Below are 60,948 nucleotides of genomic sequence, written 5' to 3'. Positions count from 1 at the left end.
CGTCAAAAACTCAATTTCTAATTTTAAACCCTAAGTTTCTGACTACTTTTTGGTTGTCAGGAATTTGATATAGATTTTCACCCATAACAATAAAAGTATAACTGACATCATATCGAAAGAGGTGGCCAAGTGGGTAGAACATGACTCTCGTACCTTTACACAAGAATGAAAATTATTCAATACATATCTTCACGTAATAATTGTGAATTGAATTTTTCTCATCACCTAAATAAAGTATATAACTATTATTCTATTCATAAAAATATTATAGCCAATAGTTTACAATTTTAAAGTTGACAAGCTAGCTAGGCAAGATGGCATGGAATTATAGATAGGTATGGACTACATATGCATGCACATATAGGAATCTGCTAGTTACTAATAATTTAATAGCGAATTGAATATAATATAATGTACGGTATTCAAATCAAAGTGGATAAAAGTTGTGCATGAATTTAGCAGCTATTAACTGGCTCGCTAGATACGTCAATTTATATCGTGGACCATGGTAGAGAGTACACTATAAATTCTGGTTCAATACACATAATTTGATTTTATAATATACAAAAGTCATGTTTATAATGTATAGAATTTATGTTCATAATACATATACACATAAACACTGCACGATATAATGAAGACGCATAAACACTTAACAAATACGCATAATTCATATGCATAATGTACAGAATTCATGTTCATTATATATATATATATATATATATATATATATATATATATATATATCATGTTTGTGTGTGTCTTATGAATATAAATTATGTACATTTTAAACATGAATTTTGTACATTACAAAATCAAATTATGTGTATTACGATATATAACGATTGGCTAGATACTACTCAATCTAACCAAACACCAACTTATGGGCGTGCACAATCTTTCATCAAAACCACTGCCCCATCCCGGCCTCCATCAACCATTCAACCCCACAACTTGATGAGTCGCTTTCCCATATCATATTTTCACCTTTTTCAATTCTTTCAAATAAAGTTATAAGTTTACTAATATTGATATGATGGGTCTATATTTTTTTGGACTTGAGTCATTTAAGTCGTCATTGGATAGCCGGAACAACACACGAGAAGTCCAAATGAGATCATGAAACTAGGCAAGGAACATGGTGTGGGTGTGAGTTTGCCTAGCTAGCTATTTTACATGAGAAACCATGAAAATTGTCCTATTTTACATGAGAGTATGTAGACCTGCAATTGAGGGTTTTTTTTTTTTTTTTTCTATGGATCGGAGTTAATATCCAATTTAATTTAGATCAGTCATTGATTATATTAGTGGTTTTTATCGATGACTGAATTGGGTAAAATCATTGAAGTCAAGGACCTCTATTACAAGGTAGTATTTCACTACTGGAAATTATGGAATTTTTGACCACCTGAAAGTGATCTTAAATCAAGTTGAAAGCCTTGTTCCGCGACCACTTTTGGTATCCCGAAAAACCTTTGTTGCTATTTTTGTTGCTATTTTTGACCACTTTTGCTTTCTACTTGATTTAAGATTACTTTCACGTGGTCTGAAATTTTATAATTTCCAGCAATAATGATATGTTCTATACTTTCTCAATCTTTGCAGTCCAAAGAGTCAATATCTCACTACTGGGATTCGATCTTGTGACCTTCTCTCAAAGGGAGCCACAGAGATGCCACAAGGTGGTTGGCCTTTTATGACAGAAATAATATAATATGATGGAGTTAAAATATGGTAAATGATAGAAGGCTCTAGTAAAATCTGTGCTCCGATCGGATCCACACTGGATCATCATATATGCATGCAGTAAAAACATGTTGGTCGGCGAGGCTCATGCATGCATGTCGGGCACGTGAGTGGTAGTTCTGAGCTTCAGCTCCTCTTAAATGCTTCTGCCGCTTCATCTCACACTATAAATGCCACTCTCACTTCCAAATTTCCACAGTACAGCTTAATTTCACACATTATCTCTCATCATCACCTTCAATTCTTCTCCATCCCATCCATTTTTGTTTGTTTTTTATTTTTTATTTTTTATGTCGAGTGATCAGATCAGTTCATCTTCACACTCAATTCTCGCCGGCAAACTGTTAAGGATGACGATGAGGTTGTTTTCAAGAATTGAGGGTTTGGTTCTCAGGAGTAGAGACTGCTTGTTTTCCTGGGTTTCTGCGGACATGGTTGCTTCTGCGTCTTCGATTTTGTTCCTGTTGTTCAAGAAAACTGTCTGGTCTCTCTCCATGTGCGTTCTTGCTCTAGGTATATATGCAGCGCTTCTTCTTCACACTACAAGAAAAATGCACATAGACAACGGTTAATAACCGTTGTCGTAGGGGTATAATTTCTGTTGTTGAAGCCGGTGTTGTTGTAAGTCCCGCGCATAGACAACGGTTTTTTAACTGTTGTCTTTTCTAGAAACAACAACGATTTTTTAACTGTTGTCTATTAAGTGTTGTTGAAGCCGATGTTGTTGTAAGTCACGCACATAGACAACGGTTAATAACCGTTGTCTTTTCTAGAAACGACAACGGTTTTTTAACCGTTGTCTATTAAGTGTTGTTGAAGCTGGTGTTGTTGTAAGTCACGCACATAGACAACGGTTAATAACCGTTGTCTTTTCTAGAAACGACAACGGTTTTTTAACCGTTGTCTATTAAGTGTTGTTGAAACCGGTGTTGTTAAAAGTCACGCACATAGACAACGGTTAATAACCGTTGTCTTTTCTAGAAACGACAACGGTTTTTTAACCGTTGTCTATTAAGTGTTGTTGAAACCGGTGTTGTTAAAAGTCACGCACATAGACAACGGTTTTTAACCGTTGTCTTTTCTATAAACGACAACGGTGTTTTAACCGTTGTCTATTAAGTGTTGTTGAAATCGGTGTTGTTAAAAGTCACGAACATAGACAACGGTTTTTAACCGTTGTCTTTTCTAGAAAAGACAACAGTTTTTGACCCGTTGTCTATTCAATGTTGTTGAAACCGGTGTTGTTAAAAGTGATGCACATAGACAACGATTTTTAACTGTTGTCTTTTCTTTAAAAGACAACAGTTATAAACTGTTGTCTATTGTGTGTTGTTGAAATCGCTGTTGTTAAAAATCACGCTCATAAACTGTTGTCTTTTGTAGAAAAGACAACAGTTTCAAACTGTTGTCTATTGTAAAATAGACAACGGTTTTTAACCGTTGTCTCAACCCATTTTTAACCTGCTTAAATTTTAATCATATAAAAAAAATCAATTTATCCATTCACCATGGCCAAGTATAGTTACATAATTTTGAAGAAGCTAAGCAAGGTTCAAAATAACAAGTCAAAATACTTTCATTACCAATTCTAATCGAATCATCATCCAAGTCATAATACTACAAAAAACAATTCTACGAACAAAGTCTAAATGATTACAACGTCAAATCATACCTACTCTATATAACTTGATAGAATATCGGCTCATTCTGAACGCACCAGATCAATAACCGCTTTATCATAATCAACTTGTTGGAACTACATGTAAAAAGTGAGTAAATAAATTAGTATAGATATAATAAATTTGCAATGAAATGCGAAATAAGTTAGGAGTAATTCAGAAAGCATAAAAGTAGAGTTATAGTTGGGTATCATATAAAACAATATAAAAACAATCCAGTGATCCAACTTATAGTTTTCAAGGAGAAACTCTACCTATTTGCTGCACTCAAAAGAAGCTAATAGAATAAATAGTTTTAAGTTAATGCATAAGCCTTCTACTGCAATTATAGGATTAACTTATCATTGTACCAAATACTCATTAAGACAAAGCAACTGGTAAACTAAACTTACAAATTAAGATACTTATGAGTTGAGACAAAATTTAACCACTGTATAGAGCTGTAATATGTGTCCATATGAAACTGTTCTAAACTAAATTAAAGAAATAATTATTGTCGGGTGGTCGCGATGCCAATATATTTATATTCACATATATTATCATAACTTTCAAAATAATGATTATGCAACAAAAAAAGCAACAAAGAAGCATTCAAATATTGACTACATTCTGTCCAAAATCCCTTAACTCACATATAATAACACCTCACACTTCCACCTAAATTCATTTTTACTCTTTATACTCTTATTAAGTCAGTCCATCATCCAATTAAATTACAAAGTTAATTAATTTAAACCCAAATTTGTCAAATAAAAAATCTGTAGCTTTGGATTTTTGGATGTATAATACTGGACTTTTTTTTTTTTATTCCAAATGCCACTCATACCAACTTATAATTTTTCTTACATTTTTGAATTCTATATTTAACCAAAAGGGTTGTGAGGTTTCCCTCATATCCAAAAAAAAAAAAGAATATTCTGATGAAAATTTGCATTTAATTAACTGGTTTGATGTTCCTTTATGTACCTAAGGAATTAAAAATCAATCCACCCATCACCACATAAAACTAACAACAATAAAACCAACAACAAGAAAGTATGATAGTACCAAGAAAGTATGATAGAACCAACAACAAGTAATATACTACAAACTCTGAATTTATATAGGCATAGATTCATAATTTCTATACTGTAGATTCATAAAATTTTTACTGTAGATTCATAATTTCTAAACTGTAGATTCATAATTTAAATACATTAAATTCATAGTGTCTATACAGTAGATTCATAATTTCTACACGTATGCAGATTCATAATATATGAACTGTAGATTCATAATTTCTGTATTGTTGATTCATCATTTCTAAATTGTATAGTTATCAAATTATGAACATATAGTTCTGTGATGTGTGAATACATAGGAATCGAACCACTAGACTAGGGTGCCTGTAGAGACTAGAGACCACTAGACTAGTGTGCCGGTAGGCCGGGTATATTCATGGTTTTATAGGGACCGGGTCCACCATAAACCGGGCGATATAGATATAGAACATGGTAAGAAAATATTAGCTTTATTACCCGGGTCACTAGACCCAAAATAGTACTGGGTATATAGGTACAAAATGCGAGATTCATAGATTTTTATACTGTAGATTCATAAATTCCATACTATAGATTTATAAAATCTTTGGTGAATAATTTTATATTTAAATATGAATGAAAATAGAACTATTAAATTAACTTTTGAATTGTATTATTTCTTTGTTAAAATTTTATGCACTATATTTGGACAAAAAAAATTATTTACATTTTATTTTTTGTTCTAGATCTTCTAAACATCTATTTTCATCTCGTAACAAAAACAATGAAGGTCCAAATTATAGATAAAAGATAAGGTGTAACACTTTAGTAAACAAGAGTTGGTGTGGCTTGGTGGGTTTAGCTTTATTTGTTATGTTAGAGGTCATGGGTTCTATCCTTAACCTATATTTTATACAATCATTGTCTTGGTTCTCATAGACAACACAGAACCAAACTCGTTATATCTTAGATGTTGCGCTTAAGTATATAAGTGTTGGTGTGGCTTGGTGGGTTTATCTTAGTTTGTGATGTTAGATTATGTTAGAAATCTTAAGTTCTATTCTTCTTACAGGCATTTTTAACCTATTTTATAAAATCGTTGTTTTGGTTTTCACAGACAACACAAAAACAACCCAGTTATATACAAGATGTTGCACTTTGATACATAAAAGTTTGTGTTGCTAAGTTGGTTAAACCTTAATTGCTATATTTGAGGTTAGAGGTTTGATTCTTGTTGTTAAAATCCTTGTTTATATTTTATACAACTGTTGTCTTTTATAGAATAATGATGATGCGCAAAGACAACGGTTGTTAAAAAAACGTTGTCTTTGTAGTGTTGTGTATTCAAATACGCTTAAAGACAACATACCAAAGACAACGGTTAAATAAAACCGTTGTCTTAAACAAATAAAGAACGCGCAATGACAACGGTTATATAAAACCGTTGTCGTTGTAGTGTTGTGTATTCAAGTGCTATTAAAGACAACACATAAATGACAACGGTTAAATAAAACCGTTGTCTTTTATAAAATAATAATGCACAAAGACAACGGTTTTAAAAAACCGTTGTCTTTGTAGTGTTGTGTATTCTAGTGCGCTTAAAGACAACACATCAACGACAACGGTTAAATAAAACCGTTGTCTTTTTATAAAAAAGAGCGCACAAAGACAACGGTTTTAAACAACCGTTGTCTTTCTAGTGTTGTGTATTCTAGTGCGCTTAAAGACAACACACCAACGACAACGGTTAAAAAAACCGTTGTCTTTTAAAAAAAAAAACGCACATAGACAACGGTTTTAAAAAACCGTTGTCGTTGTGGTGTTGTCTTATCACAAAATGCACAAAGACTACACACTTATAACAACGGTTAAGTAAAAACTGTTGTCTTTGACAAAAGTGTTGCATAAAAGACAACGGTTTTGGACCAAACTGTTGTCTTTGATACAAAAGACAACACTTTTCTTAAAAACTGTTGTCTTTCTAGTGTTGTCTATGTGCATTTTTCTTGTAGTGTCAGTGTTTAATTTTCCTTCAAGATTTGTGTTGTTTAATTGTTAATGATGTTAATTTTCCCATGTTCATAACTGAGCAACTCCAACTAAGTTAGTCGAGTTGTTGGTTTCGTAATCCCAAAGTTCTAAGTTTAATTTACGTGGCCTGGAGCTCCAATTTATCCATTTTCATGCCTGCGCCAATTCAAATAAGAGGTCATGGGTTCGATCTCCAGTAGGCCGGAGCGGTATTAACTCTTTATGCTTCAGTATGTTAATAAAGTAGTTATGATCAAATACTACATTATATTATAACAAAGTCAGTAGTACTCAAAAAAAAAAAAAACAACAACAAAAAAAAAAAACAAAAATCAACTTTAAGGAGCGTTCTATTGGCTATTAGCCTTCTTAATTAGCTTGAATTGATTAACTCTAATTTACTTCATTGTGGTCCTTTAGTGACTAAAAAAACTCGATTTACTCAATACATATACTCTCAAAATAGTAGATCGTTGCACGTGCAATATGTGTGTTCGTTGCCCCAGGTCATTTCAATTTATGACTGCATTCATTTCCATTTTTCATTTTATCCCAGTCAAGAAAATGTACAAGTAGTAAATGAATTTTTTGTTTCAATTTTAAAAATTTTCATTTATTCGTTTAATAACGCACTGATTGGACTTTAATTATCAGGAGGTGCGACGGTAGGAATAGTGACAGGGGCACTGAAGGGGCAAACCACAGAAACTGGGCTACTGAGAGGGGCTGCAGTTGGTTCTGTGGCAGGAGCCATCACAGCCGTCCAATTGTTGGAACTTATGATCAATGGGGAGTCCTTCTCCAAGGTATATGATAATGTTGTAGCTCTATAATCCTTACAGTTAATTAATAGAATCACCAATATAACATAACATGTGATAAAATTAAGATTCAAACATAAGAGTACAATGCAATATGAACACCTACAATTGTCCCAATGTCCCACATTATGAAATTAAGGTGGAAAGCTAAGGCTAGTTAGCTGGGGAAGGCTTTATGAGATACTATATATATTGAGGTATATATTTTCTTGAAAATTATAAATGGTAATGTTTTCCTATCTAGGTATATAGCTAACAAGGAATGGTGTAATTGTAATTTCACAGGTGGCTCTTGTATGTAGTCTTGTAGATGGAAAGGTATTCATGGAGTGGGTCAGCCCTGCCGTGCTCAAAGCTTACCAATGGCAGGTAAGATATTATAAGAATTGTTAAATTTTCTAACGGTACCAGTACCTTTTATATTAAATAAATAAATAAATATATGCTTGAGTGATTGTATAGAATATTCTAAAGATAAGTGTTGATAATATTTAATATAAAAAAAGACTAAAATATTGTTTTCACTTAGGCTCAAACCAATAACTTTCAATTTATTAGAGTCACTTTGTGCCACTAGATCACAAGATAATTTCTTATAATTTATTTATATAATCAATTTGAAATCCAGGTTGGTACTGTGGATACAAGTTTGAGGGAAATATCAGACATATTTGACACCAATCAAAGCTGCAAAGGATTGTCTAATGATACCATACAGAATCTGCCAAAGTACAGATTTCAACATTCTGCTAAAATGTTCAGAAACTTTGAAGACATTACCTGTGCAATTTGTTTGCAGGTAGGTTCTATCTTGATTAAAATGTTAAACTATTAGTATTTTACTTGATCAAAAGTTTTGATCGTTATTTATATATTTATTATTTATATTTATTTACCAAGTATACATTTCTTTGAGTTGTAGGATTTCGAAGGCAGAGAATATGTGAGGATGTTACCGAGTTGTAGGCATTCCTTCCACTTACAATGCATAGATGAATGGCTAGTCCGGCATGGAAATTGCCCGGTTTGCCGAACGGACGTTTCATGTACGGGCATGGCTATAACAACAATTTAATTAAGTGATATGTGAACCCTTAAGTTTGGGGTTAAAACTTATCACAATTTAACAAGATCAAAGATTAATGTTTGATCTAGTTATCTTTGTATACGTATATTTTCATAAACAAATCAAGTTTGTAATTCATGATCTTAATTCAATTTTCCATCATCTTTATAAAAATGAAGCATTTGATCGAATTTATATATAATATATATGAGATTTAAAATTAGATCCCTTAAGATCAACTATATGTTATAGTTTATTGTATCCATTGGTCTATTAACTCTTAACCGGTGAACTTGCAGATGATATTGTAAATATAGAATAAACAGGCAAATGTAAATATTTTCCCTCCCTAGAGTAGAGATAGGGAAATTCCAAAGGGGTCGGAGCCATTTTATTCAATCAATCCTTACAAATATATAATACAATAATTAAAGGAATGTAATTAAAAAGATGACCGTTACAAAAATATTGCCATAAATGGTCATAATAATCATATTAAAATCTTGATAACACTACATAATTAGATAAGTTTCATATTCCATAAATACATTACTCAATACTTAATATATCCCACATTTTTCACATTGACACAAAGTCGAGGATCATATTGCGGCCAAGGATCCTCCTCCTTCTAAAATGTTGAATTTCCAATTCCAAAGGCGCTTCACACTCCGTCCCGACAGAGCATTTAGCAAATCATAATAACTCAATAACTCAGCATACATAGTCAAATATCAGTGTGTACAAAAAAATTTGCTACTGTCGAGATTCGAACCTTGCTAGTTTCACTTTTCACTAAAACTCCAAAAGTTTAAAAAGAGAAAGAAAAATGCTGGTTCAAATTATTATGGTGTTAATACATTAAAAAGTGAAGGATGTTTAAATAAAATTGGAGTAGGAAAAACCTATAAATTGGTGGGTTCAAATTATTATGGTGTTAATACATTAAAAAGTGAAGGATGTTTAAATAAAATTGGAGTAGGAAAAACCTATAAATTGGTGGGAATACGAGGACCCTGAAATAAAATAAGGATAAATTTGCGGGAAGGGCCAAAACCGGAATAAAAAAGGGGAAGTACGGAGTCAAGAGGAAGGTCAGCTGGCCGGCTGTAAAACTCGCGTACCTCGTGAACCTAGCAGTCTCGTAGTAACCGTCGGAGAGCGGAGAAAACCAATGGCGGCGTGGTCCGGAGCAACGAGGAGCTTCTGTATGCCGGCTATCGACCTTGGCAGACTGCGCGGCCGGGCTCCGATAGCCTTCGGCGCAGGCTTTGCATCAATCGCCGGCGCGAGCTTTCGCCGATTGTCGCCTTCGCTATCAAAGCCATTCGCTTCCCTTGGCATTTCCACTGATGCTAGTGAGAATCTCCAATTTAGAAGAATTTCAATATAGATTTTGTTTTAGGGATAGAATTTCACCTTTATTTCCTTCTCCAAAACGCTGACAGTGTTACTCTGATAGACAATTGCTTTATAGTGGTTTGACCTTGTGTGCTATGGCGGTTGTATGCGATAATGTTGTGATTTTTGTGCATTCATTTCCTTGTATTCTTCACCTGAATCATTTTTGTTGGAATAACCAATTAGTCTGAGATTTTATCTTTCAAAACCGTTGGCATTATATCCAGTTCATGTATATGGACCTTGAATGAATTGTAATCATGGATTTAAATGGAAGAACTGTTAGAATATTGATTTAGTGTGAATGTTTGATATGCTCATATGCTGAGAAGATGGATGGTTTCTAGTTATCTGGGTTGATCTTGTATATGATGTGGATTTAGCTTCTCCAAACAGTGATTTTTTTCTGGTTTAATTAGCTTGTGCTTGTTTAATTCCAGTGTGATTGTTACTATACTGATATAGGTTTTATATGCATATGCAATGATACTAGGTGTGAAGGAGGTTGTTCAAACAGAAAAGGCTCCAGCAGCTCTGGGCCCATACTCTCAAGCCATCAAAGCAAATAATCTTCTTTTTGTATCTGGAGTTCTTGGGCTTGTTCCAGAGGCATGTCTTAGTATCATTGCCAATTATTGTGCTATTCATCAAACTTCTCGTACTTCTTCTCAAAATCTTTTATTCATGTGGCTGAACTTGTAATGATGTTTTTGTACTGAAATGCAGACTGGAAAGTTTGTGTCAGACAGTGTAGAGGATCAAACAGAGCAGGTAATATTGCCATGGTCTTTCAGTTGCTAATTACAGAAAGATCTCTCACAAAAAGTTTGAGCTTAAATGTATGCAGGTTCTGAAGAACATGGGGGAGATACTCAAAGCAGGTGGTGTTAACTACTCCAATGTTGTCAAGACTACCATCTTGTATGTGTGTTATGTCTTTCTTCTCACTCTATATCTCTCTGTTCTCATTTCTCAATGCATATGTTCTTGATTGTTGTTTTTAATATTTGAAATGAAAATGTTTCATCACTGCAGGTTGGCTGATCTGAAGGACTTCAAAGCAGTGAATGAGATCTATGCTAAATGTAAGTAGATGAATTAAACCAGTTTTACATAGTTTTGAACTTCCCATTATTCATGCAATCTTGATTGAAATAATTTGCAGATTTCCCATCACCATCACCTGCCAGGGCAACATACCAGGTTGCAGCATTGCCAATGGATGCCAAGATTGAGATTGAATGCATTGCTGCTTTATAATAAACCAATTTAGCTATCCTGGAGTTTCTGTTATGCCAGTAGTAGGAATTCATAGTTGGTAATAAGGCAACTTTTTACTCTTTTCCAGGACCTCTGCTTAATTGTTCTTATATACCCACATCCATTTTTATTACTATATTCATAATTCAGAGAGTTCAACCACCAAAAACCATCCATGTTTTTGCTAATCCTGGGAATAATGTACCCAAACATGCATGCATTGATCTCCGAATCACGTGCTTTTATTGATAATTATTAGTTTTTACATCAAAATTCACCCAGGAAAACTCTAGGTCATAGCTAGAGGGAGTGAACTTATCTTTATTGTTATCATTATCATTATTATTGTCCACTACGTGGTAGGTTAAAGCACGAGATTGATCCTTGCCACCCCTCCCGACATTTAGAAGTAGAAAGTTCTGACTTGGCATTTTTGGGGCTCAAGGTTGCAGACTTGAGGAAGATACTTAGCCTTCTCCAGAACCTGTCGTTCCAGCTGCTCCCATTGTTCCTGTTCCTGTTCTTGTCCCTGTCCTTGTTCCTGTTCTTGTCCCTGTTCCTGCTCCTGCTGTTCCTGTTGCACCCATCTCAATGCTTGCTTCACGGCTTCGCATCGGCACTCGCGGTCGAAGTTGTCTAATGCGTTGCAGCATTGCCTCAGGTGCTGTTGCTGTTGCTGCGGCATTCTCCAGCTGGAGGATTTCATCCTTATGAAGTGGTTGCTCATAAGGTCTTGGGACAGGTACCTGGCGCAGTGGCGGAGCTCTTGGCTCTGCTGCTGGACCTGCTGCTCGCATTGCCGCTGCTGGCTGCCATGTTGCTGCCGGCTCCGGGATTGCTCATCCGTGATGGTGGTGCGGAAGGCGTTGGCCGCCGTCATGGCCAAGAGGGCCACCAACACCGCCGCCATCGCTACAAGCTTTGCCATTTCTGGTAGGGGAAGAAGTGGGAGAATGGTATTATTGGAGTGAAGATAGTTGTTGGTGAGGAGGAATGAGGGAATGGGAGTGGGTTTTATAGTGGAGATGAGGAGACAGTGCAGTGCATGCATGGGTATAACGTGGAGAGCGGTGGCCAACTTGCGCCACCAGATGTCGGTGTTTCAGGGCGGAGCTTCCACGTACCAGTAGCCATGCAAAAAAACTTCCCCACCTTGATTTGTTTTCTCTTCTTATCTGTTTGATTATTCCCATTTCCCAATTTATTCAGTGTGTCGCAGATTTGCATTTCTAACGTTTATCGTTTTCGAGTTGCCACGTCCAGCCCTCCACATATAGTCGTGGCATTGTGTCGTTTGTTCGTGCTAATACAGATACAAATATTTGGAATTTATTGACTTTTCCAGTTTAAGTTGATCAATTATAAAGATCTTTTATCAGTGGAAATTATAAGACTCAGTAAATGTTATAAGATAAATTTATTTGAAGTGTACATTCATGTAACGGTTATGAATTGCAGACATTTTAATATATGGTTAAGGAGGCCGAGGCTATGGGAGCAAGGGAGACGCTTAGTTGGATAAAGACTAGGAGATGGGAGAGGGTAATCCTTGAAACTGATGCTCAATTAGTTACGAAGGCGGTGGCGAGGGGAGCCAATATCTCACCGTTTGGCTTAATTGTGGACAAGATTCGAGAGTTCTTATGTCAGTTGCCTATGGTAACCTTTCGCTATGTCCGTCGCCAACATGTTATGGTGTCTCATTATTTAGTCAAGAGAGCTCTAAATTGTGTAGGGGAGGATAGAATGGAGTATTTTGACTGTATTCCTCGTTTTGTATCGGTTACCTTATGTAACATTTCTGGTGTTTATTAATGCATGTGGTTTTCAAAAAAAAAAAAAAAAAGTGTTAAATGATTTTTGATACATTGAATCAGTGAAAAAAGTATTAGACATTTTTCGGTGCAGTCAAGCCAATTTCACTATTTCTTTTCCAAAAGTGATGGACTATGAAGAACTTGTAGGATAAACTATTGTCTTTTTCTCTTTGATTGACTGATCAAAGACTCCTAACCAACATAACTAATGAGAATACCAAGTGATATTATCCCTATTAGTATCATAAGGCATACCAAAATTTCCATCTTCTCATTGGTTTAAGGAAGAAATTTCATGAAGTTGAAGAAAGAAATGTGTTGATCAAAGTAAATTAAACCAAAGTTGTAGAAATCCAATACAATACAATACAGAAGCACAGACAGATTGTTGGTGTCTGCTTTGTTTGTGTGTATATGTCGTCCTACTTCACAACACTGATAGATATATCGCCAAATTTTTATTGGTTGTGCTTGTTGTACAACAACATGAAATATTCCCTCCATTGAAATGCAGCTTCACCAAAAGAATTGAAGATGATAAACTTGATCTCTCTCTCTGGTTTCATCTGTATTCCTGAAAGTTAACATGTCCTGTTGCTTGTGCATGCTCTGCAGCCTCCTGCATAATTTTAACATATGTTAGCCTAACCGTTGAATAGGTAACATTTTGACTCAATTGCACTTTTTCGATCTTATTTAAGGGGTTCAATAAAGTTTTTAAAAAAAATCGCACAACTTAAGGACTTATTTGACCAATTTTCCTTTGAACACATTGGTTTGGGTGACTAGAGAAACCATAGCCATTACCCAACACTGAGTAAACCCTACCTAGGGACCCTAGTCAACAAAAGACCACTAACAAGGCGTTTGGTTGGGAGGAGAGAATTAGGGGGAAAAGAATTGTAATTTGGTGGAAAAGAATAAGGTGAAAATAAAGTAGGAATTCCAATTACATTGTTTGGCAGGAAAGAAGTGAATTATTGGGAATGTGAAGGGAAGAAATGGCATAAAGACTAAAATGTCCTTGTGTAATAATAATAACTAAGGGCAAAAAGTCATTTTCATATCTTTTTCCTTTCCATGCTATGTTGAATTGGAATTCATAGGGGGAAGGCATGAATTCCAATTCATGGAGGGAATTGCAATTCCCCTCCAACCAAACACGGTAATTTGGGGGCTTAAAAAATTGTGTTGTAATTGCATTTCAATTACACCCAACCAAACAACCCGTAAAAGGTAAACCAGCTTAAGTTGCCCATAACTGATCGGCTCAAACCAAAGAGTTCAATAGGCCACTCCCGCTGGGAGTCAAACCCTTGTGTAACAAAGGACACAAAAACGATAGTTAATTAGCATGCCAACAAACCTTCTGGCCAACAACCCCTATTTGGCAAACCCCGCACCGCAGAGTGAAGTTGCCAGTATCTGTGTAGCTCCTCTTCCTGCATTGTGTCAATTTAAGCCACTTTGAGTTAGTCGGGAGTCAGATCAGATCAAATATGAAACTCAGAATATGAAGCATCATACTAAGACGTTAGAACAAAAGTTAGGTACCCATCTGTAAATTAACGGTGTATATATATATAAAGATGTTACCTTTGCTGCTCTTTAACCAGATTAAGAGCAAGCCCTTCAATCGGGCCAATGCCTCGGTTCTTCTGCACAGTGAAAATTGTCTGATCAAACTCCTCTGGAGCCCCTTCCGAAGGAGACATCTGTTGATAGCGTATCGCTATATTAGCAAGCACACCAAATGGATAGAGACATATGAAGTGTTTTAAGATAAATCTAGAAAAAGGTGGCATTCACACAGAGAGAGAGAGAGAGAGAGGTAAAACCATACAGCCAAAGCATCATAATGGAGCCCATCGTAAATCAGCATGACTCGTTCATGATAGTTATTTTCCTGTTCAACAGAATGTCAAAGTGGATTTAAAAGACTGCTAAGTTCGACTAAACTAGTTAGTAAGAACCACGGGATATAGTATATATACATCAAGCTGTAAGCGCTAACCTGCCCATACAGATCACAACGTGTAGTTTGTATATCATAAGCTGCAATTTCACGCCCATAAAACTCTGCGAGTATGGAAAGCTCTATGGCACCTATATATTATGTGAACAGTTTAGTCCAATTGATAGGAGAACACATTATAACATTTCTGCAGTTATAGATGACTTTTGATGGTTAGCCAATTAGCCCATAGATGTCTTAATGATCACAAAAAAGAAACGAAATTCCATATATAAGTGATCACATACCACCCCATTTTTCTGGGTTAAGAATCCATTCACAATATTCTTGATTGGGCTTCCCAAGAAAAGCTTCGGAATATTTTGTAGGGTCACTGGCAACAGCTGCTGCAATAACCTTCAAACAAAAAACTGTCATTGGAGAGTAGAAGAACGTGATAAACGACACTTTTCACACATGGATATTTGATAAATGCATTTTTTGAGCTCGCCTGTTTTTCTCACCTAATTCAACAAATTCAAACAGTGACGTGGCAAAAGTATTCACACCAGTTGAAAGGAAAGCAATTGAATCATTCAAAACAACATCAAAATACAATAAGGAAAAATCAAAGTACTACTGTCAATTCCACATTCCATCTCAAAATGGCATTGCAATACTAGTAATATTTATCATTTTGGAAAATACTAACAGTCTAAGAAGCATGACAGCAAACACAGTAGAATTTATGTATTTCAATTTTCAACAGCTCATTTGTTCATGAAATAAGGAGCAGAAATTTAACCTGTCTTAGTTCAGGAGCTTTGTTCTTGTCATGGTCCATCACATAACTGCATAGAAGAACAACAACAACAGGTTTAGTAGTGTTAACACATAAACTCTCCCTCAAAATAACATTGGCAAGAACCCTAAAGCTCAAATTTTTATTACCCAACCGCATTGAAGAGGCAACTGTTGTCTGAAGGAATGACTCTTCTAACTATAATGCCTTCCATTGGATTTGCACCTGAAAGAAAGCAACAACCTTTTCTTAGCTCTTATAAGAAGTAGATACATATAGAAAGGGGGGAAAAATCAAATCTTTATACAAAATCCTTTGAATTATCACAAAATTACAGCTAACAGATGTGATTCTCTATCCAAATAACCATGGTATGGAGAACCCAAATTGATAAATAAGAAGTAACAGAGGTTAAAACCCAATCAAATCACATAAAATATGGTTGAGCTTTTCTTGAAATACGAATCAATAGTACATGAAATGCTGACCTTGTTTATCCAAAAAGAAATCTTATTTCATAAAATTTGAAGAAAAATATTTGTGAGACAAAAGAAAACTGGCAGGCTCTTGAAGAAAACAGATAGAAAATGGTAGCTGAAGCAACAGAGAAGATGGGAGATCTAACCAGAGAAGCAAGAATTAATTGCTTTGGCTTGAAGACAGCATATATTCGGGTGACAGACAACCCAATGGCACTATATATCTGTCCCTTTAACAAGACAAGATTTACCAGAACAACAACACATCCCGCTTGCGGCTTATCTCTGAGTCTGATGTGTTAAATTTCATAGTTGGATTCCGGTTTCAGATTCACGAACAAGAAGTTTTGGGCCCAATGGGCCGCCAAACATGAAAACTTGAGCCTGAATTTTAGTATAAACTCGGGATAAAAATGAGAGAGGACTATATAGTTATGAATATATAATTTTGGAATCGTGTCCACGTGAACACGGTTTCATAGCATAAAGATTGACTTATGATGCACGGAAATTTTTAAAGTTGAATAGTTTTGTGTTTTAAAAATGCATTTCTCATTGCGTTTATGACTTGGTATTTTGTAATTTGTGTTTTTGCTCAATATGATTATGCCAATATTCTTGAGTGAGATTGTGATAGGCCTCGAACATGTGATCTTTCGTTTGGAATGATAACTATAATTTTTTTTGAAATATGGCGTACCAATATATTAATTCAAAAATTGAATGATAGAGTCAGGAGGGATTAAATCCCAGTACATAGAATGATCCTGATCATGGGCTAATCTAGCAAGAGTATGCGCATGTGAATTTAAAGTTCTTGGAATAAAACTAAGCGAACAATTAACGAAACTACTAATAGCTATCCTGCACTGCTCAACCAGAATTCCAGTATACGATAAGTTATCTATAGGTGAACCATTTTTCTCTTCCCTTTTCCGTGCAAGGGCATAATAAAATTGCGTTATATCCCGAGTATACCTAATCTTATCTCATACAAGACATTACTAACATAGATTATTGATAACTCAATTGATTCTTGGATGACATATTATAGGCAAAGATGTAAGATATAGCCTTAGCTCCCATTGTGTAAGAGTTTATCCTCTTGTGAGGGTAGCTCCTCATTGACACCGGACACTGATTCTCCTAGTAAATTATCCTTTCACAATCTTGTGGGGCGAGGGAGGATTTCGCCTTTCATGAACAAAATTATCATTTTCTGAGCCATAAATAGGGGAGCTTTATTGTGCAGAAAAATGATTAATCTATAGACTTCGTAAATCAGTAATCTAATGTTCATAGGATACATAAATTACTCGGAGAGTATTTTCAATAAGAAGAAGATGACCACCTTGCAAGAAAAAAAAGAAGAATTACATTATACATGGTTCTCTTTGGGTTTTACTAGTACTTGCTCGCTGACAGAGGGGTGGGGTTAGGCACTTTTAGGCATCAAGCTCTCTAAATCTTCTGTTTCAGTACATGGCGTAGCTGGATCTTTTGGCTCTCCATTCTTGCCTCCAAGAGCTTCGACTTCAAACTGTGTTTCTGTGAATTGCGTGGCCATTCGATGCATCCTCCTTTCATACCTCTACTCAGATGAGGATTTCCCAAGTCAGGTGAGTTCCATTGCCCCGCCAAATTCGAGGGGCTGAAGCCATCTTTACTCGAGCATCTGTCAGGAGAAGACGTGATAGCCCCCCCATTAGAAAGTCTTCCATTTGAGTACCTCCAGAGCCTAGATATGGAAGAGGACATCTTCTTTAATGGTTGATTTGGTGAGGAGCAAACTTCACTTATATCAGTAATCGGTGTCTCATCACAGCCATTGCCTTCCCAATCTGCTCCGCTTCTTGACATGGTGCTGAGCCGGCAATTCTTGTTGTTGACAGATGGGTCGCTCCCGTCAGGTGAATAACTTGATCCCTGCTCATCGAGATGGCTCACGGTTTCCCACTCACTTCCCTCGTCTTCCAAACCATCACTCTGATTGATATATGCTTTAGGATGTCTGTGAAAATTGTCTTTTGTAAACATATTAACGTCAGGGCTGACAGTATGAATTTTGGACGAATGGCTAACAGGACTGTACTGAAGAAGATGCGGTTCAATTTGCCTCTCGTTGGTTTCAGCCACACTAGCGTCTTCAAAAACAGCGAAAATGTCATCTGGATTTGGGGGCTCGTAAGTGAATTCCCGAATGTCGTGGATATTAACAGCTGCAACTAGTTGTCGAAGGTGTTCCACTTTCTTCATCTCCTCCATATCAGGGGTAGCACCTCTAGAACTTAAAAAAGACTCTAAATCTGCGATTAGTCTGTTCATATGAGAATACTTGTCTTCCAGTGTCAACTTAGCATCGATTAGCTTCATTTGAACCCGTTCCTCCCTCCAGACCTCAGCCATCTGTAACATCCTTCTCTCTTCATCAACTTCCTCGCGAAATCTTGCAGATTCCCTCTTCAATACTTCAACTTCAGCCTTGTCTTCTCCGATTTCTTTAGCTAATTCATCACACACTTCCTCTATCAACTCTCTCGCCTTCCGTTCCTTTTCATAGTCCTGCATGTAGCGCTTTGCAGATAACTTGGCATCAGCCAACTCATTAACTAACTTGGAATTAACGATTTCAAGCCTTTGTCGGTTTTTCCTTTCTCTAGTCACGTCAGCTTTCATATCGTCTAAGATTATCCGTATTTTCTCATGCTCTCTGCTTCGCCACGCAGCCCTTTCTTCACTGAGTTTCTTCAGAAATTGCTCGATTTTCTTTTTGTATGACTGCTGCTCTGTCTCAAGCTCACTAACCCGGGCCCGTGCTTTCTCTAGCTCTGCCTCAAGGACGGATACCACTCTAGGAGTATGCGTTTGTTGGGCGCGAACTTTTTGGTGACCATGAATCTGTTTTATTCCTTCAGTGGCTTTCCAGCTGATAGGATCCCACTTTGTCACTCCCTCCATTGCAGTGTTGGGAAATTGGAATGACGGTTCAAGCTACAAAAGTAAGACAGCTGGATAAATGAACGACGAATTGAACTTGAATAACATCATCTCATTGTCAATCAATAACTTGAATCAGGATATATATGTAATATAAATCAACCCATATCGTCTAACAACTATCAACAAGACAGATTCTTTGCAACCTCTACTATTTCGAATAAAATGACAGTCGACACTGAGATCTAAGATTAATATATCTACCAAATTTGTAGTACATAATACATTGTATCCCCCATCCTAATATACTCGGTGGATTTTACCATTACAACCACACTTAGACCTTTATTATGAAGTATATGAACTAGAAGACCGCAGATCAATCTCATACCTGACAAAACACTCCATTTCTTGGACCAGAGATGGAACGAGGACTCTCTACCGAATCCTTAACAGGAGAATCTTGAGCTTTACCGTGATGATGACCATAAAAAGGGATCCCAGCATGATGAACTCCACCCTGCATTGAAGAAAGAAACTGTATAAATAAACTCAAATTCCCCCCAAAAAATGATTTCGGAGGTCCCCAAGGCTCAAACTGGGTGAAACTGCTAAATGAGATCTACCTAATTCACTCTTTGCAGATATGAAAATTTTTAGTGATCATGGTCCCTAAATGGTTGAAAATACCAAATGTACACTACATAAATGGAAGTTTAATTTGCAGATAGTTACTACTTACTACAACCAACAGAAGTTTAATTATAAGCCATGCGAATGCTTATGTACACAACAAATGCACAGAGCTCAAAGGAACAATCAATACACAGAAGCTCAATTAATTGAATTTGTATATATTGATGATGATAGAAAAGCACAAAATTTAGTCAAATGTAAAGTTTATGGCGCAGAAAATGGAAAAAAGCCCTAAAAGCACCAAAACTTTTTAACTCAAATTTACCTGAAACCCTAGCTTTTCTCCGTTACTAGGCACTTCCGGCAACTGCAGCCGCCAGATTCCTGCAGCAATCTTTCTGGCCGAGACTGCAGCTCGAGTTTTCCGATTACACTTCCGACCAAGATTCGACGGGCATCCCTCTTCCGCAACACTCTCCTCTACATCCTCATTGAACTTCCACCGCAGCAGAGGGGTGTGCGGCCTGCTCCTCCTCCCAGCAGAACCTCCGCCGATATCCTTCCGCAACCGCACTCCTCCCGCACCGGAGGTCCTGATCCTCCGGCTTGGCGTCCTGCGAGGGCTGGGTTGCCTCTGCAGAAGATCTGATCCTGGCGATGCGTTCGCCGCCTTGGAAGACGTGAGTGTCGGAAGCTCAGTCCTACCGCCAGTGATCTTCATTGCTTTTGCCCAGATTCAGCCATCAACCGCCTCTACCTCCGCCTACCTGAGAAGCCAGTAACTAAACTAAACCTTCACTCTTCAGCGCGATCTCTCTCTCTCTCTCATTCACAGTACACCATTGTTACAGTGTAGATTCGTATAGTCAACGTCTATGCTTACAGCAAAACTCCGTATTTAATGGTCCGCGGAGGATGGCCATAGCCATAGCCCATAGGGCATGTAATACGGCGCCGTTTGATGACCCTAGGAAGGCATACGGCGTCGTTTGTGTTTGTGAGGGTTCAGTTAAAAGTTGGTTTAACAGTAATTATCGGACCGCCATGTTTCCGTTATAAGTGGCCCACGCGCCCTCTATAGGAGGAGCCTGTGAACTTCATTCCTCCATGTAATCACTAATTAATACCCCTAACCAGCCTACCACTATTATATCGGCAAATTATTATCCAAATAGTGCTGCGTTGATCATTAATATATATATATATATATATATATATATATATATATATATATATAGGCGAGTTCAGGTGCGGTGACCTCTTTCCGTGCGGTCGTGCGGTGATTTTTAAAATACACCAATAGTTAAGTAAGATATACATTATTAACGTAAGGAAATGCACCACAAAAAATACACACAAATTAGGTACGCATCACCAACAACAGACTATTAGGTATGACTAAAACCACCACACAGGTATACATCACCAACAACAGACTATTAGGTATGACTAAAAGCAGCACCACACAGTGTTCGGAAATACACTATAGGGAGGTATATGGTGTATTTTTTTAATGTGTTGTGTATTTTTTTAATATATTTTTATATTTTATTGTGGTTTGTTTTTTTTACACTGTTAGTATTTTATATTAACACTATTGGTATATTCTGAAAATCGGCAAATTATATTATGCACCGCGGTGCATAATCGATTATGCACCGCGCGTCTTTTTTTTTTAAATGAAAATTAACAGTGTTTGTTTCCGCCGTTTCGCACCCTTTTGCAAAATGTAACTCTGTTATTCAGTGTCATTTTGTACACACTGCAGTTTCAGTTGAACACAACTACAGTTTCATTTCGATATAACTATAGTTTCATTCGATATTTATAGACTCAAATATGTGAAAATGTTATTTAATTTTATTTTATATACACTATAATTTCATTAAAACACAACTACATAATCATTTTGATATAATTACAGCTTCATTGTACAATATACACTCAAATATGTGAAATGTTATTCAGTTTCAGTTTATATACACTGCAGTTTCATTTCACTATAACTACAGTATCATTTTGATATAACTGCAGTGTCGGTTTGGATATACTGTAGTGTCAGTTAGTGTTTAATACACCAAACAAGCGGACTCCGTTAACTCTAACGGCGGACCGTTTCTTTACTTAAAGAAACGACGTTGTTTTTGACCGCGGTGCACATGCACCGCGGTCTATAATATAACGACTGCTGAAAATCGCTGCAGGAAATGGCCACACGCATGTATATAAATGTTCAAACTGTATCTGATTACATGTGTAGAGTTGAGCCCATAATCAAATACAAAGCCCAGTATGTTTAAACCTTTTCACTGTTTAGTGCAAACTTGTCCAACACCCGATGCACCATTTAAATGCATCTAAGCCCAACATTTTTGTATTTGAAATTAAAGTCACAAATTGAATTATTGTTAACATTGTTATGGTCGAGCCTCTTGCATTCCTAGTGCGATCGTGATCTCTAAATTATTACATAATAACTGAATTTACACTGCATATCTTTAAATATGTTTTAAATTTTCTTGGCAAATTATTTTGTAGACTGTAACAAAAAGTAAAGTTTTACCTATATTAAAATTACACTATTCATGTACTGAATATATATTATACAAAATAATGTACTTTGAGTACTCAAATGATATACTTTTCCTGATAGTACGTGGTTTTCAGATATTTGTTACTTGTATCTTAGAATCTTAAAATGAAACGATGACTCATTGACTTTTTTTGGGACAAGTATTGTCTTCAAGAAAGAAGCAACAATAAGAAAATGAGAATACCCGATAGAAAGATCAACCAATAAATGTTTAATTTTACTTTTAAATTGTAACGATAGAGTAGAAATTTTAATTAATAAATAGTGACCTTTTAGGCACATAAGTATATAGATAGGAAAATATGAAATCATTTTGGAAACTCGGCTCGAAATTCAATTTAGAGAAAATTTCAATTTTGGTCCATTGACTATTGGAGTTGTGTTAATTGCAACACTTGACTTTCAAAAATGTTAATTAAGTACCTTGACTATGCAATTTCTTTCAATTTTGGTCACTCCGGCCAAATTACCGGTCAAATCTCACCGGAAATTTTTAATAGGTCAAATAATGAGGGCTTTTTTGGTCATTTTACTTTTTTCCTTTCATCCCCGGCGAGCAACTCCATTTCCGGCGAGCCAACTCCTTAACACTAACAGGGCTAGGCCTAATCAGTTTAATCCCAGGATCAATAATGAAATCATCAGGAGTACAAATCACTTCAATCGCATTAACAAACCCAAACCCAGAATCAAGAGTGGGTGTAAATTGCAAGAGCAGCGTCATCCTCTAAAATGGTGAAAGCGGGTGTGATCTCTAATAACTACTGCCCTGTTGTAGACCCCAGACAAAATCTTTGCAAAGTTGTGGCAGTCAACGGAAATCCGGAGGTCTTTAGCAACTCTAATTGTTGTGCCGGGTGGAGTTGAGAGAACACCAAAAGCTATTGCCAACTTCTCGCTGTGATAAGACAATGTAAACCTCTTTTCTTCCACCTCCGTGTTGTGCAGCTCTGATGTTATTTCAGCGACGTATCCTGCAATTTTCAGTTGCCTACCGGTAATTTACACCCACTCTTGATTCTGGGTTTGGGTTTGTTAATGCGATTGAAGTGATTTCTGCTCCTGATGATTTCGTTATTGATCCTGGGATTAAACTGATTAGCCCTAGCCCTGTTAGTGTTAAGGAGTTGGCTCGCCGGAAATGGAGTTGCTCGCCGGAGAAGAAAGAGAAAAAGTAAAATGACCAAAAAAGGCCTCATTATTTGACCTATTAAAAATTTTCGGTGAGATTTGACCGGAGTGACCAAAATTGAAAGAAATTGCATAGTCAAGGTACTTAATTAACATTTTTGAAAGTCAAGTGTTGCAATTAACACAACCCCAATAGTCAGTGGATCAAAATTAAAATTTTCTCTTCAATTTATCTATTTTATAGGCAGTATGCTTTAAAGTTTAAATTTTAAAGTGAGTTCATAGAGTTTAAGATATAGCGAGTAAAATGGTGTATTATGCGTGGCAAACAAACCCATATGTTACCAATTCATTGAGTTATCTACATCATATATAATCTGTGTGTATCTATTTGTGTATCTGCATGACGTATATAGTTTGATGCATTTGTTCTTCAAGTTTATCTTCTTATTACGTACGTAGTATGGTGAGAGATGACAACGTGTCATTAATTGCAGAGCAGATAAGGAATGCATACAGAAATTGTTGTCATTTTCAAACTCCATTTTCTAAGTTTTAATTTCCTTGAGTCAATAAAAGAACGAAAAAATTGTCACATATAAATCTTGTAGGAAAAGAACAACTAACGTTAAACACAAAGGATAACATCAGAAAAACGTGAAAAGCCAGGATCCGAAAGTGGTTGCTAAATTGGTGTGAAAAGGCTGGGAAAAATAGGATTTTATGTGTAAAGACAGTAAAGTGCAACTTTATGGATAAAAAGGGGGACATGATGCCATGGACGCCCAGTTTCCTTGTTGTCATCGAGAAGGCGGTGCCGACTTGGAATCCACATCATCCACGTACCATTTTTATTTTATTTTTTTATCACCAAGATTTTCTTTTTACTATATCATAAATTCTATGAATCCGTTTTTAGATTCATAAGAATGTAAATCAATCTTACGTAATATTGAGACTAATACTCAATTGTACACTTATGGGCACAAATGAGACAAAGAGTCCAATCTCAACATAAGGAGTCTAACTCTAGTATAGCTGTATAAGGAGCTGATGAACTTCAGCATCTTAGAAAGTCCAACTTCACCTGAGGAATTCAAATGTATCGTTATATTACGTATGACGATAATGCTCTTACTAGCTTCAACTGGCACCTTATCATCATCCTCCAAGAGTTCAAAATTAAGATTACATTTGATACAATCACACATGACACATCGATTCTTTTGAAAATAGAAATATATTTTGTAATGCTTAAGTTAATTGGAGTTAAAGTTTACTATTGATGAGCAAGTTTTTATAGTAAAGTTAAAGTTTCAACTTTGAGTATCTATTATGAGTATTTGTATTGCGATGTTTGTGCGTGGCGAAAAATAGCCAAAAAAAGTTTGGACTAAAAAGTATCTAAAAAAGAACAAATATACTTTGAATATTGATGCAAGAGAAATTTAATATTATAATTTAGAATATATGATATACACCAAGTAAAACTCAATCTAATTTTAATATTTTATATAAAATTTAATTGATCCAAACTAAGTCGAACAGTTATATATACTCGAATTGAATATAACATATTTACAAAATAAATAAAATTGAAGGGTAAAATACTCAAATTTAATTCAATTTATTATTCAAAGTTAATAGTTTACAAGTAACTTAACCCACTAACCTCTAATTTGGTATGCTAAGGTTTGATTCAATTCCACACGGATTAAAAGCTTCTTTAATTATTTGTTATTACAATTGTTTAATTATGATTTGTATCTGGATTTCCGACGTAATTAGGGACACGTCACACAGATTAGCAAGATTCTCGTGGATTAGTTGCATTCACACGTGTACTAATCGTGTAAAAGATTCGATATTTTACCGTTTTCACACGTAGGTTTCAGCTGGCTTGAGCTTTGGCTGCGTTTCTCACTACTATTTGCTTAATTACTCCGTATTACCTTCTCAGTGTGAGACACGCATGAGCGAAGCCACGCCGAGTGCCGAGCCGAGCCGAAGAGGTAACATAGGCGGTGACGTCACAGCACACTAGATGGGGTTAATCTTGTCTCTTGTGCCGCATTGCCCCGGTTTTGCTTTGCTTCACTCGTTTGACCCGTTACAATTTTTTTCCTCTGTTAATGTATATTTCCATTATAATAAGGCAAAATTTGTATGAGACCCGTTTCATAGATCATTATCCGTGAAATGGATCGAGTCAATATGATATATAACACTTATACTAATAAATGTAAGGGATAAAGTATAAATAAATCATTAAACTATTTGGGACACATCAATTAAGTTATCGAATTCAAATAAGCTATTGAACTTGGAAAAAAAAGAGCAAATAAACCATTGAACCCGGAAAAAATGAACAATTAATATTTTTAACAGGTTAACTCCAGATTTTTGCTGATTGGATTACCAAATATTTATTTTATTTACGTTTCTTCTTATTATTGTTAATATTAATATTATCCACTTTGATAATATTATATTTTAAAATAATTATAATCACAATAGTTTTGTCTTGTCAAGATTTGATTGATTAATTTATTTATTATTATTATTTCACTAGATCTTCTGTTTAAACAATAATAATAAATAATTAAATTAGATCTAGATAAGATAAAATTATTTTGATTATAATCACTTTAAAATATATTAATATGTAGTGGATTATAATAAAAAAATCATAAATAAAATAAATATTTGACAATTCAGTAAAATCTAGAGTTAACATGCTAAAAATGTTGATTATTTTTTTTTTAGAGTTCAATGACTTATTTGAGGTTATTTAAGTTTGATGACTTAGGGTCCGTTTGGAAAGCAGGAAAATGACTTTTGGAAAATGTTTTCTGGAAAATGAGTCATTTTCCGGAAAACAATTTCCTTTCCAGTGTTTGGTTGCATTCTGGAAAACTGCTTTTGTGTGTTTGGTTCATTTTCTGGAAAATGAGTAGAATTGTATAATTAACCATTTTAATTATTTTATTTAGAATATTACAACATGTATAATAATATAATAATAATTTTAAATATATTAAAAAAATAACTAATAATATATCAAAAATATTATGGTGGTGGTGGTGGTGTTATTTGTTATATAATAATAATAATAATAATAATAATAATAATAATAATAATAATAATAATAATAATAATAACAATAATAATAATAACTGGTGGTGGTATGACGGTGGTAGCAGTGGTGGTGGTGGTGATGGTGTGGTGGCGGTAGTTGCAGTGGTACGGTGGTGGTGGTGGTGATGGTGTGGTGGCGGTAGTTGCAGTGGTACGGTGGTGGTGGTGGTGGCGGTGGCGGCGGCGGTGGTTCCGGTGGTATGGTGGTGTTGGTGACGGCGATGGTTGCGGTGGTATGGTCGTGGTGGTGGCGGCGTCGGTGGTGTGATGGTGGTGGTGTGGTGGTGGTGGCGGTGGTGGCGGTGGTTGCGGTGGTATGGTGGTGGTGGCGGCGGCGGCGGTGGTGCAGTGGTAGTGGTGGTGGCGGTGGTATGGTGGTGGTGGCGGCGGCGGTGGTGTGGTGGTGGTGGCGGTGGCGGTGGTGGTGTGATGGTGGTGTGGTGGTGGTGGCGGTGGTTGCAGTGGTATGGTGGTGGTGGCGGCGATGGTGGTTGCGGTGGTATGGTGGTGTTAGTGGCGACGGCGGTGGTAGTGGCGGTGGTGTGATGGTGGTGGTGGTGGCGGCGACGACGGTGGTAGTGGCGGTGGTGTGATGGTGGTGGTGTTGGTGGCGGCGGCGGCGGTGGTGGTGGTTGCAGTGGTATGGTGGTGGTGGCGACGACGGTGGTTGCGGTGGTATGGTGGTGGTAGTGGCGGTGATGTGATGGTGGTGGTGTGGTGGCGGCGGCGGTGGTGGTGTGATGGTGATGGTGGTGGTGGTGGCGGCGACGGTGGTGGTGGCGGCGACGACGACGATGGTGATGGTGGCGGCGGCGGCGGTGGTGGTGTGATGCAGTAGTGGTGGTGATGGTGGTAGTGAGGTGGTGGTGGTATGGTGTTGATGATGTTGGTGGTGGTGTGATGTTGGTGTAAAAGTTGGAAAATGACTTCCCCCCAAAAAAAGGGGAAGTCATTTTCCTCCAAAACAAGCTTATTTTCCAAAGTCAACGGAAAATGATTTCCGTTGACTTGATTTTCCAAGCACATCCAAACAATGAAAACTTGGAAAATGATTTCCAGAACTCATTTTCCAGGTTTCCAAACACACCCTTAATTGATATTTCCTAAATAGTTCAGTGACTTATTTTTACTTTATCTCTAAATGTAATATTAAATTATAAATAAAATATTTATTATTTATATGAGAAAATATAATAATTTTACATTTTGATATAAAAATATTACTTTTTCATTAAAAGTATTATATTTTTCCTAAATTACTTATTAAAGTATTACATTTATCATATTCCTTTCTACGCATGCAGTTTGCCCCACGCCCGGTCCCCGTTGCTTCCCACTTCCCACCTCCCTATATAAACCCCCCCAATCAAGCCGCCACAAGTCTCAAGAACCCTCACTTTCCATCGATTCACAGACCGATACCTTCAAATTCAATATAGAAATTAAAGCCAATCAGAATGGGGAACTGCGTGAGAAAAGAGGCGTCCACGCAATGGGGCGGCGAGGACTGGAGCTCGCCGTCGCCGCTGGCGGCGGAGAAACAGGAAGAGAAAGGCGGTTTTGAGAGTTCCGGCGGCAGGAGAGAAGTAAAAGTGCAAATCAGTAAAAAGCAGTTGCAGGCGGTGCTGGGGAAGGCGGCGGATGTTGACGGCGGCTCTTCCGTGCATCAGCTTCTAGCAGATTTGATGAACGCCGCTCGTCACTACGAGATCGAAACGCATCATCGTCATGCGTCTTGGCGGCCTTCCTTGCAAACCATACCTGAGCTCTAGCAGATTTTTACCTCTTTTTACCGTATGCTATACTCGTCGTTTTCCTTTTCCTTCTCCTTTTTACTTTTTAGATAGCGTTTTAGGAAAAATGTGTAAATGAAGTTCTCTAGTTTTTTCGTAAAAGTATTTTAGCAATTTTTGGAGTTTAGACGCCATTGTAAACTGAAATTGCTTTTAGTGGAAGAGAAACGTTTCTTTGGCGCAGAGCATATGTGAATGCAATGAAATATCAATAGATTGTTATGACGGAAGAGAAAATTTCAATTTTGGTCATATGACTATAGGTATAGGTCTTGGTCATATGATTATAGGGTTTTGGTCATATGACTATAGGGTCTTTGTTAATTTCAGTATCTGACTTTTAAAAATGTCAATTTAGTATTGCCGGTTAGGAAAAACTTAATCTTTCATTTAATATATAATCTGAGGGGAAAAATAGTCTTTTGAAGTCTGGTAAAATTGTCTCTTTTTTTTGGCGAACTTTAGTCGGTAATTTAGCCGGAGTGACCAAAATTGACAAAAATTACATACTCAAGGTACTAAATTGAGACTTTTAAAAGTCGGGTGCTAAAATTAACAAAGCCCCTATAGTCATATGACCAAAATTAAAATTTTCTCCTCAAATGAATATAGTTATGACTAATAACGTCCTGCCGATCCAGTGGGTCACGCCCTCGATCTATGATTCATTATAAATTAAATGAGTAACGATAGCAAAAGCACCTTGTGCGGATGACATATAGTGACATATTTTGTGTTAGAGGTCATAAGAATTGAGTCTTAGTGTAACATTGTTGACTCTCTTTGTGCTTTATTAGGTTGAGAAAGTATGTTTGAACAAGAAAAAAATATCATTTTTCTAAATTATATTATAATATGGTCCGACATTGGTAACCTATAGTTCATGTCTCAAAGGTGTATATGAAGCTTAGCAAGCCATTGAAAAAACTCATATTGACAAATTAGAGGTTAGAGGTGGCTAAACCTCGAGGATCGGTCTCATGTCGGGCCCAGACCAAACATGGGCCTAAGTTAACACTAATCAGGAACGATTCAGGATAACCTGGGCTGGTCTCGGACCTCTTATGGGTCGATCCCGAGCTAGTTCATATATGATGAATAATTAAGATATTGAATTTAGCAAGTTAGCTGTCATATGACATAAAGATATCATAAAGAGGTTCATAAGATAAGTGGTTAATGCACAAAACTCACAAAATTAAGTCTAAAATAAGTGAATAATCTAGTTTAACCGATTACTAATTTATAGGTCAAACAATCAAGCTTATAGCATTTGTGACCTAACTTGGTCAGCCTCTTACTCAACGACTAAGAGTTATTACATTATTTATTCTTGAGTTTTCTATTATCTTTTTATTATACTTATTATGACGAGAGATTAGTATCGCCTTAGCTGAATTGGTCCAATCTAATAAAAATGGTCATATCAAGTGGAATAGTCCAAAGTCCATACTTGATGGCCCAAGCGTGTTAGCATGCACACTTAACAACATTTGATACAATTAGCATGTCAAAATTGGAGTTGTCATTGTCTAGGGATATTATTTTATGGAGTATTTCACTGATCATGATAAAATTATTAGTATTGTTTATAAATAATAAGTTGTGTCTCAATTATTGTTCATAATATGTCAAAATTTATGTCTAACTTTTTATTTTTGATTATTAATAAAATTTATGAATTTATTTTATGGTTGAATTATATTATGAAGACAAAATCACCTTATTATTTGATATTCTCTTATATTATATTTTGAACCCATTTATGTTATGATAAATATATTACACCAACATTACCAACTACGTCCCATTTTGACAGGCAAACTACCAAAGGACAAGGACAAAAATGAGAATTACATATTACATAGTCTAGATAGTTACGTCCGTATAAAATATCATTAATGTCCTGTTAAAACAAAAAATCTCAAAAACCTAAAATCTCTCGATATTAATTGTCGTCATAATCTCTCTCTGGTCACTCCATTTCTCTCCATTTACTTCCTCTGCGTTACAGCTCCACGAATTCTAGGGTTTTATGTAAGGTTCATCAGTCCTCGTTAGTTCTAGTCTGCTCTTCGAAGGTACGTTCAAGCTTCGAACCTATCGCCTTGGTATTCAGCTTTTATTTTTATTTTATTTTCCTGTTTAAATTTTAACTTTACCCACACGATAATGCGGTTTGCTAAATGGATTGCGTTTGAATAGTTGCTCAGCTGATGTATGGCGACAGGGGTGTAATTCGAGTGATGTTTAACGATGTGAAGTTTATCGGTTTTGCGAGTTGAATTTACTTTTTGTTTGTTTTTTTCAATTTTAGGATTGAAAATTGCTGTGTTCTTTTTTGGGGAAAATTTTGTTTTTGTTCCGTTTTAGTGTGTTGTGATTTTTGACTGCATGTATAGAATGAAGACCCTAACTACACGACAGTTACTGAATTACTCTGTTCACCATGTCCTCCTCTGTGCCCTCTGTCATGCACTTGCTCTGGTTTAGTGTTCTTTTGTGCTATGATATGTACTTAATGCTGACAAAGTGGTGTTTTCTTCCACATTTCTGTTTTGATGGATCATGGAAATGTATAGCATGGTTGATCTGCCACTTCTGTTAATTAGTTTTATTAATTAGGTTAAATTTGTTAACTGTGTGAAATCCACTTTGCTATGTTCCTTGATTCTTGTTCCTGTATGGAGCAAATTAAAGGAGGAAAGAGAGAGAGATGAGAAAATATGCTAGCAGCTAGCTAAACAAATATTCATTAAGTCATTGTGCCGCATGTTAAAATCGAAATCGAAACAGACTCTTAGTTAGTAGCCAATGGTCTTGCCACGTTACTTCCTTTGGCCTTCTTATTACTGATATTAACGAATTGCTCAGTTCATTCCCTAGTGCAATTCTATATTTTGTTAAACGAACCGCAAACCATACTGCCCATTTGATTGCTAGGGAGTCTGTCTCTTTATCTATTTGTACAGAGTGGCTGTCTTGCCCTCATTTTATTGTTGACTCTTTGTACTCGGAGTTATGTTAATGAAACCTTCAGTTACTCTAAAAAAAAAGTGTATAGAGGTGTATTCTCATTGAAGTTTAGTTATGTTTGAATTTCATTGGACTGAAGACTGATCTCTTTGGCAGGGCTGAGGTTATACAGACTACTGGGGAGTGAGGATAAGGCAGGGTAATTTTCCTTGTGAAAATGAACCATGCTATTCAAATGGACCACTCAAATAGCCAACTTGTTGCCCTCCCTGTGAAGCGTAGAAGAGGTCGACCTAGGAAGGATCGGAGTCTAAATCATGCTGGGAGTACTCAAGTTCCGCCAGTTGGTGAAAGAGTAAAAGAAAACCCAGCCCCTCGAGTAGAGAAGAATAGCGATGCAGTTAATGATATGGTGGGTCAGGCAGTTACAGGTATAATTGAGGCTGCATTTGATGCTGGTTTTCTGCTCAGTGTTAGGATTGGAGACGGCAAAACCAGACTGAGGGGTATTGTCTTTAAGCCGGGACATTATGTTCCCATAACAGCAGAAAATGATATTGCTCCACATGTTCAGATGATACAAAGAAATGAAACCCATCTCCCTACGGAAAATCAAGTGCGCAGCCGTAAGCGATACAGACACAGGACTGAGCGCAATGGATCTCCATCTGCACGTCGGGCATCAAAAGGCAACAACTTAGCTATAATGTTGGCCCCTTCTGTTCCTCCAGTGGGTGCCAGAGGCACTGTTGTCCCTGTTGTACTCCAACCTGTTAACCTAACAAATGGATTACCAAGGACCACTGAAACCGCTATGGATGCTTCCCAAGCTTATATGGAAGCTTTAAGAGATAAAGGTGTGCAGATGGTTAAACCCTTGGCTATGTTACCACCCGAGGGATCAACAGCCATGGTAGTTGCACATGAAGCACCGTCCTCTCACAGACAACTTAGCCATGAAGAACCATCAGAAGAGATACAAAATCAAAAGGGTTCACCCAGTGACAGAGGAAGAGGTGTTGAGCATGGGGAAGAGACCAGCCATGTAGCACCTAGCAATGTAGTTATGCCTAGTGGTGATTCTGACAGAAACCAGGGATATCCACACCCACCAGAAAAATTACATGTCAGACGAGAAATGAATAAGCCCCCATCAACAAAACCCCTTGAAGCTTTACATCCCAATCTTCTTAACGATCCTAAATCACTTCCGAACAAATTCATGCACTATGGCACTGGCAGGATGACTGAGCTTTTACAGGTAACTAAGATGCATATTCAATCTTTCATAACCTCTTTCTCTATATACACCTGCTTGTGTTCATACATCCATGTGTCTATATTTGTCCATGCATGCCCATTGGTTGCTGAAATAGATCCTATGTGAAGGCTCTGCAGGAAAATTTGGTAGAGAACCCGGTGCACGAGTCTAGTGAAATTAAGTTTTCAGGAAGCAACAACAACAAAGACGAAGCAACCAAACAGTAGTAGAACCATTCTCAGTTCTCATATCCATAAACGTCATTTTGTACAGCAGTACTTGCACTCGAAGAGCAAAAGAGCCATGAAAACCTGGAACTCCCGGCTTCCAGATCGAGCAACTTTAGCAGAGCTTTTAAAAATTTGCAGATTTAGCCAAGACTATGTTTCAAAATTCAAAGCATTGATGTGTAAAAATCCTTCCAGCTTATAACTCTTTTCAAGTATTAATGCCTTTCTTGTTCATCTTTATGGTTTTGCTTATCGTGTAAGAAACTTGTTCAGAATAAGACACCAAAATCAGTACAAACAGAAGATATGCAGATTTGTGCAACGGATAAAAGAATGTTCCAATGTTTCGATTCCTGTCACAAACATTAAGGATTTAAATTGCACAAAAATGAACAATTTGGTCTCGAGTTTAAACTGAATTAGCTTGATTTATTTCTTTATGCTTGCTATGCATTTCAAAACTGAAACCAAAACTCTCACTAAGAATCTTCCTATGCTTGAAAAATGAGAACTAACAGTTTCGCCTGCCAAAACTCAATTTACAATATCCAGTCTATATGAAAGAATAGCCTGCTCTCATATGCAGTAAAAATGAATAACCTATAAAACATGTAATGATATAAATCAAAAGCCAAAACTTGCTGGAACTCAGAGAGAATGAAAGAAGAATCGTTGCCGGTGATAGCATCACGCGAATTTAGGGCTGAAAAAACCGTTGGATCCCGGAACTTGCATCGGTCGCAGAACAGGGAAAGAAGGATGCGAAATAGGAATCTGACTTGGCATCGTGTATGTTTGCTGCGCACCATTAATGAAAGGGGGAGTCATACACACGGGCAATGTTTGCGCGGTTGCATTCCCTGCGGTAGAAGGTTCTAGTTAGTCACGGGGGCAACTAAAGTAGATATGAACAAACGCCTCACGCAAAGTATAATTTCCATTACTGTCGTTTTACGGGGTTAATGGCATTTGATATCAAAGAAAAGAGTGGGGGACTCGACGTTTTAATGTCAAATGAAGAGGAATTGCAAAACTTACAAACAACAATTAGGTTCGGCTAGTCTAGAAAGTAAGATCAAATGAACATTGTCCTGCAAGAACGAAAAAACATGCCAGAAAGTTTTTCGTGACTATACCTTGATGCTTAGGAAGATGGGCCTGATGCGGATTCAACAAAGGACACGAGGATACTTGGGAGAACCCTGATGCACCCTGCACAATACCCTTAGACATACACCGAAAAGAATCAGCAAAAACAAAAGAAATTGGCAGTTGTACACCCCCCCCCCCCCCCATCCCCCATCCCCGCCCCCAACCCACACCATAAAGAGAGAGGATAATAGAAAATCTCGCTTCCCCAGAGTTGCTTCTGTTCGAAAAAAGACAGCTTTACATAAAGAACTGTTTTTTATCAACGAAGCCTAGCAATTCAGAATTTATCTTACATGAGAAACAGGATGCACATAAAGAACTGGTCCCAGTCGTCCAACCATGACCTACAAAAATATCATAATCCAAAGTTTTTTTTTTTTTTATAAAAAAAAAACAAGAAAATAATCAAATCATTAGCAAACACCACCCTATGAGCAGGAAAAGGCGAAATCTTGAAATCTTAATGACTACGATTACATACATTTTCCGAGTTTGGATGAACATATCCACTCCCAGCCTGAAGTTGATGATACTGACTAGCATACCTAGTTGGTGCTGCCCGGCTCCCCATATATCCCATTGCCTACATTCCAAAAAAAAAAAAAATGAACCCCAAGGTTAAAATGGGAAAAAAACAACTCTACCAGAGCCAATATACGAGAGCTACAATAAAAAACCGCTAGAAATGGACAATTATCTGAGATACTTACAGGTTGGGCATACTGTACATCGATATTGCCATTTCCCGCTACCATATTGTTACATTGGACAAACTTAATAGGTACAGAAGATCGAGGAACAAATGGACTGATTTCAACTTCGGGTTCAGGAGTAGCAACAGGTAACACGGGGCAGGAGTCAGGTGCATAAGCCATTGTTGGCACCGCAGGAGGGTTAACTGCTCGATGGTGACCAATGGAAGGACGAAATATCTTGGCCCCCGGGTTGAGCTTAGACTCCTAGCGGGAAGGGTAAAAATCAAATGTTAAAATTGAATGCATATATTAAATAATGATATCAAGTATCAACTGCTGCTTAAAACCTTACCTTTGCAGCTTTATTACAGCTTGAACTTCGTGGGGGCACCTTAGAGGTAACACCTGCAATAGGTGTACCGTCTTTCAGAACACTAGATGGAGGAGTAGCGGAACTTTGACTAATTTCTATGCTTCGTCGCTCATGAATGTTCTTCTGTTCGAAGTTCTGATCAATTTTGACCAAAGACACGAGGGGAAAGTCAGAAGACGCATTAGCCAGTGACTCACAATGTGGATTCGAGCCTCGAGCTTCATGTGGCTGCAAAGCATTAGAGAATAAAATTTGAATTTTTATGAATTCTTGATTAGCTGTTGTAATACGATAATTACACTTACACTTACGATTTTCCCTTGTTGAAACACGGGGCTCTCTCCATTATCTGTCGGTCTATCCTTCATGCTGTCTTGAGCATCTCTATCATAATAACATATCCATATGAATCTCAAGTACAAGGAAAGATTACCATGTATACAAAAAAGGGAAAAACATCCAACAAATATGGAAACTGGTATTTGCGAAACTTCCAAAGAAACGAACTTTTTTCTATTGGGCAGTATCGCATCTGTGCTGGACTCGTTAGGCTTTGCAGACTTCGCCTCCCTCTCTGCAGCCTCGTTGGAAGGAATATCGTCAGCTATGGCTCCTCCATCGTCACCCTTCACATATCCCGGAATACCATCAGCTGGGAGTGTAATTCCCTGTAAACGACAATATTAGTGTCGAAAATACGTTCAGAGCAATACACTGACACATTAGAACCCAAAGTTGCGAAAAGCAAAGCTACCTTAGCAACAATTTGAGCGAGATCTTCAGATAGAATAACAAGTGTATCGACCACACTTCCACTAGTTACATTCGCTTTCCGAGTCCCCTTCTTGACCATCATTGCTTTCTTCAATACAATAGCTAACCCAATTCACGCGAATATGAGTTACTTCAAACCAATTCTTGATAAGCAACATACTATGTGAGACATAATAAAATCCTTTTGGTATCTGATCTTAAATAATTTTGTTTGGGCAAATCCTTGTTTTTGGGTTCAAAAAAAAAAACAGTAAACATAATAATTAGATAAAAAGAAACAAAGAGGGATTTGAAACTCTCTCCCCAAACAAAATAATTTCAGATCAGATACCAAAATGATCCAATTGAAAACAATCCGAGCAGCCACAATTATCCAAGGGTATCATAAAAGATACGAACTTTACACAAATTAAAGAACATCCATTGAGGGATTTAAGAAATCAATGATTTGAAGCTCACCATAGCTGTCCTCTACACAGGCCGTGTGGAATATGCCAGAATAAATTGAGCCATCCTTCACGTGGACATCCACCGGGAGGCCAATGATGCACATGGTGGTGAAAAGCAAAACCTCAGACACGGCGGCGGCGGCGGCGGCGGCGTTTTCTTCCTCTGCAAGTGCTCCTTTCCTGCATCCCATATCTGATCAGTCTTGGCAGCAATATCTACCCTTTCCTTTGTATTTGTATATATTGCTTATTTCTGTATATATTCCTACTGGTTTTTCAGGTGAATTTCAATGGCGTTCTTGCTTATTGTGATGGTACAAGGTGTACAAGTGGAATACGCCCTGAGGTGGTACGAGGGAATCAAATCCAACAACTGTGTAATAAGGGAATGAAACCTTGTAAAAATTGTTGCTTTTTCCGACTTTATTTTTCCCAGGTTTTTCCATGATCTGGTTTTTTACTCAGAGAACCTCGTGTTTTGCGGTATTTTTACGATACTTGTTTTCCCTTTAGCCCACATATTTCAATCCTATTCTATTTAGACCACTACTAACATTTTATAGTTAGGATTATTATATTCATAATATCATAATATTGTTACGTGGTGAACTTGGTGCCAATTCCCTCCTTGTTGAGATATGAGAATGAGAATGATATCATATAGGATTTAAAAATAATACAGAAATAAATAATGGGTATTTATATTAAATATCAGTTTGTTTACGTCATTATGATGTATTGCAAATAATTGATGAAGCTTTTTTAGTTGGCAATTGTAATTTAACAATTAGGTTATACATAAGTATATTAAATAGGTATAATATTTTATGCTTGATACCTTACAAGCTTGGATCGACCAATTAGTTACATATATATGTCTAAACTAGTTGGTTAATTGACATCTCAATTAGCTAGGTTTTGGACTGTCTTCTTAATAGTTGATTTAAAGTTATGATATTGAATTTAGTATTTTGATTATTTGACCAATTGAACTATCCAAAATTCAATACTTATAATAGTGCATTAGTGCACATCGTTATAGTTAACAATTTTGTGAAATGGGCCTACAAATGATTGCAATCCTAATTGGTCAAATCACGCATAAGTGTATTAGATAGTGATATGGAATATACTCCGGTCTACTGATTTTTTTGTTACGAGTCGCATCAAGATCTGAATCATTTTCTGACATGAACCGATCATAATGTAGCATATGGTCAACCCGACCTGAATGTTAATTGACTTGTTGGTCTGATGAGCCGATGCTTTAACCTTTTTAGGCTTGGTCCCGACCCAAGTGCTCTTTCGGGACCCCAATCACGTATACTTTGTGTCTAAACTGGTCTCAATAAGCAAATAGCTAGTAAGATATATCCTTGCACATATGTCTCCCCTTAACTGATCCGATTATGGAGTGCATGGAGGGTACGTGGCGCTCAAGCCGATCCCTCGCCATGTGTCCCTTCAAAATTCATATAAATATCCCGTGACACGCTGGTAGGAGGTACTTTTGATAATTTCTCTATAAGTCTTATTTAGCTCGGGAATCTATAGCCTCACGCCTCTAACCGAGCTTAACCCATTAAACCAAGACTACACAAGGGCCAACGCCCCGTCCGATCCAGTACTTCTTATGTAATCGTAGTAAGCCCCGTATTTACTACATCATATAAATATAATAGCTTACTACTAACGTCCTACAAGCTCAAGTTTAAGCAAGTTGTTTAAATAACATATTGATTTGCTAGGTTTGGGTTGAGTATTCCTTGAGAGTTAATTTTGAACTTGAGATATTAGGTCTATTGTTTTAGTTATTAGCATATTTGACTATTCAATAACTCGACACTTATGGAGTTTTTGGTAGGAATGAAATTGCAACAATTTTATGGAATTACTTTGGTTGGAGGGAACTATAATTTCATAGAATTGCAATTCCATGCTTTGTGGAATTGCAATTCTATTATAAATTACCATTTTACCCTCATTATCATTATTATATTAATATTATATAAGACCATTTTAGTATTTATTCACTTCTTCCTTTTTAATTCCTCATCACCCTATTTCTTCTTATCAAATAATGTAATTTAAATTTTCACTTTATTCTTTTATAATCGAATTATAGTTCTTTTTCCCCCTAATTTCCTCATTTGATACGTCATAAAAAATATATATTTGTGATTGGGCCTAAGTACCTGCGGTCCAGACCACATAAAGACAACGGAGTAGTTTTATTTTAGGCCAAATCGGCCCAAATAATCGCCTATATAAAAAGCAGACAGCTTCTGTAATTATTGTCGTTCGTCTCGCGAACCCGCAATCGAATTGGTTTCATCTCCCTGTGCACCTCTTTCGTAATCTAGGGTTCTTAGTTCGAGCATGCAGCCGAGCGGAGTGGTCCCACCGCCGATGGCTCCGATGCCGACGAATCCGGCTCAGCAGCCGCCACAGTATCAGCAGCCACCTCAGCAGTGGATGTCTGTGCCGCCACCGCAACCGCAGCCTCCCACCGTCTGGCACCAGCAGCCACCGCCAATGGCGCAGCATGCTATGCCTCATCCTCAGCAGACGCAACAGTACGCTTCTCTCCCCTCCGGCACGACCGCCGCCTCTTCCTCGAGTCCCAGCGAGGTTAAGTCTCTGTGGATTGGGGATTTACAGTACTGGATGGATGAGAATTATATTAATACCTGTTTTGCTCATACTGGAGAGGTGCGTAGATATATATTTGGTTTATTCAAATAGTCTCTCTTTTGTTTTGGTATAAGTAGTTCTATACTTCTATTAATGAAAAGTATTCGACATTTGTTTGGTTTTATGGACGGTGATCTACCAAGAAAATATCGAGTGGTCCGAGTTTTGAGAATATTAGCCACCTGGAAAGATTTTGTACAACCTAAAGTTCTTCGATTATCCATTTTATTTTGCTAAAAAAGTTAGACTTTTCTGAATGATGGTTAAAACTAAATCCAAAAAATCCAGAGTTGGGCTATAAATGTGGCAGAAAATACTATAGCCAGCCTATCAGATGAAGAAGCTCTCTTTTGATTAAAAGATATATATTGTCTTTTTCCATGGCTGCAGTATCTTCTAACTAAGTTGCTTTTGGTTTCAGCTTACTTCCTCAAAGGTCATCCGTAACAAGCTAACTGGTCAATCCGAGGGGTATGGTTTTGTCGAGTTCAGGAGTCATGCAGCTGCTGAGAATATATTACAAACATATAATGGGACAGCTATGCCAAATTCTGAGCAGAATTTTAGGTTGAATTGGGCAACACTTGGAGCTGGTGAGAAGCGGGATGATACTCCGGACTACACCATTTTTGTTGGAGATTTGGCTGCTGATGTGAATGATTACTACCTGCTAGAAACATTTAAAGCTGTGTACTCTTCAGTAAAAGGTGCAAAAGTTGTAACAGATAGGAGCACTGGACGTTCCAAGGGCTATGGGTTTGTTAGGTTTGGGGATGAGAGTGATCAATTGCGCGCCATGACTGAAATGAATGGTGTGGTGTGCTCATCTAGGCCCATGAGGATTGGACCAGCTGCTAACAAGAACCTTGTGAATACGCAGCAGAAAGGTTTGTTCCTATTATTCCTTCAGCATTGCCTACACCACGCTTGGTTTTCTATAAAAAAATTACGACTTTATTTTTGTTTCATCATTATGTTTGATCTTGGTATCAACTCATTGTCTTCTTTAATTTAGTTTGCTCTGGTAATACTTGAAATTGCATTTGTTTAATTGATGAGTTCCTTCTTGGCATGGTTCTAAGTTCATGGTGCTTAAAATTGATTACTCTTTCTGTTATACACTTTCCAGTCATTTCCTTCTGTACTTAACTTCTATATGCTTGAAGATTCGAGGAATTTAAAGAGACGTCTTTCCATACTTTCCATTACAAACTTGGGCGGCTTTAATTATGTCAAAACTTGCATGAACTTATAAAAACTAATGTTGTCTCAAAGCAGGAACACAGAGGCTCTCGTATATGGGGGCCTGGAACTGATTTCAGCTGAAATGATACCACTTTAGTGCGTGGCCTCATTTTAGGTCAGTTAATTTGTTTATGTCGTAAGCTTCCTTTCTTCAGTTTCTTGTGGCATCTCTTGTGCTACATTAAGCTAGTCTCCATTTATTTAGTTATTAGTTACAACCCTGAGTAAATTTATTTTTTACAACCTGCAAGTGTTGCACTTTTTCTTCCACTGCTTTCCTAGTTCATATAAATCCTTCATTTTCACATTTTGTTTAACTCATTTTTGGTCATCTCCTTCCATTCAAATATTGCAACACACTGCTTTACACTTTCCCTTTAATTAAGTATTTTTTCTGTCTCATCAAACTATCATTATTGAGTACAACTCTCCCATCCTGCTCCCTGATTTTAAAAAATTTAATATGACTTCATTCAAAGTTGCCAACATCTTCTTCTTTTTTTTTTTCATGTTCCCCGACTCTTTTTAAATTTCTATTTTGCACATTTTAGCTTTTTACGTGCAAATATCTCAAGTTGGGATTGTGGGTTTCATGCACAATTACATATATTTAGAACTTGCAGTTTTGACTGGTAACTGATTTTTTGCTCGGTCTGAATAGTGTCAATACTTTTCTCTGTCATCAAGTTGTATGTCCTTTCTAGATTTATAATTGAGTGAAAGGGTTGGCACATATGCTTTTATGCAAATAATGGACAAAACCAGATTTGTATTTATACAACTATGTAGTAACCATGATCGAAGGAGTTGCTTGGATACTTCACTGTTCTCTCTGCTGTCATTTGCTTGGTTTTTAGTTGTTCAGCACTGTTCCTGGATCTCATATTATTGTGTTCTTTGATTGTGATTGCTTGCCATGAATTCTTATACTTAAGTGTGCCAAATTGGACTGGTACTTGTTTATTCTGCACTATTAATTGACAGTGTTGTGATTTTTGAATGGGCAGCGAGCAACTTGCTGCTGTTTTTTGGGTGCTGGGTTTAATTTCTTCTGCCTTGATTTTTGTGCTAGAATTTTCAACACAAGACAGACTACACTTATTTAATTTCCTACTATTAACCTTTGTTCATGTCCATCACTTTTTGTCACTGCAGCTACGTATCAAAGTTCACAAGCTGGTCAAGGCGACAGTGATCCAAATAACACAACAGTGGGTAGCCTGTCTCAATATTTGAATTAGTATTTCAATATAATGTGCACAGTTTAACTCATATTTTATTGCAGATATTTGTTGGTGGTTTGGACCCCAATGTTTCAGAGGAGCTTATGAGGCAAGTATTTTCACCTTATGGTGAACTTGTTCATGTCAAAATAGTTGCGGCTAAGCGCTGTGGTTTTGTTCAGTTTTCTAACAGGTGAGCAACAACCTCCATTTAGAATAAAGTGTTTGCAAAATTTTCATGAACTTGTATCTTATGCATTTGTTATTTACGTCCAGGCCTTCTGCTGAGCATGCTTTATCAAGCCTTCAGGGCGCACAGTTAGGAGAACAGAACGTCCGGCTTTCGTGGGGACGAAACCCCTCTAACAAACAGGTTAATGACACTAAGAATACATAGGTGCAGCATAAGCTTTGATAAGACCGTAGGTTTCTGATTTGTTTTTTCATTTTTGATCAGTCGGACCAGACCCAGTGGGGTGGTGGTGTTGGTGGTTCTTATTATGGGTATGCACAACAAGGGTACGATGCATATGGATACGCTCCGCCTCCACAAGACCCTAATATGTACTATGGAAGTTACCCAGGATATACAAATTACCAACAGCCACAACAGGTATGATGGCTAGGCAAGTTTATACGTTGTGGTGATTTTGTTTTAGGTAGTGAAAAGGGATGGGATTAAGTTTGAGGTGAATGCTGATTCTTTTTTCCTTTGCTATTTCCAGTGATCACTCTAGGGCTGGAGATTGGTCTACCATGGCAACTAGGTCCAATGTTTTCGATTATCAATGTAATGTGATTGGTTATATGACAATGATGATGCTTGGCATGGCACCCTGACTTCTAAGTTTATTATTATGATTTTTATTTAATTGGAAATTTGAGTATCCTAAAGTACTAGGAGAGGACACGGTTCGTGTGGATGTGAGAGTAATCCTTGTTCAAACAACGTGTAGTCCATTTTGCTGTTGAAATCTGTCTAGTGTTCCTTTGATACTTTGTTGTTTATTCCAGACCATGTTATTACTCCATACTATGTTGTTTATCAGTTCTATGTATGATGTGTTGGTTTGGTAGTTGCTTTGATATGAACTACATACAAAAGTTAGCTCATAAGATTCTTATTAGTAATGAAACTAATGCGGGACCTATTATCCCGCCCCCTTGAGCTTGCCCTTTACTTGTTGCCTTTAGGCGGCGATATGTGCTGTTGTCTCTTAGGGTGTTTTGTAGAAAATGTTTGATAAATTATTTGTTAGCTGATTATATATCAAATGACTTTTTTAAAAAGCTGTTTTGAATAGCTTTTTGAATTTGAGTATTTTAGAACAATAATCTATTATAAAAGTTATTATTATTTTTTTTATGTTATTGACTCTATTACATTGTATTATCTGTTCAAACATAATTTCTAAACATAATTTCTCAATCTAATGAAACACACAGAACTAACGCCTCTACTGAGACTTGATTTCATGACCTCTCACATGAGAGAGATCACTACATGTCATCTGAGCACAACTATAAAAGTTAATTAATCAATTAAATAAACTACAACTATAAAAGTTAATTAATCAATTAAATAAACTAACTATTACCAAATAGGGCAACAAAAATAATTGAATATATCATATGGGAGAGTGAATATGCTATGAGTGTGGTTCATTCATTTCTTGAATATGGTTTGTTCAATCTTTCATCTTTGCATCGCCTTTGATCTCCAACCATTGAAGCAAAGACATGAAGCAAACCATCCAAGCCCTCCAAATCTTCTTCCCCTACAGCCTTGAGTGCATACACAATGCTTTCAATGGTAGACAGGCATCCCTGTTTTGGTTGAAGCCTCACTTCACCATACAAGCTCAGCCTATCCTCCATGTCCAATTTCAGATGAGGCAAAAGCTTCAACCATGGATTCTCCTTGTACATTCTCTTCGCCTTAGCCCACGTCCCATCCAACACAATCAAATTCTTCACCTCAAAATCTAGACCTTCAACTCCACCTGATTTTTCACTGGGAAAAAGCAGCACAGATCCTTCAGGAACTGCAATTTCAAACTCTTCTTTCTCCTCTTCAAACTCGACCCTCTTTCTCTGCAGCTTTTTCACCACAAACCCTTTCCCCAAATCACTCACAGCTTCTCTACACCCCAACAGCTGATCAAAATCCCATCTTGCCACTCCATTTTTCACCTTCCAAGAATCTTGGAAACATGCTATTCTTCCCTGCTTCTCAACTGTAAAAACAACAGCCTTTTCAGCATTCCTATTGAAAATCTTACTTTTACTGGGCTTCAAATCAACACTGCAATCACACTGTCTTTGTTTCAATATCCCACCATTTTCATCCAAATTAGCAACACCCATTTCAGGGTTTGGGTTAAGTAAGCGGATAGAGAACTCGGCTTGGGAATTGACATCAGAAACTGGGATTACGCTGAGATTCTCGAGGGCAATTGATGCTATTCTTGTGGAATTCAGCGGGTGCTTCTTCTCTAGACTGTGCTGAAGAATCGTGATGGCCACGGAGTTGTGGAGCCTCGGGGTCTTGAGGCGGGTGCAGAGGCAGAGACGGGTGGGCTTTGAGCATGATGGGCACATGGGTCTCTTGGTAGAACCCGAGTGCGTCGCCATTTCTAGGGTTAGGGTTTGAAAAAGATTTGATTTTTGAGGTCTTAAAGGATTGATGAGAGAATAAAACTGAAGCTGCCACGCTTTGGGTATTGGCCTGACCCGTGTCACGCATTGGGCTTGCATTGAATCAAGATCCAATTCTTGAAGAAATCAATGAAGGAGATGAAAGCAGGAAAATTTATGGAGATTTGAAGTTGTGGCGCCCACAAGCACTGCAGAGCAGTAGACTTGCTTTACCACAATTGATAATATAAATATATAGAAAATGATTTGTTCTTGACAAATTATTGTGTGGACCACGGTCTAATATTATGAGTAACAATAATGTACATTACGTATTTGAATAATGAAACATCTGAAATAATATAATGTACATTATGTATTTATTTTCTTCACTTTTCTCTCTTTAATAAGCCTACAAGTGCAACTGAAGGAATTATCTCTTCTGAACCGGAACAAGAAAGAGCTGATAACCACGGCAGGTGAGCAGCTCTCCTCAAATATTGTTCTTACCAGAGAAAAAATCTCTAAAAATTCATTTCCCTCATTTGTTTAAAAATCGCTTCATTAGTTTTTTATCTGTAAAAATTATCAAAAAAACTTTTAATGGAGTTGTCGTCAAACCCACAATCTTTGCCATAGTATTGTATGTGGGAGGATTATACAAAAATTGGAGTTGACCTGGTGCACAATTTCGGGTAGTGCTTATTGATTTGGTTTGGTTACTTTATTGAGATTTTAGAACTAGACAAGAGAAAGATCCCAAGTAGAAAATTAAAGGCTTAACTTGGAAATAGAATAAGTATCCTACCAACTAGCTTAGTATGTATCACCATCATCATACTAATCATCAAGTACAAATCTCTTTGTATTTATATGAAAATCAGCCATATTTTATCACCTTCTGGAGGAGAGTATAATCTATTTTGTAATTTGTATTGTAGCTTAACAAGGAGACACATAAAAAAGTTTAGAAAGCAATCACTGGGAATATAAAGAAGTTTTAAGATCAGATACCCTGCAGAAAGAAACAAGAATCACCTTAGCATATAATCTTTAATCTGCAGAAGAAATCCTTACACCTACCTTTCTTCATGATGCATATTTTCTTCTATTCTCTCTTGTTGCTTCTGCCTGTTTCCATTCTCCTAGTGAGGAGAAGGAGATCAGGGAAGAGGCTTCCACCGGGAACACTCGGGCTACCAGTAATAGGCCAAAGCCTTCAACTTCTGAGGGCGATGAGAGCCAACACTGCTGAAAAATGGCTCGAGGAGAGAGTGAAAAAACACGGTCCTATCTCGAAGTTAAGCCTGTTTGGGAAGCCCACAGTTTTCATCTATGGACAGGCTGCAAACAAGTTTGTTTTCAGTAGTGATAGCAGCGTGCTTACTAATCATCAAACGCAATCGGTGAGGCAGATCTTGGGGGAGCGCTGCCTGTTGGAACTCTGTGGCGAAGATCATAAGCGTGTTAGGGATGCTCTCGTGTCATTCTTGAAACCAGAAAGTCTGAAGCTTTATGTTGGCAAGATGGAAGATGAAGTTAACAGGCACCTTCAGATGCACTGGAAAGACAAGGATATGGTCAAGGTAATTTATGCAAATAAACAGAAGATCCAATCAATTTTGTTATTTTTTTTTTTCAAGCTACTAGCTTATTTTATGAACATTACCAAACAAAGTTGATAGCTTATTAGTAGCTTAAAATAAGCTATAAGCTCCTGAATAAGCTATGCCAAAAAGAGCCAAAAACTGGTCACTGATGCAGCTAATATCTTAAATGGTAGCCAGGTCTTACCTCTGATGAAGACACTGACATTCAACATAATTTGCTCACTTCTTTTTGGGCTCGAGACGGGTGCGAGGAGGGACCAATTCATCTGTTATTTCCAACAGATGATTGCAGGAATGTGGTCAATCCCTATTAACTTGCCATTCACACGCTTCAATGGAAGCCTCAACGCTAGTGCAAAAGTAAGGAAGATGTTGAAAGAGCTTATACAAGAGAAGCGGTTCAAGCTTGAGCAAAATGGAGCTTCATCCAGTCAAGATCTCATCACCTGTTTGCTCAGTGTCAGAGGAGAAGACAATGAAGAATTGATATCTGAAGATGAAATCATTCATAATGTTATGCTAATCATGGTTGCAGGCCATGACACTTCCTCTGTGTTGATTACCTTTATAGTCAGACTTCTGGCCAATAACCCATCCATATATGAAGCTGTTCTCAAAGGTAACAATGCTTTGAGTTTCGCCCGTTAGTTCAGTGTTTAGTCCATCCTTTTCTGAAGTTTCGGTTTCTACCAATTTTGCAGAACAAGAAGAGGTTGCTCTGAGCATGTCATCTGAGGGACTCCTCACATGGGAAGACCTATCGAAGATGAAGTTCACGTGGCGAGTGGCAATGGAGACAATGAGAATATTTCCACCTATATTTGGAGGCTTTAGGCAGACTGCAAAGGATATTGAGTATGGTGGCTACCTAATCCCAAAAGGATGGCAAGTAAGACAACATTATATTACCTCTAATGCTGCTAACCATTTCTTCTGTTTTGCTCACAAAAACATTGAATCTTTACTTCTCTCCCTTGACAAACTAGATATTCTGGGTTATGGCCATGACACATATGGACAGCAGCACATTCCCAGAACCAGAGAAGTTTGATCCATCACGGTTTGAAAACCAAGCGGCCTTGCCTCCTTACTGCTTCATCCCATTCGGAGGGGGACCTCGGATATGCCCGGGTTATGAGTTTGCAAAGATTGAAACTCTGGTCACAATTCATCGCCTCGTAACGCATTTCACATGGAAGTTATGCTGCAAAGATGATTCCTTCATTAGGGATCCCATGCCTGCACCTACTCAAGGCCTTCCTATTCAACTAATTCCCAAGAAGCCATTGTAACATTCAATACAGTTATCTTATTTTCTTATTTTTTCATTAGAATTCAATTTCATTATCAATTTGCCCCAAATAGGATTTGTTTATTTCAATCTGTTATAGATCCGGTATAGAGAATGTCGTTCTTTTTTTCCCCCTCCTTGAAAGAAAGACCAATTTATTTTTTGATCTCTCCATGAATCGTATGTTTGTAACAATAGGGACAGAATTTTTTCAATTCTAATGGATTAGGCGTATTGTGCCGGTTCTTTTGAGTAATATATCTGGAAATGCCCGTTGATACCTTATTAACACCGTTTCGGACACAACTGGTACATTCCAAAATCACCGCCACTCGTACATCTTTACTCTTGGCCATGAACCTCCTTTATATTTTTGATTGACTCAACTCTTCTATTTTCAATTCAAAACAAAGAAAGGAAAAAATAGAAGTTACTAAATAAATTGAAAATGAATTTCAATTTGTAAATGAAATTCGAAATGAAAGAAATAAAAAAGGAACACAACGATTTCTAAACTAGATTTCAAATTGAAGTAATTTCAGTATATTGGATAAGACTCCCGTCCTAGATCTTCATTTTCGATTCTATCCACACCCCTCTAGTAACAACTGTTTTCAGTGGTCAACAGTAAAGGAAATATGATAAAAGCTGCGTTTCAATGGAGAAGGGCAGCCATAGCTGACCTGAACTTGTACTTGCATACACAATCTGATCTTTGGTCAAAGCCTGTACTTTGTGCTGTTCTGCTGCATTGTCTATGTGAGATCAAATATAAGTTAAAACCCAGTGCACATCCTCGGGGGTAGTGGTTGAGAGTTTCTCTCGTCACTCAGAAATATAAGTTATTAAGGAGTAGTATACCTGCTTGATTCTGCCACTGTTCTTACTCCAACTAGAGAACAGGACACATCATCAACAATACAGGGAAGGTGTAAAATGTCTTTTGCTTACATGAAATATATAATACATATTAATTAGTATGAAAATCAAATAACAAATCAGAGTGGCGCAGCGGAAGCGTGGTGGGCCCATAACCCACAGGTCCCAGGATCGAAACCTGGCTCTGATATGACATTCAGAAAGCTTCCAACTATCCATCTTTTTCACCCCATATCCTAACAATCTTTAGAATACTTGAAATTATAATTAAGAAATAAAAGTTTAACAAAAGATTCCTCATTTTTTGAATTCCAGTAAATATCTATTGGCCAATATTCTGTAGAATCTTGACCTACATCTACTGCATCAAAATTGTCAGAGCATTGCTCCAAAGGACACAAAATAAGAATCAAATGAGAATTGAATTTCAAATTTCCAGTATCTAATCTTCTATGTGGTTAAAGAAAACCAAGAAATCTGATCTGGCTATGTCTGTGGTTCTATGAACTATGCTGATATCCCTGTGGCTTCCTTGGGGATCAAAGACAGAAAAGCAACAGGAATGAATGTGCAGATGACTTGAATACCAATGCCAAGAGGAAGGTTGTCAAAGGATCCCGAAGAGATGTTAAGAGCAGAAGCCAGCCCAGCTCCTACAAAGGATCCTACTGTAGAACCCAAGTTGTTTATTGACATGAAAAGGGCAAACAATGTCCCTTCAATTCCCGGAGGGCATAACTGTCCTGATAAGATGAGAAATGGCATAAACCTGCAAAGTGAAACTCCATAAATATTTGACAGAACAAAGACACCAATTGGTGGCCAAAGCATTTTCCGCTTTTCACACAAGTAATATTTCTATTTCAGCTGTTATATAACATTGTTCTGATATTTGATTCTTGTGCTAAAACCTTAACTACGACTCTAAGAGAGAATCGAACATACTTGAATTGATTTATGCCATCTGCAAGAGCAGACCCGTACAGCACCATACCCCTATCTGATATGCCTAATGACACATTTGTCCGGGTCACCAACACCAGATCTAGAGCACTCAAAATGGCCAAACCAATATGAGCCCACCTACACAAATTCATAAAATAAATTATTTCGTTTTTAAAGTTAAAATCATCTCATAGCCAAATAGACCAGCCAAATTTCCACTTACATGAGAATTTTTCGCAACCTCATATTCTTCATGTATTGATTGTATATGAAGGTTCCAAGCATGAGTCCCAACCAACCAAGAACACGTGCTGTGCCTAAGAAGGATGCCTCCAAGTTTAAGATCTCCGTCTGGTAGTAGAACATGACTGTTGAGAGGTTTGGGACAGTCACATGAGCTAAAAAGAACCAAGCCATTGGTCTGGGTTCCCACAAAAGAGTTTGCACAGGACAAAAAGCTTAGTAAGATCAAGGAACTAATAAGTGAATAAACAAGCTATGAAGCAAAGGTATTGGCGAAGCAAATTAGTATTGTAGATATGAAGTGTAAAAAGAACAAACAACATCTTCACATTTTGGGTTAATTTCATAATCTCATCAAATCAGGTACTATTATTATATTGTACATTATCATGTAATGTTGTAATACTCATACTGGGAAATGAGAGAAGCTCCAATGGGCAAGTATTTCACAACTAAAAAGGCATCAACCAATGAAGGGACCAAGAAGATTTTCCAGAAGTTACCTTAGAATGATTGGCTGCCGGAAAGCTTTAAATAGAGCATAGCTTGCCGATTTCAGAGATTGAAACAAGCTTGGTGTTGATGATCCATCTTTATCTAGAACCTGAAGGTCACCTGATTTGATTGCTCTATTGTTGGTATCCTTTTGGCCCTTTTTTCTCCTTGATGCACCACCAACTTTGGACTTCCCATTAGAGAAATTACTATCCATGTCGAAGTTTTCAATTGTCAAGTGAGTGCCATTTGAAGCAGAAACTTTCGAAAAGGCTTTACCAACTGTAGAGCCCTCCTCCACAAAATGACAAGAAGCGAGCTGCAATGCTGGTAACACGGAAAAAATAAGAAAAATTTCATCCATCCTCAGATTGCTCAATGCATAACCACCTAGCAAACTCCCACAGATTCCTCCCAAAGCCATTGCCATCCAAGATATTGATTGAAGATCACCAGCAAATAAGGCCCTGTTCATGAGCAACCATAAGATCTAATTCATGCGCCTTCAAAATGAGAGAACTTTGGAAAAACTGAAAACATACCGCTCTAATCTTACAGCCTCAGCTATCATCGCATCAATTACCACATCTGCCATGGCAGAGCCCAGATTTTGCACTGTTAGGAGAACCATTAGCTGCACCTTAGAAGTCCTAAGAAATTCACTGGTGCCTAAAAGAAGCCATGGAAAGAATGAGAACAAAGTGGCCAGTATTAAGTAGGGAATTCTTTTTCTTCCTTTGATGGGGATGCAATCAGATACAATCCTGCATAGATAACAACTTAAGTTTTAATAGCTTGCAAACGTGATAGAGTACTAACTTCCCATAAAACAAAGTTCATAGAAAACAAATTATATTCATCTAGTACCAGTGTACCACTAAAAAATATTAAATCATTTGTTAAAGCAAGCAATTTGAACAGCGCATTACTGTACAAGACCATCATATGGTATAAGTTCAAAATCTGCCATTTTCGCCTTTGAAGAATAAAAAGGGTGTTTTAAACATCAGATGAAGAGTATTTGATTAGCTTTTCTCCTATTTAAACCATCTTTGACATATTGCTTATATAACTTTCTGAATGCCCAAATGGTTGTAACATCGTGAAACTCATGAATCATAATTAAACTTGCATAACAGATACATACCCGTATAGAGGTTTCACACTCCATGGAAAGAATGCTATTGAAGAGACAAACTGGGAGGCGGAAGGTGATAACTTCAGCTCATCTTTCAGCTGATATGAAACTGCAGTCCATACAAAAGATCTAAAACCCTGCTCCCAAAAGCCGTGATGTAATAAGCCATAATGACTAGAAATCAAGTATATGCTGGTTAACCTAACAGTCTGAAGTAGTCTTAATGTTCAATTAACTATGCTAATAAATTATAGTTGATCCTGATTCCTGATAGCCCGAGAGCAGAAAATTGCTCGATCAGGGACATGGATCACCATTTTTTCAGCTAAATCAGAGCTTTGCAGCATGGGTATTAGCCAGCAATGACAGAAATTCGAAACAAGACAAAAACCTAATAGGGTTAAGACCATTTCCAACAGGCAAGAGTTAAGATTTGAGAAACGAACCTGAGTGAAGTAAATTAAGCAAACGAGCCAGAGAAAAGAAGCCCCAAAAGCGCCCCGCAACTGTTTGCACCAACCGATCATTTTACCGGATCCAATAGCCCGATTACCCGAATGACACGGCTCTCAATCTCCGCTGTTCTCGTTTTTGTCGGAAAAAAAAATAACTTTTTTTCCCCTAGTTTTGGGATTTGAGGTTCGTCGTCTACATGAATTTAGGGATTGAGAAAATTGGATTGCTTCTTCAGGGCATTTAGTATTGCATTTCGTACCTGCATTACTTGCCTTCATTCCAACGGTTTCTGGTCTGGCCTTATTGCGCCATCTGAATGTCCTAACCGTATGAAGATGAATGAGTTGACTTTGACCTTACTACCTTTACTTTTCATAATTGATTTTTTTTTTTTTTTAATTCGTGGGGTGGTGATAATTGATACGGAGTATTTATTTTGTTTGATAAATACTTGAAGTTTGGATGTTAATCTTTGATTTGCGGAAAAACATGCAGCCATAATTCAAAAATACATTATGAGTGGAAGTTGTTCTTAATGACAAAGGACCAATGTAAATTGGGGTATGTTAATTAAAGAAAATTTGTACTATTCGTATCTAAGTTATAGGGTAATTAAAAAAATTGTCACGAAGTGTCAGTCATAATCAATTTTCATCCCTAAATTATTATTGATGGTGTACTTTTCGTTTTTTTATTAATAAAACATTAGGGACGAACTTTTTCAATTTTAGTATAACTTAGTGACTAAAAGTGAGCACGAAAAGATAAAAAGTGCAACGTGTTAACTTCAGAACAAAAAGTAATTATGATTAACACTTAGAACAAATTCTACCATTATCCAATAACTGAAAGACAAACAAGTATAATTTTCATCTAATGTGACTTTCACATACAACCGTTATATATATTTGTTTGTTTATTAAAATATAATTAGAACAAATAGGGATGAATAATAAAGAGGAAAACATAACATATTTTGTAATCAATGTTTCAGACAATATAATATCTTCTCTCAAATACCACATACGAAACCAATGAACTAAATCCGTACGAGTTATAGACAAATCTTATCACCTTGTGACAAATAGTCAATCATGATTTTATTGTTAAATAACGATAAACTATTACAATCACTATTAATATATGCACTAGGTAAACTTCATATATATCTAATAACTCATAAATTCCATTAGAAAAATTAACATCCTTGTTTGTTAAAGTATTTTTTTAAGTGTCATTCTTAAAAATACAGTGTGAAAAACAAGATCTTATTGTAAATTATTATTGATTGATTGATTTACTAAATTGATTAATTATTATATTTTAGGAAAAAGTCAAATAGGCCCCTGAACATTACTCAATAAGTCAATTAGGCTTTTGAACTTTCAAAATGTACAATTAAGCCATTAAACATATTGTTTTAGGTCAATGAGGCCCAAAAACCGGTTGATGACCTACAATTATAGATCAAAAAGATTCCGGCGAGATTCCAACAACATTTCGACAAAAAAATCGGCGAAACATTCGCCCGTGTCATTTGGCAGCCATCTTCGGCGAAGGAGAAGGCAGACCAACTGCTTTGGTCAGCCTTCTCCCGTGAAGGAGAAGGTTGACCAACTGCTTTGGTCAGCCTTCTCCCGTGAAGGAGAAGGTTTGGGTTGCCTTCTCTCTCGCCGGAGATGGCAGTCAAATGACGCCGGTGAATGTTTCGTCGATTTTGTTGTCGGAATCTCGCCGGAATATTTTTGACTTATAATTATAGGTTACAAATCGATTTTTGAGTCTCATTGACCTAAAATAATATGTTTAAGGGCTTAATTACACCTTTTGAAAATTCAAGAGCCTAATTAACTTATGAGTAATGTTCAGGGGCCTATTTGACCATTTTCAGTTATATTTTGGATAGGACAACATTTTGGCTCCAAAATTTCGAACCCAACCCCCGGTGGCGCCCATTTGGCCTGTAACATCCTCTTGAAGTCTTGAGCCGTGGCGCCGTCTCTCTCTATCTTTCAAATTTCATAGTTTAATTTTCTGGGGAAATGGAGGAAGGAAAACGGCCAACTCTCATAAACGAAAACAAGAACCAGAACATAGTATTTGTGAAAGATAAGAATTCCCTGTGGACAAGAAGAACAGCAAGATTCTTAAACCCATGTACCCAGGATGTTAGCGAAGCAGCAGCGCGGGTTCCGAATGCTTCTCCGATATCTAAAAGTTTCGAGAAAGATGACCGGAAATGGCCTCCAATGGCCTAGCGGAAATCAAACCTCTGTGATATCAGTATGTCCTGCACTTAATGTCTGTGTTTTTGTTTCTTGTTGTTACAAGATCTTGACACGTGTTGGTTATCCAATTCTTGAATTCAAGGATTGTTAAACTGTAAAAACTAGCTTTCATTTTGCTAATTGAGAGTGGCAAGGTTGGCTCAGACAATGATCTGGGGTGATCCTCATTTTTAGGATTTCATAAAATCTCCAATTTTTTTTTTTTTTTTTTTTTTTGATTAATGTAAATTTGACCATGTCAAAGGTGAATCCGGAATTTGTGTGTCGGAAGGAAAAACAAAAATTCTGGGAAACACTTCCCCATCTGTTACTTGGGATATCAGGAAAAAAAACACAGGTTTTCCCAGCACTAAGGTGTTGGTGAATATTGGCAGGAAACTGAAATTGCAGTGATGTTCTTATTGTGGCAATGTTGTCGGAGATCAATTGCCAACAATAAGGATATCACCCTGGATATTTCAAGGATTTAAATGAGTTTGGGATCTGGATATGCCTGGGTTAACATAGCGGCGGGAAGGGGAAGAAGATGAACTGCTTTTCGTGTTGTATGCCCAGGGAAGGGGGTGGTGAGAGAAATTCAATGAAGAAGAGCTATGGAGAAAACAAGTTCTCATCATTTGCCAACATTTCTATGAAATCTGGTAATTGGATCTGCCCTTATTAATATCTAGTATGGTTTAGATTTGCATAAATGTATGGCGTTTTTCGAACGATTGTGCAGATAGTAGCAGGAAGAGATACATAGATGAAGAGATTGGGAAATTTGGAAAAGATCATGTTTCTGCTCATGCTTTTACATACCAAGAACTCACTGATGCAACTCAGAACTTCAACCTCGAATCTTTGCTTGGCGAAGGCGGTTTTGGGAGGGTCTACAAAGGCCATCTCGAGAGCAGAAACAAAGTTGTGTCACTTTCCTTTTGTTGTTTTAACATTAACAGACAAGCACTAACTGCCTGGATTTTGATGTCTTTCAGGATGTTGCTGTCAAAAAACTAGACAGGAATGGCCTTCAGGGCAACCACGAGTTCCTCGTGGAGGTTCTGTTGTTGAGCCTTCTTCACCACCCTAACCTCGTGAACTTGGAAGGGTATTGCTGTGATGGCGAGCATCGAATATTAGTATACGAGTTCATGTCGAAAGGCACCCTGGAAGATCATCTTCTTGGTACTTATTCTATACTTCATTTGCAGGTTTAGTGTTGTTGAGCATATAATATAACATAAACATAAATGTGCAATCCAACTATCAGCTTAGGTTTTTAGTTAAGATGGAGTACATGCTTATGAAGTTTTTGTGTTTTTTTGCACTTGTTAGACCTAAAACCAAATATTGAGCCACTAGATTGGTTAACAAGGATGAAGATTGCTCAGGGAACAGCGAAAGGGCTCGAGTATTTGCACGAAACATCTAACCCCCCAGTGATCTACCGCGACTTTAAGGCATCCAACATACTTCTAGACGAAAACTTCGACACCAAACTCTCTGATTTTGGGCTAGCTAAGTTAGGTCCAACGGGTGACCAGTCTCATATCACCACCAGGGTGATGGGAACCTATGGGTATTGCGCGCCCGAGTACGCGAGCACTGGCCAGCTTACCACAAAATCTGATGTGTACAGCTTCGGGGTCGTGTTTCTGGAGTTGATAACCGGGAAACGAGTGATTGACAACTCGAGGCCCAGCGAGGAACAGAACTTGGTCTTGTGGGCACAGCCATTGTTCAAAGACAAAAGCAAGTTTCACTTGATGGCAGATCCACTGCTGGGAGGGAAGTATTCACCCAAGGGACTACACCAGGCCCTCGCCATCGCGGCAATGTGCCTGCAAGAGGAGGCAGAAACGCGGCCTTACATGAGCGACGTCGTGTCTGCTCTGCACTTCCTCTGCAGGCCCGATGGAGGCGAAGGCGGTGCACCACCCGAGGGCAGTTGAGACTACTGGCCAATGATGTTACACACACACATACTAAGAGCTCCAATTCTTGTCATCGACTTCTTGATTTTGTGGTCGAGTCGATTTTCTGGTCAGACCACGAGGTGTCATTCTGTTTTTTGTGATTGAGGTTTTTTGCAAACTTGTTATCTCATATAAGTTAGAGTTTACAAGATCAGAAGAGGTATACTTGGCTATGACTAGCAGGTTATATAGGCCAAACCAATCTAGCCACACTTCAAGAACCATACAAGTTTCAAGAATCAACAACTTAATGGAGGTTGGAACTTTTTTTTTGAAAAACCGAAAGAGCATATATTACGCAAACATATTGTTCTTACAGACGAAAGCAGAAAGATAACGAGGAATAGACTCAAAAGACTCTACCATCCCATCCCATCCCCGGATTACATAAAGCCTTCTTAGCTAAGGTATGGGCCAGCATATTTCCGGCCATTTTTGCTGCACAAAACATAATGCAATCCTTATATCCTGCACCACGGCGCACATAGTACTGTGCGTTCCACGCCTCCCAAAATAACGTTGTTTTGTTAAGTTGTGTAGGAAGTTGACACGATTATGTACATTATGGTATACAATTATGTACCATATTTTTTTATACATTTATGTACATTTTTTATACAATTATGTACTTTTTTTTAATACAATTATGTACATCCGAAACAGGAAATTTATGTGTATCATGTTAAGAGTTGTGTATTATCTTTTTCAAAAAAAGTATGTGTGTTTTGTTATAAAATTATGTATATTTTGTTATACAATTATGTATATTCTGTTATACAATTATGTACATTTTTGAAACATGAAATTTTTTTAAAGAAAATTAAAAGTCGATACAGAAAATCGAAATTCTAAAAAAAAAAAAATCTAAAACAATATCGTTTTGCACCAGGGCGCATAATGTAATGGGCGCCTAGGGCACGATATAAATTGCCAACATAATGGAGGTTGGAACTTAGAAACCTTAGTAAAAAAATTGGAGTCCATCATTAGACAAAACATATACACTAAATCACTAATACACAATATAATAGTCCACACGATATAATGATGTGTTACTAAATTCTCCGTATTATATTACCCAAAAACACTTGGGGATGTTCATGACCCAAAACAAGAATGCATCCAAACCTCTTTTTCTAAAGAGTTATATTGAATTTTCAAATCTTATTCCCTTAATTTTACTCATGATGTGACGAGTTCTGATAAACTATTCATTTTATGTGGATCTCAATACAAGTGTCTACGGGCTCTGATAAACTAATTTTTTTTGCGGGTCCCAATACAAATGTCTAAATCAAGATTTTGTGTGTGGGAGTAAAAGTTAAAAGTATAAAATTAAATACACCGTGATCGAGAGAATTACCTTTTTTACGATTCTAATGACATATCGTAATCGTATGGTCATCTCGTGCCACTAGACCACAGGATCATTGACATTATTTCTATATTTATATTCATAAAAATGAAAAATGACACTATGATTTTAATTTTATTTTTAAAAAAAATTCCAGGGTGGAAAAACAGCCACGTCAGACGGCGAACCCGCCAGTTTGGCATGTATACGTTCTTTATTGTCCTCCAATGACTAAAATCCACAGTATACTTTAGCTCGCATTCCAAACATGGCCTTCTCTGCCGCCACCACGAAAACGTCAGCCCCATTGCTCCCAAAGCCGACCGGTGCCGCCGCCTCCGCCTCCTCCTCCTCCTTGCGCCACCTACCTCTGAAACTGAACAAATTCACGACGCGCCCAGCCAAGGCACCTGCGGTTTTCTGCACTCTCACCGCAGGATCTCTAAAGCAGCAAATGGAGGCTCGGGAGGCGTCTGAACTGACTTTCCTTCAACGCCCCGATTCGTTCGGCCGGTTCGGCAAGTTCGGCGGGAAGTATGTCCCCGAAACGCTAATGTACGCTCTCGATGAGCTCGAGACCGCGTTCAAGGCCATCTCCGTCGATGACGCTTTTCAGGTTTTCATTTCTTTTACAGTTATTAATAGGGAAATCGGATTTTGATTCTTCTCATTTTGTCTTGTTAGGAAATTGCGTTTTTTAGGCCTCAATTTTACTGTTATTTTTGTTAATCTGTTTGCCTTTTGAAGAAATTGATTCTGGAATTTAGGTGTGTGTCTTAAAAAATTGATATGTTAGCGATTTCAAATTGCTGATTGAATTAAGTGATTAACTGCAGAAAGAGCTGGATGGAATCTTGCGTGACTATGTTGGGAGAGAGAGCCCTCTGTATTTTGCAGAACGGCTTACTGAGCACTATAAGCGACCTAATGGTGAAGGACCACTCATCTACCTCAAGAGGGAAGATCTGAACCACACTGGGGCACACAAAATCAATAATGCTGTTGCTCAAGCCTTGCTTGCAAAGCGGTTGGGCAAGAAACGCATTATAGCTGAGACAGGAGCTGGTCAGCATGGTGTTGCCACTGCAACTGTTTGTGCTCGCTTTGGCTTAGAATGTGTAATCTATATGGGTGCTCAGGATATGGAGAGACAAGCACTAAATGTCTTCAGGATGCGACTTCTTGGTGCTGAGGTTTGTTTCTGTCACTATGCTTTGGTTTTGGCTATTCTTATAGGTGAATGCATAGATTGAGAATTTAGTGAAGAGTTTTTTGTAATTAGGTGAATGCATAGATTGGGAATTTACCTTTAACTTTTCTGCTGTCATGGGTGCTGAGCTATGGTGAAAAAAGTTGTCTTTGCTGTTTGTGTTTGCGTTCTTAAAGAAAAATTTCATGTTTGATTTCAGGTTTTTATATGTTGAAATTACTATTTTTCCCCTACTATATGTGACTTTCTTTTGATGATAATGGTAAATTGACGTCAATTTCATATCTGCTGGTGCAGGTTAGACCAGTCCATTCTGGAACAGCCACACTCAAGGATGCTACATCAGAAGCTATTCGGGATTGGGTTACCAATGTTGAAACAACTCATTACATCCTGGGATCTGTTGCCGGGCCGCACCCATATCCCATGATGGTTAGAGACTTTCATGCAGTGATTGGCAAAGAAACAAGAAGGCAAGCATTGGAAAAATGGGGTGGGAAGCCCGATGTGCTTGTTGCATGTGTTGGTGGAGGTTCTAATGCTATGGGACTATTTCATGAGTTTATTGATGATGAAGATGTGAGGTTGATTGGCGTGGAGGCTGCCGGTTTTGGTTTAGATAGTGGCAAACACGCTGCTACTTTAACAAAGGGAGAGGTTGGAGTGCTACATGGAGCTATGAGCTATCTGCTTCAGGATGATGATGGGCAGATAGTTGAGCCACATTCCATTAGTGCTGGGTAACAAGTCTAAGCACTTGCTTCACTAACTAATTTGAAACTTTCCCATCTTGACAGTTTTCTCCCTCGTGTATTATTAGGTTGGATTATCCTGGAGTTGGACCCGAGCATAGCTTTCTGAAAGACCTTGGACGAGCTGAATACTATAGCATCACTGATGAAGAGGCTTTAGAAGGTAACCAACATTTACCAATTACCAAACTCATTGCCACCAGTATTCCATTTGGCGGCATTTGCAGCATGACTAGTTCTTTTGCTTACATACACTATACATGTATATGCAGCATTCAAGAGATTATCTCGGCTAGAAGGCATTATTCCTGCATTGGAGACATCACATGCGTTGGCTTATCTAGAGAAACTGTGCCCAACTCTGCCAGATGGCACTAAGGTTGTACTTAACTGCAGTGGCAGAGGAGATAAGGATGTTCACACTGCTATCAAATACTTGGAGGTTTGATCGATGGCGCTTTTTGTTGTTAGACAGGGCTGCATGTGGTTGTGAAAACAAATTTTGTTTCTTGAACAATTCATATAGAGCATGATCTGATAATATTTGCATCAACAAAATGTTTCTTATAAGGCAGCAGACTTGCATGAACTTTCATTTAGTTGCAAAGTCTTTTTATTCCCATGATACATAACTTTCATAATCATTATCTGGATTCAGCATGGTCTTGCTCTGTAAAGTTTGACTATTACTCGGGGGAAAAGGACAGACGAATATTTTGAAGTAACGAATATGATGCAACAAGACACCAACTATATTACACAATGACTGTAAAATGATGTCCATATCTATCTATCTATCTATTTCAGGTATTTGGTCAGTTTTGATATCTTCCAGAATGCTTTTCAGACTGATCTATCAAGGGAATACATTGAAATATGACAGATATAAGCTTCATGGTGTTTCTGATGCTAAATGTCAAAGGGCAGATCTCACCCAGAGACATGTATGACACCTGATTGTAAAGGTGATAGAACACACCCTGGCCTACCATCCACCTATGTAATAAACCAATTCCCAATCAGAGTACATCACTAATTGAAAACGTGGTGATTATGCTGCTATATAGAGTTAATACCATCCGGGATCCTGTGAGCAATAGTAGTTTTATCATGTTTAGTTCTAAATTTTCAAATTGACCACCCGTGATCATTTGACGTTCAAATTGTTATCATCCGTAGTCCAAGTTAACCATTCATGGTTCTTCAACTATTAAATTTTAACATGGTCCTTATAGGAGGGTCAGTGCCGGTTAAATTTTAAAAGTTGGACCATGAGTGGTTACTTGGACCACGGATGGTAACAATTTGAAAGTCAAAGGACCACAAGTGATCAATTTAAAAGTTCAGGACTAAACATGGTAAAATCACTATATTCGAAAGACCCCGGACAATATTAACTCCTGCTATATATGTAGAGTAAAAGAGTTCATAAGTCCATCATATCAAGTCTTAGAACATCACAAAGAACCAAAGGAGTATAGAATTGCTCCATACAATTTGACATGGAAATAGAATCACTTTTAGTGCTTGAGTTTTCTTCAAGTGAAACTTTTAGTCCCCCCAATTAATTTCACTTTTGAGATGGAAATACACAGGCCCACCATTATGAAATTGGGCCAAAAGGCCCTTGAAACAAACCAAAGAGCCCATGAAAAGGCCCAATGGGTTTACAGTGGCCCAGTTACAGCTCGAAATTAACTCATCAAGCAGACACAATAGCCCAAGTATTTATCCCATAAACCAAACGAGAGTACCAAATGATGGCAAATTATGCTATGGACCCGGTCCACCGTGTGCATAGTGGACACACTGTACATTCATAATTTCTATAATATAGATTCATAATTTTTATACTGTAGGTTCATAATTTCTAAACTGCAGATCCATAATTTCTATACTGTAGATTCATAATTTCTATACTGCACATTCATAATTTTTGTACTGTATGAATCTACATTATAAATTTTATGAATCTACAGTATAGAAATTATGAATCTACATTATAAATTTTATGAATCTACAGTATAAAAATTATGAATGTACAGCGTGTCCACCATGCACATGATGAACACGGATCCCACAACATAATGCTCCACCAAATGATATGTATTTGCATATTGTGCATAAAAACTTATAGGCCTATTTGGTAAAATAGTTAGTCTATAGGTCAATTTTGGTTTAGTTAATCACTATTAGCTTTTTGACTTGGTTAAAAAATCAATATAAGTGTTTGGTTAATTAGCTTTTTGTAATCCAAAATGCTAAAATTCAAAAGGCAACACAAAACAACTTTTTCAATTAACTTTTTGAGAAAAGA

General features: G+C 37.4%; 14 protein-coding genes and 1 non-coding gene across 20 annotated transcripts; 9 read left to right on the top strand and 6 right to left on the bottom strand.

The window, feature by feature from the left end:
* The first annotated feature begins 1,930 nt into the window (after positions 1-1,930).
* On the top strand, positions 1,931-8,536 carry LOC109178315 (NEP1-interacting protein-like 1). The gene is made up of 5 exons (XM_019327944.1): positions 1,931-2,259; positions 7,130-7,281; positions 7,582-7,665; positions 7,925-8,095; positions 8,219-8,536. Exons 1-5 carry the CDS (start codon positions 2,037-2,039, stop codon positions 8,369-8,371), a joined length of 783 nt encoding a protein of 260 aa, XP_019183489.1. The 5' UTR covers positions 1,931-2,036; the 3' UTR covers positions 8,372-8,536.
* Positions 8,537-9,457: 921 nt separating this feature from the next.
* Positions 9,458-11,164, top strand: LOC109178318 (reactive Intermediate Deaminase A, chloroplastic-like). The gene is made up of 6 exons (XM_019327949.1): positions 9,458-9,720; positions 10,257-10,372; positions 10,490-10,534; positions 10,611-10,684; positions 10,799-10,848; positions 10,929-11,164. The coding sequence occupies exons 1-6, from the start codon at positions 9,537-9,539 to the stop codon at positions 11,021-11,023; spliced, it is 564 nt and encodes a 187-aa protein (XP_019183494.1). The 5' UTR covers positions 9,458-9,536; the 3' UTR covers positions 11,024-11,164.
* Positions 11,165-11,243: 79 nt separating this feature from the next.
* On the bottom strand, positions 11,244-12,351 carry LOC109178316 (2S sulfur-rich seed storage protein 2-like). Its single transcript, XM_019327945.1, has one exon. It carries the CDS (start codon positions 12,072-12,074, stop codon positions 11,427-11,429), a length of 648 nt encoding a protein of 215 aa, XP_019183490.1. The 5' UTR covers positions 12,075-12,351; the 3' UTR covers positions 11,244-11,426.
* A 780-nt stretch (positions 12,352-13,131) lies between these two features.
* Positions 13,132-16,346, bottom strand: LOC109178317 (ubiquitin thioesterase OTU1). 2 transcript variants are annotated; one of them, XM_019327947.1, is made up of 9 exons: positions 16,222-16,346; positions 15,746-15,821; positions 15,600-15,645; positions 15,103-15,211; positions 14,855-14,946; positions 14,684-14,746; positions 14,437-14,555; positions 14,207-14,282; positions 13,132-13,459 (listed from the first exon to the last, which is right to left on the bottom strand). In XM_019327947.1, exons 2-9 carry the CDS (start codon positions 15,808-15,810, stop codon positions 13,403-13,405), a joined length of 627 nt encoding a protein of 208 aa, XP_019183492.1. In that variant the 5' UTR covers positions 15,811-15,821; positions 16,222-16,346; the 3' UTR covers positions 13,132-13,402. The 2 variants fall into 2 exon arrangements, with proteins under 2 accessions (XP_019183492.1, XP_019183493.1); XM_019327948.1 differs by lacking the exon at positions 16,222-16,346 and adding an exon at positions 16,085-16,210.
* A 974-nt stretch (positions 16,347-17,320) lies between these two features.
* On the bottom strand, positions 17,321-20,512 carry LOC109178330. The gene is made up of 3 exons (XM_019327963.1): positions 19,974-20,512; positions 19,404-19,532; positions 17,321-19,066 (listed from the first exon to the last, which is right to left on the bottom strand). The coding sequence occupies exons 1-3, from the start codon at positions 20,367-20,369 to the stop codon at positions 17,537-17,539; spliced, it is 2,055 nt and encodes a 684-aa protein (XP_019183508.1). The 5' UTR covers positions 20,370-20,512; the 3' UTR covers positions 17,321-17,536.
* Positions 20,513-27,967: 7,455 nt separating this feature from the next.
* Positions 27,968-28,282, top strand: LOC109178037. Its single transcript, XM_019327534.1, has one exon. The coding sequence runs from the start codon at positions 27,968-27,970 to the stop codon at positions 28,280-28,282; it is 315 nt and encodes a 104-aa protein (XP_019183079.1).
* A 1,932-nt stretch (positions 28,283-30,214) lies between these two features.
* LOC109178314 lies at positions 30,215-33,101 on the top strand. Of its 2 annotated transcripts, none has more exons than XM_019327943.1 (3): positions 30,215-30,384; positions 31,436-32,540; positions 32,678-33,101. In XM_019327943.1, exons 2-3 carry the CDS (start codon positions 31,497-31,499, stop codon positions 32,765-32,767), a joined length of 1,134 nt encoding a protein of 377 aa, XP_019183488.1. In that variant the 5' UTR covers positions 30,215-30,384; positions 31,436-31,496; the 3' UTR covers positions 32,768-33,101. The 2 variants fall into 2 exon arrangements, with proteins under 2 accessions (XP_019183488.1, XP_019183487.1); XM_019327942.1 differs by having other exon boundaries at positions 32,669-33,101.
* Positions 33,102-33,223: 122 nt separating this feature from the next.
* LOC109178313 lies at positions 33,224-36,648 on the bottom strand. Of its 3 annotated transcripts, none has more exons than XM_019327939.1 (10): positions 36,224-36,648; positions 35,745-35,866; positions 35,498-35,658; positions 35,296-35,374; positions 34,970-35,218; positions 34,633-34,881; positions 34,404-34,505; positions 34,216-34,266; positions 33,907-33,994; positions 33,224-33,630 (listed from the first exon to the last, which is right to left on the bottom strand). In XM_019327939.1, the coding sequence occupies exons 1-10, from the start codon at positions 36,402-36,404 to the stop codon at positions 33,458-33,460; spliced, it is 1,455 nt and encodes a 484-aa protein (XP_019183484.1). In that variant the 5' UTR covers positions 36,405-36,648; the 3' UTR covers positions 33,224-33,457. The 3 variants fall into 3 exon arrangements, with proteins under 3 accessions (XP_019183484.1, XP_019183486.1, XP_019183485.1); XM_019327941.1 differs by having other exon boundaries at positions 33,907-33,982; positions 36,224-36,610; XM_019327940.1 differs by having other exon boundaries at positions 35,302-35,374; positions 36,224-36,610.
* Positions 36,649-38,497: 1,849 nt separating this feature from the next.
* Positions 38,498-42,429, top strand: LOC109178323 (polyadenylate-binding protein RBP45-like). Its single transcript, XM_019327955.1, has 7 exons — positions 38,498-38,925; positions 39,329-39,794; positions 41,308-41,363; positions 41,438-41,568; positions 41,652-41,748; positions 41,833-41,988; positions 42,101-42,429. The coding sequence occupies exons 1-7, from the start codon at positions 38,593-38,595 to the stop codon at positions 42,101-42,103; spliced, it is 1,242 nt and encodes a 413-aa protein (XP_019183500.1). The 5' UTR covers positions 38,498-38,592; the 3' UTR covers positions 42,104-42,429.
* A 608-nt stretch (positions 42,430-43,037) lies between these two features.
* On the bottom strand, positions 43,038-44,009 carry LOC109178036. Its single transcript, XM_019327533.1, has one exon. The coding sequence runs from the start codon at positions 44,007-44,009 to the stop codon at positions 43,038-43,040; it is 972 nt and encodes a 323-aa protein (XP_019183078.1).
* Positions 44,010-45,078: 1,069 nt separating this feature from the next.
* On the top strand, positions 45,079-47,733 carry LOC109178212 (cytochrome P450 716B1-like). 2 transcript variants are annotated; one of them, XM_019327809.1, is made up of 5 exons: positions 45,079-45,598; positions 45,800-46,241; positions 46,324-46,511; positions 46,609-46,928; positions 47,511-47,733. In XM_019327809.1, exons 1-4 carry the CDS (start codon positions 45,104-45,106, stop codon positions 46,912-46,914), a joined length of 1,431 nt encoding a protein of 476 aa, XP_019183354.1. In that variant the 5' UTR covers positions 45,079-45,103; the 3' UTR covers positions 46,915-46,928; positions 47,511-47,733. The 2 variants fall into 2 exon arrangements, with proteins under 2 accessions (XP_019183354.1, XP_019183353.1); XM_019327808.1 differs by lacking the exon at positions 47,511-47,733 and having other exon boundaries at positions 46,609-47,397.
* A 177-nt stretch (positions 47,734-47,910) lies between these two features.
* TRNAM-CAU lies at positions 47,911-47,982 on the top strand. Its single transcript has one exon. It is a non-coding gene; the product is annotated as a tRNA-Met (tRNA).
* Positions 47,983-48,037: 55 nt separating this feature from the next.
* On the bottom strand, positions 48,038-51,396 carry LOC109178211 (probable folate-biopterin transporter 4). The gene is made up of 7 exons (XM_019327807.1): positions 51,060-51,396; positions 50,623-50,750; positions 50,018-50,239; positions 49,484-49,942; positions 48,961-49,158; positions 48,738-48,875; positions 48,038-48,561 (listed from the first exon to the last, which is right to left on the bottom strand). The coding sequence occupies exons 1-7, from the start codon at positions 51,138-51,140 to the stop codon at positions 48,300-48,302; spliced, it is 1,488 nt and encodes a 495-aa protein (XP_019183352.1). The 5' UTR covers positions 51,141-51,396; the 3' UTR covers positions 48,038-48,299.
* A 2,242-nt stretch (positions 51,397-53,638) lies between these two features.
* On the top strand, positions 53,639-55,490 carry LOC109178214 (serine/threonine-protein kinase CDL1-like). Its single transcript, XM_019327811.1, has 4 exons — positions 53,639-53,998; positions 54,079-54,260; positions 54,335-54,524; positions 54,675-55,490. The coding sequence occupies exons 1-4, from the start codon at positions 53,884-53,886 to the stop codon at positions 55,289-55,291; spliced, it is 1,104 nt and encodes a 367-aa protein (XP_019183356.1). The 5' UTR covers positions 53,639-53,883; the 3' UTR covers positions 55,292-55,490.
* Positions 55,491-56,900: 1,410 nt separating this feature from the next.
* LOC109178213 (tryptophan synthase beta chain 1) lies at positions 56,901-59,258 on the top strand. The gene is made up of 5 exons (XM_019327810.1): positions 56,901-57,285; positions 57,506-57,862; positions 58,177-58,619; positions 58,700-58,794; positions 58,904-59,258. The coding sequence occupies exons 1-5, from the start codon at positions 56,938-56,940 to the stop codon at positions 59,077-59,079; spliced, it is 1,419 nt and encodes a 472-aa protein (XP_019183355.1). The 5' UTR covers positions 56,901-56,937; the 3' UTR covers positions 59,080-59,258.
* Positions 59,259-60,948: the final 1,690 nt, after the last annotated feature.

Source organism: Ipomoea nil, unplaced genomic scaffold (assembly GCF_001879475.1).
Source record: "Ipomoea nil cultivar Tokyo-kokei standard unplaced genomic scaffold, Asagao_1.1 scaffold0813, whole genome shotgun sequence".
NCBI lineage: Eukaryota > Viridiplantae > Streptophyta > Magnoliopsida > Solanales > Convolvulaceae > Ipomoea > Ipomoea nil.
Note: the sequence above shows the minus strand (reverse complement) of the source record. Positions and strands in the feature narration are given on the sequence as shown.

Coding starts and splice junctions, on each gene's coding strand:
- LOC109178315 (XM_019327944.1), top strand. CDS start 2,037: ATGTCGAGTGATCAGATCAGTTCATCTTCACACTCAATTCTCGCCGGC. Junction 7,282..7,581: donor ATGGGGAGTCCTTCTCCAAG/GTATATGATAAT, acceptor GTAATTTCACAG/GTGGCTCTTGTATGTAGTCT. Junction 8,096..8,218: donor CCTGTGCAATTTGTTTGCAG/GTAGGTTCTATC, acceptor TTTGAGTTGTAG/GATTTCGAAGGCAGAGAATA.
- LOC109178318 (XM_019327949.1), top strand. CDS start 9,537: ATGGCGGCGTGGTCCGGAGCAACGAGGAGCTTCTGTATGCCGGCTATC. Junction 10,373..10,489: donor TTCTTGGGCTTGTTCCAGAG/GCATGTCTTAGT, acceptor ACTGAAATGCAG/ACTGGAAAGTTTGTGTCAGA. Junction 10,685..10,798: donor GTTGTCAAGACTACCATCTT/GTATGTGTGTTA, acceptor TCATCACTGCAG/GTTGGCTGATCTGAAGGACT.
- LOC109178316 (XM_019327945.1), bottom strand. CDS start 12,074: ATGCATGCACTGCACTGTCTCCTCATCTCCACTATAAAACCCACTCCC.
- LOC109178317 (XM_019327947.1), bottom strand. CDS start 15,810: ATGGAAGGCATTATAGTTAGAAGAGTCATTCCTTCAGACAACAGTTGC. Junction 14,947..15,102: donor TAACCCAGAAAAATGGGGTG/GTATGTGATCAC, acceptor CATAATATATAG/GTGCCATAGAGCTTTCCATA. Junction 14,283..14,436: donor CTGGTTAAAGAGCAGCAAAG/GTAACATCTTTA, acceptor GACACAATGCAG/GAAGAGGAGCTACACAGATA.
- LOC109178330 (XM_019327963.1), bottom strand. CDS start 20,369: ATGAAGATCACTGGCGGTAGGACTGAGCTTCCGACACTCACGTCTTCC. Junction 19,533..19,973: donor GAGAAAAGCTAGGGTTTCAG/GTAAATTTGAGT, acceptor TCTTCAATGCAG/GGTGGAGTTCATCATGCTGG. Junction 19,067..19,403: donor GAAATGGAGTGTTTTGTCAG/GTATGAGATTGA, acceptor TTACTTTTGTAG/CTTGAACCGTCATTCCAATT.
- LOC109178037 (XM_019327534.1), top strand. CDS start 27,968: ATGGGGAACTGCGTGAGAAAAGAGGCGTCCACGCAATGGGGCGGCGAG.
- LOC109178314 (XM_019327942.1), top strand. CDS start 31,497: ATGAACCATGCTATTCAAATGGACCACTCAAATAGCCAACTTGTTGCC. Junction 32,541..32,668: donor GGATGACTGAGCTTTTACAG/GTAACTAAGATG, acceptor TCCTATGTGAAG/GCTCTGCAGGAAAATTTGGT.
- LOC109178313 (XM_019327939.1), bottom strand. CDS start 36,404: ATGGGATGCAGGAAAGGAGCACTTGCAGAGGAAGAAAACGCCGCCGCC. Junction 35,219..35,295: donor AACAAGGGAAAATCGTAAGT/GTAAGTGTAATT, acceptor AATGCTTTGCAG/CCACATGAAGCTCGAGGCTC. Junction 34,882..34,969: donor GCTGTAATAAAGCTGCAAAG/GTAAGGTTTTAA, acceptor CCTTCCCGCTAG/GAGTCTAAGCTCAACCCGGG.
- LOC109178323 (XM_019327955.1), top strand. CDS start 38,593: ATGCAGCCGAGCGGAGTGGTCCCACCGCCGATGGCTCCGATGCCGACG. Junction 41,364..41,437: donor GTGATCCAAATAACACAACA/GTGGGTAGCCTG, acceptor ATTTTATTGCAG/ATATTTGTTGGTGGTTTGGA. Junction 41,569..41,651: donor TTTGTTCAGTTTTCTAACAG/GTGAGCAACAAC, acceptor ATTTACGTCCAG/GCCTTCTGCTGAGCATGCTT.
- LOC109178036 (XM_019327533.1), bottom strand. CDS start 44,009: ATGGCGACGCACTCGGGTTCTACCAAGAGACCCATGTGCCCATCATGC.
- LOC109178212 (XM_019327809.1), top strand. CDS start 45,104: ATGATGCATATTTTCTTCTATTCTCTCTTGTTGCTTCTGCCTGTTTCC. Junction 46,242..46,323: donor ATATGAAGCTGTTCTCAAAG/GTAACAATGCTT, acceptor CCAATTTTGCAG/AACAAGAAGAGGTTGCTCTG. Junction 46,512..46,608: donor TAATCCCAAAAGGATGGCAA/GTAAGACAACAT, acceptor TTGACAAACTAG/ATATTCTGGGTTATGGCCAT.
- LOC109178211 (XM_019327807.1), bottom strand. CDS start 51,140: ATGATCGGTTGGTGCAAACAGTTGCGGGGCGCTTTTGGGGCTTCTTTT. Junction 50,751..51,059: donor GCTTAATTTACTTCACTCAG/GTTCGTTTCTCA, acceptor TTTTGGGAGCAG/GGTTTTAGATCTTTTGTATG. Junction 49,943..50,017: donor GAGGCTGTAAGATTAGAGCG/GTATGTTTTCAG, acceptor GCTCATGAACAG/GGCCTTATTTGCTGGTGATC.
- LOC109178214 (XM_019327811.1), top strand. CDS start 53,884: ATGAACTGCTTTTCGTGTTGTATGCCCAGGGAAGGGGGTGGTGAGAGA. Junction 53,999..54,078: donor CAACATTTCTATGAAATCTG/GTAATTGGATCT, acceptor ACGATTGTGCAG/ATAGTAGCAGGAAGAGATAC. Junction 54,261..54,334: donor ATCTCGAGAGCAGAAACAAA/GTTGTGTCACTT, acceptor GATGTCTTTCAG/GATGTTGCTGTCAAAAAACT.
- LOC109178213 (XM_019327810.1), top strand. CDS start 56,938: ATGGCCTTCTCTGCCGCCACCACGAAAACGTCAGCCCCATTGCTCCCA. Junction 57,863..58,176: donor TGCGACTTCTTGGTGCTGAG/GTTTGTTTCTGT, acceptor CTGCTGGTGCAG/GTTAGACCAGTCCATTCTGG. Junction 58,620..58,699: donor CCACATTCCATTAGTGCTGG/GTAACAAGTCTA, acceptor GTGTATTATTAG/GTTGGATTATCCTGGAGTTG.